This window comes from Oryza glaberrima, chromosome 3, assembly GCF_000147395.1.
Source record: "Oryza glaberrima chromosome 3, OglaRS2, whole genome shotgun sequence".
In the NCBI taxonomy this organism is placed as follows: Eukaryota; Viridiplantae; Streptophyta; class Magnoliopsida; order Poales; family Poaceae; genus Oryza; species Oryza glaberrima.
Genome location: NC_068328.1, coordinates 6,485,533 through 6,556,556, shown reverse-complemented (window position 1 = coordinate 6,556,556; position 71,024 = coordinate 6,485,533). Strand labels below are relative to the sequence as shown.

The window sequence follows — 71,024 nt, the reverse complement described above, 5'->3', positions numbered from 1 at the left end:
CCTTCTTGTATGGGAGAGTGAGAAGGAAAGATACTAGACGGTGAAAATGTTTATTTCAAGCCACAAGTATTTCTTAAAAAGAGTACATTTTAGTAAATACCATGTTTTATGGCTAAAGTTGCATAAAACACCTGATATTATTACTAATGGCACATAATCTTGGTTTTTATGGTTCTAAAGTTCCACAAACCCTACCCTTTACATGTTTGAGCACACATTTACTTCGATTTTTAAAATAGTCTATATTAAATTTGTAGTTATTGATTCCTTGACTAATGAGTAAGGTTATTGATTTAACTCTTCACTACTTTAAAAAAATATTTGATAAAACTAGTTACGATTTGAATAAGTGTGGGGTTTTAGAAACACTTAGATCATAAAATCTATGGTTGGTGCCACAAGTCATAATGCATGCATGTGGTTTCTTTAACTTTGACCATAGAAAATGTGATTTTTTAAAATTTACTCTATTAAAAAAACACTCCGTGTAATACAATGGGGTATAAAATACTTTGTATAAATTTGGGGTCTTATATATGAAGCATTTTTGTCTCTACACCCGGGTTTCTTGAAACAAATTATAAACTATATGAAACTCCACGCATTGTTGTGGGAGTTTTGTATAATATTAGTAGAAATAACATGTAAAACTAACATATAAAATAGCTACACTTTATATAATTTTCATCTATGATCAACTATGCAAAAAAAAAGAGCTATATATAAACCATTTGATGATGTGGTTTACAGCAATTTAAATCAAATATGGTTGATAGTTTAAAAAAAACTAAGGTGATGTGACTTAATGAGGGAAGGAAAAGAAAAAATAATATAATTTGATCATTCAAATACAAAACTAAGGTGATATGACTTTATAATTAAGAGAAGAAAAGGAGTAAGATAATTTGAACCATATATACAACATGCAAGGGTTAGAAATAATTGAGATGATGTGGCTTATGAAAGAAAAAGAGAAGTGGTATTAATTACACTTTATAGGGATGAACTTTCATAGGTTTATAGGATGTGGATTTTACTATACTAATGCCATCAAAAAGTATGGTTTTGTAAGAAAGAAAAAAATTGCTTACTTTTTCTTATCTTAACTTTAGCAGCGAGCTAAATGACAATAACCGGAAAAGATCAGATCGTTAAACTAAGGTGGCCGTGGATACGTCGAATATATGCCGGCGGGTGATCCACGCGTCGCCGGCCGGCGACTTGAGCGGCGGCACGATTGAAAATTCCGGCCTTTTGGAGGGAGACGGGGATAAGGCACAATGGCGCAAGTTCGTAGCTAGCGGCAGGCAGAGAGCTCTCTGTTAAGTTGGGGTTTATGTAAATTAATCTTGCCGTGCCGGGTGACGCACGCATGCACGGCACGGCAGGACGATGCGTTAGCTTTTTTGCACAGGTAGTGACCGGCTTTGTGTTGGGGGTTCCTGGATAATGTTGGCATGTCAGGTCAGGGTAGGTCATGCGTTTTTGTTTAAGCCGTGTCGGCCGAGCTGGGTGAACAGGATTAGGAGACAGGGACATGGGGGCAAAAAAAAAAAAAAAGATGAAAACAATCGATCGATGGAGGATGTGAGATGCGTGAGCAGGCACCAACTAATGATAGATAGATAGATCAGACGTAAGGAGGAGAGGAAGAGAAGGGTTAAGTTGCATGCATCATGCATATGTGCTTGTCTACTGGGCTATGCGTACCTAAACACTGGTCGCTAATGGGCTGTGACGGCGATCGACCGAACATGTCCTCCCCTCCCCGGTTGTTTCACTGCTCGGTTGGGGAGTCAAATCGCGCGTGGTTGGATGCATCAGCAGCGGCAGGCAGCAGCAGCAGCCTTGATGTGTGTGGTGGGTGGAGGCGTGGAGACGGAGCCTGTCGCTGATGAAGGGGATTAGTTAGACAGAAGTAGGAGTAGAACCTATGAACCAACACGGCAACACGGCCTGGGCCAGAAGTGAGAAGCCGATGGAGAAACGCTTCCGGGCCCGCGTGCTACCGTATCGGGCGTGCCGGCCCAGGCGGGAGAGAAGGCGGCACGCGGTCACAAACTCACGGCGCGGGGACGCGTTCAACACCGCGACGAGCCCGTGTTTCGGTGTTTGGGGCTTTGGGCCATGGGGCGCGGGTGCGTGAGAGCAAGTCTAATAGTACGGCCTCCAATTCATCTATAGTTAATCTAATAGCCAATTTATATAATAGTTGCTTACTATATCATTCATATATAGTCCCATCTATCATACACATAGTGTGTTTTGGAGTCTGTACTGCAGCTGGCTACAGATCTATTATCGTTTATCCCATTAAAATATGTTTATAGCTGATTAATAGCCTGCTATTGTACCTGCTCTGAGCGGCACGGGGTGATTGGTACGTAAACAGCGGCGCGGAGCAGTGGCCGTCCTTGTCCACGTTGTGGATTGGTGTCCTTCAACGATGTTAGAAGACGGGTGGTCATGGTTGTCGTCCTCGATTCAACTCATCATGTCGCTGTCGCGGAGCTTGAGGAGTTTGTGGAGTCAGCATGCGCCACTTCTTCGTCTCCTCGCTGCCACCGCCACTTCTCTTCACCTGCCATCTCTAGCCCCCTATTGTAAACCCCCACCCCCTTAACTAGTGCAACGGTGCCAGGCCTCTCCAACACCCCATCACCGCCATCGTCCCTCCCTTCTCAGCGTCGGGCCAACGGGACCGAGCTCCATCGCTACGGCGGAGCGACTCCACCATCCAAGCCGCCGAGGTGGCAGGGGTCTTGTCCTGATGAGCACCTGGAGGATTGCCATCCGTCTCCCCTCCCTCCTATACACCGAGCCAACGAGGCCAAACTTTCTTGTTGCTCTGCCATCCATGCCGAGGCTCACCGTGGCCGAGCGCTTGAAGGACCGCCCGCCATCACCCCTTCCTCCTCTGCACTGGACCAATAGGACCAAGCTCTATAGCTACGGTGGCATGGCTCCGCTGTCCAAGCTGCCGAGGTGGTGGGGGGCTCGTCACAGGCTCACAGCCGAGCGCCTGAAGGATTGCCCGCCATTGTCTCGCTGCTACCCTACTGCCGAGAGAAAATTCTACATTTGAGAGGAGAGGCAAGGAAAGGAAGAGAGAAAGAGAAGAATCACTGATAGGTGGGTCTCACATGCTAACTTAATCTATTGAACTATGCCAATGTGACATGTTAGCGAAAACCGTCGACAAAGTTAAATTTCACAGTTTTAATAGTTATTAAGGGGTTAAGATATCTGGTAGGGATACATATCAGATCTTACCTTAAATTAAGAGAGTCAAAGTGGATTTATTCCTCCGCAGAATCCTCGCCGTTTTACGCTAGTTGAGGCTTCACGCTCTCTTGGGCTCCTATTGTCTCTAGTCTTCTGGGCTAACATCAGATACAAGAAGAAAGTTTCCGATGGGCTCCGGAAACAGGGTTGCAGGAAGAGGAACAAGTATTGTCACTGCCTGCGTTTATTAGCAAACATGCCAAACAAAATACAGCGTTAGCGAAAATAAATATATAAATAACTAGAAACGGCTAAACAAATAAACGACGGTATGAATGCTAGTGTCTACTTCGTTCCATCATCTCAATATCTTCACAAGAACAGTTTGATAATGACATCCTCCATACATCGCAGACTATTTAATGATCAGGCAATCAGCACTCAGCGGAGAATCAGCACTACATTGCAGTTTCCAGGGAGAAACAAGCACTGTAATTATGGAGACAGAAGCCACAGTTGACAGCACCACATTGCAGTTTCCAGAGAGAACCAAGCATTCTAAAAGGATTGCTCATGAAAAAGATAATGAAATTATTGAGACAGAAGCCTTGACGAAGGCACGCTGGGAACATTCAGTGTTAGTGATTTATACAAGCACTCAGCATTAGAAAATCGATCCATTTTTTCATCTCTTCTCTAATCCGGTAAGTGCACCATTTTCTGGGAAGACACCCTAAATCTCTCTTCCTCAAAGCCTTGGGATTAAACTTATTTCTCCGAGATATGTACACTGACTGCTAGACCATTACATTCCATTTTGTTAATGTTCAGCAGGACTCTTTGCACTTCAGCCGCCGCTTAAGCACTTCTTGTACTTGCTTTGCGCAAGATTCAGCAAGAAATCGGTGAATATGTGCTCATAACCTGGCATTTTCCCGAACCCTGCGCAAGCAAGAGGGAGTGAGCGTACACTCAAGAAAATGCTGCTGCAGAACAATGATCATGCTGTGTTAAATAACAAGAACACAGAAATTCGAGACGACAAAGTACTACTGGATAAACTGGATCAGTATTAATTTGGCCTAGAAGTCCAGGTATGTGTAGCGATGTATCCTCCTTTCCCCTTAGGCTGGAATAAAATCAGGCCTAACAAATTCTGCACGAACATACGAAGAGAAGAAAAGAAACGCAAATGATAGTATGCCATTTATGAAGGCAGTGGGAAAATAACTGCACACCTGGGAAGTAGTTGATGTCAATTATATAGTACCGATCTTTGGTTCCAAGTTCTCTGATCATATCTATGTTGAACAATCTTAAACCCTGAAATTTTTAAGCCTGTCAGATGACGACCATATGAAACAGAGCTTGGTTAATATAAATACATGGCCATACCAGTCTTCCACGAAGCTCTTTTCCCAGTTTCTCTAGGAGTGGTCTTGGAGGAAGTTCTATCATGTAACAGAAAGTTCTGATCAATATATAGCAAAAGTTTATCTGGTGCCGTCGACTACTCATCAAAAGCAAAATAAATCAAGAAGTATCAATGTCATAGAACAAACGCTGTCCTCGACTTGATATATGGTAAGGAAACATAAAAACTCTTTACCATGTACACTGCGTTAAGGTTCTAAAGAAAGTTTGTGTTTGAATTTAGTGCCCCCTCTTACATTAATGAAGCATGGATCAATAATAACCAAAATGAAGATTAACTACAATACTGCAGATGTCTCACCTGAGATATGAGGATCAAGGTCTGCATGGTCTGCACTAGCTGCAGCACATGAAACTCTTGGAAATCGATAGACGCCAACATTGTTTAATAAGTCATAAGTGTTAACATCAGGAAGAGAAAACCTCCGTACAACTTGTATAGTTTCACCAATGATGTACACCTTAAAGAGGATCCCACCTGTAGAGGGAATAGTTTAGGTCCGAACTTCTACCGTTGGAGGAAAAAGTCTCAGGATATGCAAAAGTACTACAGTTACAGGGGGGGAACAGAACTTACCATGGTTCACAAATTCCTGGAGGACCAGAGGAGGATCAAGCATTGATAAGGATGCCTCATCATATGCAAGAGATAGTTCGTGGGATTTAGATGTTCCATCAACAACCAATGGCTTCGCAACTGTATAGACAGAAGCACTTCGCATCAAACAATTTCTAAGCTCAATAGTTCCAAGAATGAAAAGAGAACATCTCCCAAAATTAACTATCAACGAACCATGCTTAAATATTATCTGAAAAACAGACCACATGTTCAAAAACGAACTGAGCATGGCCAGGTGAAAAAATATTGCCGGAATAAAAATTTTGAATATTTTTCCGCTGTATTTAAACATTCGCATGATTTGGCAATGTTTTCTTATCTAGAGGAAATGGATAGTTTTAAGATGTAGATTATGACCAATTACCCAAGGGCAAGGTTAGTCCAGCCATGGCAACTGCGGTTGGTATAGAGGATGGATCTCTCATAATGACCAGTTGGCGTGGAGTGCAAACTTCTCCTGCAATGGTTCAATGCATAAACAATCATATATTGGTATGAATAGATATGCCCTCAATAGATTTAGTTGATGATACACTTTTGGAATTCTGCCTTTTACTATCTCGGTACATTGTATTCACAACCAGCTGCAAAGAAATAATGTTTCCCAATCAAGCAACATTTGTCCTTGAAATCTCTGCAAAGCAAAAAAATCTATGGGTTTCTATTGGGAATTTCAGCATTTCTAAGAGTTAACACAAATTTCTTTTGTTTGAAGAAAGAATTACATAGCAGCATTAATTGGAAATTCCTGAATCCTGAGGTTCACAAGGAATAGAAAATATATATTGTTTATCTTAGAAGGATAAATATTCTGCACATCGCTTTTGAAAGCAAAAGTTTCTTCCATTCTAGGACAGAAGTTTAAATGTGAATATATTTTTCTTTTTTGCGACTACACGGCAGACGTACACGCGCGCGCACCACACTAACTCAACTGATGCGCCCCTAACACACACTCTAAGAGACAGAAACCAACGACAATCGCTGATCTCACTAAGTTTCTAGTGAAAGCCCACTTGGGTGTGCATAATATTCGTGAGCATCAGGATTTGAACCCTGGCAGGTGGAGTACCTACGACTACACCACATGACCAGTGCTTCCCTGACATGTGAATATATTCGATAATTAAACAGACACTAACTAACATTATAAACATTAGAAATGGAAAGTAAAATAACGAATCCATTTTATAGCATATAAATATACATGTTAAGCTTCATGATTACCATAGAAACTGGATAAGTTCAAATCAGATACTTCTGCAAGCATAGATTGCCGATTATTCAGATGATTGATGGCATTTGGTGGGTCAAGGACAGTAACCTCTGGATGTTCCTCATGATAATCCTTCAGGAAAGTGAAAGGAGTTAGGTTAACAGAGAGTTTCAATAAATGGGCAACACAGATTAGAAGCCAACAGCAAAGTCCAAGAATTATGGATTTATGTTGAGCTTTACAATAGGGCACTGCAATCAAATAGTTTGGATATATAATCATTACATACAGTGACAAACATCTACTGCTCATTTCCTCAGTTGATAACATATTTCCCCATGATGAGGCAGTGAACAAGTAGAAAAAAGGCAACGATGGTATGGTCATTTACTGTGCATCATCAGATTTCTGCATACGTACTCAGATCTTACCTCCAGAACCTGTTGCCATTCCTTGCTAGTAATCTGCACAAAGAAATTTCTTCAATAAAATATGCATATACTTTACCAAATTGCAATGACATAATTATCAGAAAACATTAATTATAACTAAAGCTCATAAATAGATGATGTTATTCTTTAACAAAATGCATCATACAGGGCCAATGGGCAGCACTATTTTAGTCCAGCTTTAAAAAGGTCACGACTAACCTTGTGCAAGATAACATCAAATGGGCCTTGTTCTGCAAGCGGGCGAGTGTCATCAATTGCTACAAGATTAATTCCCTTCTTCCTGACACAGTACATAATGAAACATCATGAAATAGTGTTATACAAGAAGAATGGCAAGAAACAGAAATGGATCCTAACATCCATATGGAAGTACAATAGCCATCTTGACCAAGTCCAAGCCCTCACAGAATCAAGAATTTTTTTAGTACATCATCATCTCTCCATGTATAACATGTCGTTTGGGCTACATTTATACTCTATCGATAGTATAAATAAGAATGATAAAAAAAAGTTAAACTGCCTTGCAACAGAGTATTTCTCAATTATACTTTGAAAATAAGACTACTACAGGGATATAAAAAAGCGTTTAGAGAATATGCAGGTTGTTTGAATGAATATAGTTGGATTTTGCATAAATATATATTGTTTCCTTTATTTTCTTGGAATAACTAAACAATAAATCTATCGAAACAAAAGCACAAACTAGGCATGCAATACACAAATAGTTTTAAGCAAAAACATTTTGATTTTGCATAAGTATTTCATATATTAATTTCATTTCCCTTCTATATTTCAGCTTGTGTTGCTTATGTCTGCAGCCTACCAAGCAACTAGCAAATGATTGACTCAGCTAGTCAGCTTGGATCTTGATTCAGGGAGCTAACAAGACAATCACAAAGATCGTTTGTCAGCGGTCCATGTTGCCATCAAACCTAGCAAGTCAGTCACTAAATTGTAAACGATCCCAGAAAAGGCATTGCCATCACTAAAGCTGTCGTAATCCATGTGATGTGCTTATCCATGGGATTATGGGAATATTCCAAACTAGAATCCCAGACACCAAGTAGCAAAGATTTGCATGCTAAGACCCATTTTTGACAAGTTGGCATGATAATATACAATTATAGACTATAGAGACCCCCGCATGCAGTGGAACTGTCAACATGAGACGCACGTAAGGGGGCATCTACAGATGCTACCAGAATTCCTAATAAACACTAGCCATATTCTTCAGTTTACAATATATCGCAAATGCAGCAAGCTTCGCCCAGAATCCACTATCACTAGCCGCCCCTGCTAACTTTATACTCCAGTAGAGGTCCGATTCGATCACTACTTGATTAGTGCTACAAGGAATAGAATTGCATTCCATTCCCACCCCCCATTTTGTTATGGAACTACCAAGTTTTTTACCTGTTCTCGCAAAAATCCTCTGGGCTTCAGAAATAGAACCAATTACGGCATTTAATCAAAGACTCAAAATGCAAAACTGTATCTCATAAACCATGCATTCCCCCCTCAAATCATTTACCATTTCCCTCCAACAGCAAAAAATTCTGGTTTTAGTGAAAAAAATTTCGTTGCCACTCGATCAACAAGAAATCCAACAAAAATACTCTATTGTCTCCCAAAATCCTCCACCACGGCCACGAATCAGCAGGTTCATCTCTTTGAGCGTTGATCCAGGTTTTTACCTCGCCAGCAACAGCAGCTTGGGCTGAAGGAAGCTCTTCACCTTCTTCTTGGTGAGGGCGTACCCCACCACGAGCCTCGTCACCGGAACGGCCCCGCCGTTGAGCGGCGACGACGACAGCGCCGCCGCCGGAACCATCACCACTTCCTCCTCGTCCTCATCGAAGGAAACCTCCCCGTGCAGCCGCATACCCCGCCCGCAAGGCCGCAACAACTCCCCCCCAAAAAAACTCTCCTCCCCTCGTCTCGAATTTGCCCCAAGAAACTAAACAAACAAACGGCGAAAATCAGGGTGGGAATCCGCAGGCAAAGGCGGGATCGAGCAGAGGTAGCCGGCTTCTTACGAAGCGAACCACTCCCCCCTAGCTGTTGCTCGAGAAGGATTTGGGGGAAGGAAAAAAAGAATTCTTGTTAATGGCGAGACGAGTGGAAGGAAGGGGAGGAGGAAGAGAGCGAGCGGGTATTTGTAGGCGACGAGGTCGACTGCCATTTTCCTCCGTGCCTACCCGCCTCACATCCGCGGCTGTCCACAGCCGTGCTGCTACTCAAATTGCAATCTTTTTTCGCATTGGCGAGCGTCGATGGAGGAGTACGTAGTAGTACGAGATTTGGGAAACGTGTTCTGCGGACGCCAACCGATGGAACGACAAAAAAAAAAAAAAAAAAAAAAAACTATGCGCGCACACGCACGGCCGTCTCGATTCAGTGCGTCGCCGTTGAAGCCATCGTTGTCGGTAGCTGCTTGCAGGAAGAGACGGGTTTGGGTTAGGCCACACATGACCATAGATTCAGGTGAGTGGTGGTGGGGCGGCGACAACGGGGGAGGATTGCTAGTATCGAGCAAACGCGACAGTGACCCTGTTGGTGGTCAGGTGAAGTAGTAGGAGTAATTTTTTGTGTTGATGCTGGTGGTGAGATGAGACGGCAACGTGACAAGTAGCATGGGTTTTTTTGCTTTTGTGTGGATCGGTTTTGGGTGGTGGTTAGATAAATTAACTGAGCTGCAGAGGATTTGATCTCGCTCAGATTAGTCGTCCGTGGACAGACGGGGTGAGGGTGCAGAGAGCTGCAGTAAATCCCGTACGTCCTGGCGAATTGTGGACCATGTAAAAGCCCACACTTGTTATCCAGTGTCAGTGCAGTATGCGGCCCATCTAAATGGGATCATATTTGCACTATGGTCCCTACTACAGTATTACCAGTACTTCGCACCGATTTAGAATGTGTTTGGTTGCTTATATCTTTCTAGTCTAGCCCATTTCTCTTATCTAGGTTGGGTTTTGACCGGACAAAAGATACACGCAGTGACGGAGCCAACAACGCCGTAAAGCCTAGGCGATTAGTAACGTTTGTTAGTGACCGACTGCTACGGCAATTGAAACGGCAGCGGTGGAGCCCAGGAGACCGCCCGACCTGCCCGGGAGCTATCTCCGCCGCTGGATACACGTGCATGCATTTGGTTGTTCGTATTGGTTTAGCCTAGCTACTATAAGATTTTGTTTGATTAATTTCACAAAAGATACTATATGAAGATTTTGTTTGGTTGGATGCACAAAGACTGTTTAGTCTAGACAAGAGGATACATGTGTAGGTGTTTAGTTGTTCGCATTGGTTTAGCATAAGGGTACTGCGGCGGCAAAAGATTTACTCTAATGCAACCTAAAAACTTAAATATGTGCAACAAATTCAATTACCAATTGAAACATTTACTCTAATGCACCAAACATCAAATTAAGGGTTTATCAGAATATAATCATGTGAGATGTTATTATAAAGAATAAAAATATAATCAAATCATAGATCAGATAAATAGTTTTATGAAAAAAAAAATTTTAAAGCTCGTGTTATACTTACTCCTACGTGCATGCACAAAGAGGGAAAGAAGCATATATTGTGTACCGAGTATGTGACCGTTCGATATTTTTGAAAGCAACCGGCGCCTAACGTGTAGCATTGTTGCCATTAGATCCCCATATATTACACTACATCCGTCTCAAAATAAGTGAAATTGTGGGTTTCCGGGTTCAACGTTTAACCGTCCGTCTTATTTAAAAAATTTATGAAAAATTAAAATAAAATAGTCACACATAAAGTATTATTCATGTTTTATCATATAACACTAATAAAAGTACTAATCATATTTTTTTTTCAAATAAGATGGATGTGTCAAATGTTGGACATGGAATCCACAACTGTATTTATTTTGGGACGGAGGGAGTATAGCTTTGCACTTAGATCCCCACTGTTTCGGATCAAGCCCTGAAAAATGCACTTAGATCCCCAGTGTTTCGGATCAAGCCCTGAAAAATGTTTTCTCAAAATTAGAATGGTAGATGTAGATGGCCGGCTGTTGAGCTGTCCTCTCGCTGACAGGTTTCCGCTTCTCCGGCCGGCCTCGCGGATGGATTCGTTGGACGATGGATCCCCTTGCCCCCTCGAGCGAAGAAGATTTAGGCGGCGGTGGGCAGAGAAGGTAAAACTAACGGGGCGCGGCGGTGGTTACCTCTCCTACGCTATGGTGACTGGTGAGCGGGTGCTGATGGCCGGAGGCCGACTGCCGCCGCTGGAGGAGACGCTGCGATCGCCGTTGTACACAGTACATCTGCTCCAAGAGTTCACGGATGCCGCCGGCGTTGCATCGTTCTCTCTTTTGTTCTGTGGGCTGTGGCACCGTCAGATCGACGAAATTAATCCTTCCTTGCTTGGTTGCCATGGACAGCGGGACAGGTAGATGGACTCAAAGTAGACAACCACGCGAACGAAGCATGCACACGACGTTTGTCATTGTCATCGGTTTGCTGCAGGCAGAGTTCATTGTGCCTGTTATTTTCTTCAACGAAAAGTGGATAAAGTTTTACTTCATCCGTTTCAGGTTATAAAACTTTCTAGCATTACCCACATTCATATAGATTTAATGAATCTAACATGGACAATGCTAGAAAATCTTATAAACTGAAATAGAGGTATTAGTTGAAAGTGGCACGCTTTTCAAACTGTTAAACGATACGTTTCGTGCGAAAACTTTCTATATGAAAATTATTATAAAGGGCCTATTTGGTTCTCTACCCTACCAATTAATTGGTAGTACCAAAATCTAGGCAAATTTTGGCACTACCAATTTTTTGGTAGGACAAAGTTAGCTAGTTTATGTTTGGTTTAATACCAATATAAAGTCAAAATTTAGTATGAAAGTAAAAAAAAATTCTAGAATGTAGCCAAATTGAGCGTGGGCACTATCAATTGTTTGGCTTCAATCCAAACTAGCATGTTTACTATTAAAGTTACCAAAATTTTAGTAGGGTCACGTTTTGTCTTCAATCCAAAACGGCCCAAAATACTCCCTCTGTCCCGAAATATTTGACGCCGTTGACTTTTTAAAACATGTTTAATCTTTCGTCTTATTTAAAAACTTTTATGAAATATGTAAAACTATATATATACATACAAATATATTTAACAATAAACCAAATGATAGAAAAATAATTAATAATTATTAAATTTTTTTGAATAAGACGAATGGTCAAACATGTTTTAAAAAGTTAACGGCGTTAAATATTTAGAGACGGAGGGAATATAAGATTAATCTATTTTTTAAATTTGTAATAATTAAAACTCAATTAATCACACGTTATAACCACCTCGTTTTATATAAAATATTTAGTAATCTTTATCTAGAAGATTCAAACGCTTAAAAACATATCATTGATTCACGCGGCCGCCGAGGATGCCGCTTACCGACCAAACACGATCCGTATGCCGCGTGGCAGGACACGTGTGAGATAACAGTGTACGCTCAATCTGCATACCATGTGTTCGAGGAGAAGGAAATAGAGAAGATTGGAAAGATACGTAAAACGAGGTGAGTCATTAGCGCATGATTAATTGAGTATTAACTATTTTAAATTTTAAAAATAGATTAATATGATTTTTTAAAGTAATTTTCTATAGAAAATTTTTGCGAAAGACGTACCGTTTAGTAGTTTGAAAAGTGTGCGTGTGAAAAAGAGAGATCTCCCCTATCTCCCCTGAAAGAACGCAGCCAATATGGCTAATCTGTGCGGGGATCACGGAGGCGTTTCACACTATGACCGCGATCTACGAGACTACCAAGGAGAGCACGTACGCAGATCGTGCGCTAAACTAACCACATGATCCCGATTCCCGAGTCGAAAAAACGGGGAAAAGACAACAATACAATTTTACATCAAAGCTCCGTAAACTCCCGAAACTGAATTGATTGTTTCCTGAATCAAAAGCTCGACAGAATCGAGTCTGTACAAATTACAAGTTGCTGAAAATAAGTAAAACTATGACCGAACTCAAGAATTGCATAATTTGCATCATATCACATCTACCCTTTTGTGTTGGTTAATTGGAAGATCACAGTAAACCCCCTCTATGTTCATGACAATAAACATTTGAGCACCGGAAAAACTAAAGCAGCATCAGAAGAGAATAAACCCTGTCAGGATTGGTACACGACACGCACTGTTCGATTCTACGGAGTTAGTCGAATTCAGCCACGGAGTGGAGACAAATTTGCGCCTTGCACTAGTACCCTCGGAGTTTCTTGGCCACGGTGGTCAACACATTGTCGCCGATGTGGGAGCGCAAGAACCGGATGAACTGGTCCTTCTTCATCTGTCCTCTCTGAAACAAAAGGAAAATTTATGTCATTGGATTTTCAGGACTTCAGCTTCGCTTAAAGCTATAACGCCGTTATGCTGAGCTGAATTCGCTTTGCACAGAATATTGACAGGTAGATGATTCTGTTCTACTACAGAATAAAGTCGGCAGCATATTACTACAGAATAAAGTCGGCATGATCATATTAAAACCATAGCAGTGCGGTACAAATCAACATTTTTACGTGCTAATTATTGCGTATAGTGAAGAGTTAGACCTGAATACAACACAAACCAGGCAGAGCAAAATTGTTCAACTATATGTAAGACTAAGGCCCCGTTTGTTTTAGCTTAAGATTATTGTAATCTAGATTATTAAATTAGATTACTCTAAACTGAATTATAATAAGCTGACATAAAATAAGCTACGAGTTGTTTGTTTCTCTGGATTATTAGAGGCATCTAAGGGTAGTGGGTCTTTAGCCGCTTAATAATCTAGAAAAAGCTCCTCTAGAGGAGATTATTAGATTATAGTAATCTAAGCTCCTCTAGAGCAGATTATTATATTATAGTAATCTAGCTTATAGATTATAATAATCTAACATAATAATTTACTTGTTTGTTTTAGCTTAATCCTAATAATCCAGATTATAATAATCATAAGCTGAATTAAACAGGGCCTAAATTCACCTAGCAGATCAGCAGTTGTGTTTCAGCCCATTGTTTCGCTTTTACTTATCCAAACAATTTATTAACCAAAAAAAGGTATAGTAAAACCTTTTTTATACGTGTTCATGCGGTAAAATAAACAACTAAAAAAACCACAAAATCAACTCTTATATTAAATTTTGACTTACAGGCATGATCATAAGCGCGAAGGGGTTGTTTTGTGTAAGCTAGCGCAAGATTCTAATCAATCATCTATCTAGAAATGAAATGCTCAGCAAGAAGTACCAGTTTACCTTGAAGCAGTTGTACGTCCTCTGCAAAGTCTGCAGCTTCGGGGATGGAACGAACCGCTGGATCTCCGTCAGAAGCATAGGGAACATGTCGCGAGTAGCTGCTGGTGATGGCTTCTTCAGCTTCGATCCCAACCCCGATGATCCTGAAAACCACAGTTTCACTGTTATGGCAGTGCCAAATGGGAACAGTTCCATCCAGCAAATTTCAGACACGAGAGACCAACCTTCCATCTGCGGCAGGTTGGGCCACCTGAAGCTGACCACGTACTCTGGGAGGATCCTGGTGTTCATGTCTGTGCTCCATACAACGTACCACCGCGGATTCTCAAGGTTGTCGACGGCGCTGTCGTATTCGTCGCTGCTGGGGTGGAATTGGGGTGAGCTGGCAGGGACGGCCTCTGGACGGCCCATCAGGACGCGGCACAGCACGATGTGTGCCTCGCCATTCTCGTCTGGCTTGGTCAGCATCGCACTGCTCGAAGACAAGTTAATTAACTCGTTAACTTAGTTGAACATTGACTCACAAATTTCATCCCAATTTATAACAATTTAGGTAGCTACTGTACCATACTGTCTAATTTGCTCTAAATTCAAACCTAGATGCAAAACAACGATTGGTAGTTTCATTGTTTAGCACCAAGATGGCAGGCAGAAAATAATTTTACTCAAGATTCGTATGGTAATATCGAAAGATGAAATATATGAGGCACTTGGTGAATTTTCAGAAATTACTAAAAATGTTCTCCCCAATAGTTCAAAGCATTTGCAGATGGAAAGAGTTGAAAGCATTTGGGAAACTCACCTAGCGTGAGGGTACTGCGGCGGCGAAAGGTGAACGCCGTCGCCGTGTGCGCGCCCGCCGAGAAACTGCCCGTTCGTCCTCCCGAAGCCGTGCTCCACCGCCGCGGCCACATCCGCCGCCGGCGCGCCGTACCACGCGAACTTGGCGTTGCTGCCATCGCCGACGCCGCGAGCAGCGGCAAGGAGCTGTCCCTGCAGATGGAAGGCTCTTGCCCGGGGCCCCTGCGCGACCTTGTGCACCGCCGTGATCGCCACGCCGCGGGCCGCCGCCACGGGAGCCATCCGGCTGACGAAGAGCTTCTCCACCACCTTGTAGAACTTGTCCGCCTCGTCCAGCCTCACCGCCTTCCCCCATAACGTCCCGCGCGCCTTCTTCCTGTCGGGCTCATCCGCCTCGGGGCGGCTCTCCCCGGACCGCTCCTCCACGCCGGACGACGCCTCGTCCCCGTCCTCCTCCGCCGCCGGCTGCCGCCGCCGCCGATCCTCCCCCTTCACCTCCGACCCCGCCTCGTCCCTCTCCCTCTTCCTCTTCCTCCCGCCCTCGGGAGCCGGGAAGAAGCACGCGCCGCGGTCGTCGATCCACCCCAGCGCGGCCTCCTCGGCGGTGGCCTCATCGATCCGAACCATCCGCATGAAGTCGAACAGGAACACCCTCCCACCGCAGGCGGCCTCGCACACGGCCTTCCCCTCCATGAACGCCCGCCGCAGCAGCCCCACCACCTCGCCCGCGACGTCCGCCCACGCGCCGCCCTCGAAGCAGAGGAGCCTCGCCGGCGCGCCGCTCCTCCGGAACGCCTGCCACCCACGCAGGAGCGGGATCGCCCCACCGTTCCCTCCCCCGCGTGCCGCCGCGACAGAGGGCCGGTGGATCGCCGGCTTGACGTCGCCGGAGAAGTCCATCACCCCTCCCGACCCGGATCTCTCTCGCCGCCTCTGCTCTCCCGCGCGCGCGCGCAGATGTGCAGGTGGAGAAATGGCGATCGGGATCAAGTGGGAGCGGAGGACGGAGGAGGTGGGGATGAATATATAGGTTGAGGCCGCGGCGGGGGGTCGGTCTCTTGAAGAGCACGTCGGCGAGGAGGTCGGTTTTTTTTTTTCTCACCTGTGTTTTGGGGCGGCGCCCGCGCGAGTCTTCTTTGCGTTTGTTGGTAATGGTAATGGCGGTTTTGCCCCTGATGAAGGACAGAAGGAGATGCCTTGGTAGAGAAGTCTAGAAATGTCTAGTTTGCCCCCGAACCTGTTTTACTTGCGCCAGTTGTTTTTTTATTTCTTTTTTGGTCTCGACTACTACTTATTTGAACAGAAAGAATAGTGCTCCTTCCCTTAAAAAAAGAAAAAAATATTTCTCCTCTATAATAAATTAATTAATATAAGAAAGTTGGTCTAAAAAACAGTTACATTACACATTGGGCCTGTTCGATAGGCTAACTGCTGCGGCTGCGACTGCACACAGTGAGTGCGCCGCAGCAGTAGCCCGGGCAGCCGAACAGGCCATTGGCTCAATTTCATGCATACACATTTGATTGTATGAGTTTGGTTAATTATATAAACCAAAAAAATGTTTCCTAACAATAGCAAAATTCAGCATAGCACTTCTACTAGTACTAGTCCTTGCTCGTACTGTCGTACATAAAGACTTGGCTCTTTACTTCACCTTGGGTCAGAGTTGTCGCATGTGAAGCACGCTGACTATACCGATTAGTACCGACTTTGCCCTTTACTTCACCTGGACAGGCCCAGGCGCCCAGCCGGTCTCCTTGTTGTATACCAGGTTAGTTCGAAACGTCCGTTAATGCGAAAAAAATAAAGGGAGAAAAAAAAGAAAACGAAAATGATACTCCGGCGCGTTGCTTTCTCTCCGGCCACAAAACCGCGCCTACTCTTCTCTCTTGTGCGTATTTTTCTTGGCGCTTAAGATTGCTTTCGCTCGTTCCCACCCACGATGTTCTTGTGAAGCAAGTTGTTTATTTCTCGGTCTAGTAATAATTAGACTTCCAGGTGGGCCCCACCGGCCCACCGCCGGACGAAGGCGTGGTAAACCAAACGCTGACCTTTGCCATCGCCGTTGACCATCTAGATCATCCTACGGTTACGGGAGTTTTTGAGTTTTCGTCTGGATAGAATAATGGCAAGTTAAACGTTTTCAATTTTAACTATCAATAAAAAATCAATTATGTAAAATTGATGTTACTATATTTATTATTAAATAATCTATCATAATGTGTAACTTTTTTTTATTTAAAACATCTCACTTTTATATATATTATTAATTAAATTAGTATCTCGGAGATCGTGTTAAAGTATAAAAATATTTATATTTTAGTACGGACGGAAGTTTGTGTGTTTGTGTGGGCCGTGCTCGACCTGTGTTCGACTTGGCATTCGGCAACTTTTGTTTGTACTCCTCCACGGATTGATGTGCTTCGTGACGGTCAAGTCAGTTCCGGAAATACAGAGACCACCCACTTGTAACACCTCACGTGATCGGCTTTGCTGGAGTAGCAGTTCGCTTTCTCTTTTTCTGCTCTGCTCGCCTCCTCGTGACAGGTTGTACGTGGATCGCTTGCACGCATCATCATTTCGCTAGTGAAAAAAGGCATCGCAAATTTTGGGGGAAACCGTTTGAAATTAGCGTCGTGTGGTCTTCATCAAGAAGAAACCGCAGAAACATATGAAGACTTGGGGGTGAAGTACGTACGTACCCGTTTGGGCAGTTCGGCTGAATTAGTCGTAATAACTACACATTAGAAAATGGTGGCTCTAATCCAAACATTGTGGGGATCGGATCGGATGTCGTCAGATTTGTGTAGAACTAATCCAAACCAAAAGAAGTCCCGGGATCGGAAACCGACTCTCGAAATGCCTACAAAATCAGTCGGTCGACGTGTGTGTACTGTGTAGTGTCCGATCAACGTACGTTTTGTTACTGGAGATCAGATTATCAGTGTCACGTCCAATTCGCGAGAATACCAATGGATGGCTTTGGCGTGAGACACGCACATGTGTGCCGCGTGAGTATGTTGATATTCCTGTGTGCAGGTATAGAGAGATATGCACGCCAGCCACGCATGCGTGAAGCACCTGACTTGCCAGAAAATGCACTGAACCCAATAATACGAGCAGAGATGTTTTCAACATGTGCGGAAGATATTTTGATCTTGAATTGGCAATGCCCCGAGAAAAGAAGTGGTCGGACACTCTAAACATAATCAAAAACAGCAAAACAAGAAAAAAACAGTTTAAAAAAATTATGAAAAAAATGAACATAAACATATCGATGTCGATTGCAGACTGATAAAAAAATATTCTCTACATTACTATATGCACTCAAGTTAAAGAATTTGGTTGAAGAGTTAATGTGCCTCTAAACTATGGATCAAATAGAACCTAAGTCATTTTAACATTTTTCACATTAACAGTAATATCTAGATTCGTTAACATCAATATGAATGTGGGAAATGATATAAATGATGAAACGGGGAGAGTATATATTATGTAGATAAAGGGGGTTTAATAATATTGTACTTACCATATTATAAAAATAAGGTGGAATACGAAATAAATGGACGATACAACACCAAAACAATTTCCGTTTTCATTTATATAAGTTTTATTGCTCTCCCGTTTCGCAATATAAGTCTTTTTAGCATTTCTCACATTCATATTGATGTTAATTAATCTAGATATAAATATGAGAAATATTAGAATGGCTTACATTGTGGAATGGATGGAGCAGTTCGTTCACGATGACTATAAATTTCATATTGATCAGTCGATCGATAGAAATCAGAAACGAGCATCGGTTGATCGGGATTTTTCGTGAACTTGTTCATCCCTTCATGCAATTCATCAGCCGTTTTGGGATTGAGCTCCCCGTGACGCAACGCATGACAATTGTTTTGCCACTGGCTAAATTAACGAGGCTGGTTGACCAGCTGCTGCTAGCCAAGCATCGCTACGTTGACCTAGTTTGGCACGACGTACACATTGGTCCGAACCAAGAGAACACGTGTAAGATGAAAAAAAAAATCATGCAGTGGAATTTTGCGTGCATTATATTAGGCGTATAACGATCGTCAGGAGGCGACCTTCAATGGCTAAAATCCTTGAATTGAAGTCAGCAACTGGTTGAGGAGACATTAAGACCCCGTTTGGCATAGCTCCAGCTTCCAACTCCAACTTACCTAGAGCTGGAGCTGTGCCAAACGGTACAGATTCTCTATTTTCTGAAGCGGAGTTAGCAGAGCTGCTCCACAAATTTGTACTATGGGGGTGGAGCTGGGTTTTGCTGCTCCACAGCTCCACTCCACCCCAAAAGATCCACTACCCTTTAATTTTTTAAGGATATTTACACCAAAATGCCATTGAACTACCCCTATCTACCCCATCTCCCGTTCTCTCTCCTCCCAATCTTTCTCCCTTCACACTGGCGTTCGGCATTGGCGTCGGCGTCGGCAGCGGCGGGCAGCGGGCATCGGTGGCAGCGGGCGGCGGCGGCGACAGCAGGTGCGCGGGCGGCGGCGGGTCGGCGGCGCGTGGGCAGGACAGCGCACGGGCGCACAGGTGGCGAGAGACGGGACGGCGAGCGGATGGCGACTGACGGGGACGACGCGCGGGCGGCGAAAGGGCGGAGCTCGCTCGTCCGCCACCGCGGCGACACAAGGGCGGCGACTGGCGAGGATGGCGCACGGGCGAGGACAGGGCGGCAGCGCGTGGGAGATGCAAGGGCGGGGATAGGGCCGCCGACGGCGGGTGGCGGAGCGTGGCCGGCAAAGGGCGGCGCATGGCCGGGGAAGGGCGGCGCGTGCAGGGAGGGATTGGGGATTTTTATTTTTTTAAGGCAATTTCAGATCTGGAGCTAAAAAGTCAGCCAAACACTTTTTCAATGGGTATCTACTCCCACAGGAGCCAGCTCTCACTGGAGTTGGAGTGGGAGTTTAGAGTTAGGAGTTGGAGTTTGGAGCCCTACTAAACGGGGCCTAAAGGTGGGATGATTTAACCCGGTGTCCTCAAATAATATTCATGAGTCGTTATTAGTACTTGATTTTTTTAAGTTAAACTTTTTAGGTTTAATCAAGTTTATAAAAAAAATTAATAACATCTACACCACCAAAATAATTTCATTACATGTAGCATTACATGAATTTTGATAATACGTTTGATTTATGTTTGAAATGTTGTTATATTTTTTCGCGAACTTAAACATGTTTAACTTAAAAAATTAAAAGATCTGTAATGTAAAATGGAGGGAGTAGGAATTTAGTGTAAATGAGAGATTTACCGTAGTTGTGATGTACTCGTACTATATAAAATGACACGCATATGTATACATATTGTAGGCTAGCTTATAGATAGGTATTTTTATGTATATATAATTCAGTGACCAAATAACTGAATGATTTTAATATATTCACGGATACAAACAAACTATTATAAAATCAAATAATATTTAAACAAATAAATTTTATGAAAATTATATTAATCATTTAGCAGCTGTAGAAGCATGTTGAAGAAAATGACAAGGAAGAGACGTCCTTCAATTTTTTGAAGAAGAAATTATGAGCATGTTACAATTTAAATAATGTACATTAAAATTAAAATCACACACCCCTTACCAATACACTGTCAAAGTACTAAGTACATCTTAAAACAAATAACATGCCCCACAAAACTACTTAATCCATTCACACGTAGGATATTAACGGATTAACTAAACTAATCTTGAACTCGGGTCTACTGCTTCCGTGGCTTTCGATGCTGCCAAGTAGCTAGGCTGCAGATACTTAGCGCCTAAGCTAGCAAACCAACTCGCAGTAGTCCAGCAGCCGGCCGCGCTGGTCGATATTTTGCGTCGGATCATACAAAAAAGTAGAACCAAAAAAAAAAAAGATAACGCGATCCAAGCGAACTTTTTGATGGCGACGTTGCGAGCTCGCTAGCGATCATCGAGCTAAATATATAGCACGGGGGCAGCGGCTTTACGATTCATTGCGAACCTCTACCTTTTGTTCGCCAGAATCATATGCAAATGTACCTTAATTATCTATATTATATTAAATATCATACAAACATTACATATTATTTACAATTTTATTATATTTTTAGAACTTAATATTCAAACAATGTCAAGTCATTATCTCCGTATCATTTTCATATTAATTAAACATATACATCTATCATTTATATAATATATAACATGCGTTTATTGATCTATATATTTCACAGCAAAGCGCGAGATATCAATTACGACTTTCTTCGTCTTATAATATAAAAGATTTAGATTGAATATGTGTGACATATTATAATGCTATGAATTTAAACAATTATTTTATCTAGCTTTATAATATTAGGATGTATTGCGCATATATACGATCTGCGAGCTCGATCGAAAGGTTGCGATTTAATTAGATTAATTAGTCTCGTTTAATTAATTGTTCCTACGTGAGTACGTGCGCCGCCACAGGGGAGCATATGCATGCACTGGTTCGGTTTGGGTTCGTGAGATCACTTGCTTAAAATTTAGTTTCGCCTTTGCTTTGGGGCAAAGGAACGAACAGATGCGAAAGAGACGAGCCTTGCGGCCACTTTGCATAGAGGACCCTCACGTTCAGGCAAATCCTTGTGGGGCCCTTATACTGCCATATCTCAAAACGTTTTTATTTTGGTCTTTTTTAGATCATCCGACTGCCATGTCGACCTTGATATGGCGTGTGTTGTCATGGTATTCGCTTTAGGGAACCTTCATGGCATGCATAGTCTTTCAGTATCAAGCCTGCTATTTTTCAGCGTAGTGGTGTTCCTCTTTTTATTAAAATACATATTTTATCTCGACTTTTATTAGCATATTTTTCAAGCTGCTTATGAAAACTTTCTATATATACATTACTTTAAATATTAAAACTTAATTTGTTGTACGTTAATGACTTTTTTATGTATCCTAGCTAGGGGAAAAAACACCACCGTAGAGTCACTCTTGGAAATGGAGTATGGCTGTGTTTGCAACCCCTTGTTCCCAGCCCCTATCTCTCGTTTTCTGTGTATACGCTTTTCAAACTGTTAAACGGTATATTTTTTTGCAAAAATTTTATATACGAAAGTTGCTTAAAAAATCAAATTAATCTATTTTTGAAAAAAGAATAGCTAATACTTAATTAATTATACGCTAATAGACCGTTCCGTTTTCCGTGCGGAGAGAATAAGTTCTCATCAAGCTCAAGCGAACACAGCCTATATTGTGTTTCTGCTACGAAACTTCCGATTATGCGTGCAAAAGCAAGAAAACAGCAACTTGGTAGCATATGATTTTCTGTGGTTTATATTTTCCCATAATAGGATTTCATATGTAAAATACATGTGGATTAATCTATCCCAGAACTAGAAGAGCCTTTGGACAAAAAAGAAAACACTCCTTTCAATTTTTTTTTCACATCTCTATGTGCAAAGAAAATCAAACCCTCACATCACGAGACAATTTTAGTCATGAAAGTAAAAAAGAAAACAATGATTCTCATTAAACAGGAAAGTCGTAGTATTGACCATTAGCAGGTGGTAAGTAAGGGACATTAAAGAATAAAACTTCTTATTTCATGGATCGAGAGTAGATAAGAAGGTAGGATTTGATATACTTTTTAAGACAGAGTTTAAACTTTATTACTTTGGGACGAAGACAGCACTCTCTTCGTTTCATATCATAAGTTGTTTAACATTTTTATTAGTCAAAATTCTTTAGTTTTGATCAAATTTATTAAAAATGTCAGCAATTTCTCCAACACCAAATTAGTTTCATTAAATTTAATATTAAATATATATTTTGATAATATGTTTTTAATTAAAAATATTAGTATATTTTTCTACAAGCTTGATCAAATTTAAAGAAGTTTGAGTAAGAAAAAAATCAAATGACTTATAATACGAAACGGAGGGAATATATGATTTGGGGTCTGTTTTTTTCTTCTTACAAGTGGCAGAGTGCTGTCCATAAACCATAATATTGGCAAGCAGCCGGGTTTGTCCTGTAAAGTGCATGGAAAAGGCAGATTCAAAGGAGCAAGATTAAAGACGGGAGAAAAATAGCTTCTTTCTTCTTTTGGTTTTCTGTGATGGAAGGGCAGTTCGCAAGGTCAGAATTCCACCTAGTTGACCCTTTTGACGCATCCCCTTTCCGGTTCTTTACGATATTACTCCTAAGTGCCTTAGTCCTGATTGTCTATTATATGCACTAAGCAAATTAAAGCACTTAACCAAACGGCCGGCATACGTAGTTAAGGTTTTCAGTAGCATGCATGCATACACTTGCATGGGCGTCAAAGCATAGTTTAGTATTGCACTCACTCACTGATCCCTTCTGCTGAGAGGGTGAGGGTGAGGGTGAGGGAGAGAGGTCACTATATATAATTATATATATATCAACATTTTTTTATGGAAAGAGAGCTTTATTGATTGGGAGTAAGTAACAGGATTAATATTACATTCTTGATGCATTATGTGCTTAACACATGATGGAGCATGATCATGCGCGCTAAACTGCGCAATGAATCATCCGCTTATTAGCAAACTGAGGATTGAACATTGATATATGTAGTTTCTCTGTTTATAGATCCGTTGTCTAAAATTTTCTTACTCTGGTCATTAATTAGCGTAGAAAAGTTATGTATTTAGACTAGAAAGAGTAGTACACATCTAAACTTGTCCAGAGGACATTCTAAATTTGCATAAAATTAAATATGTGTTGGTTTACTTAATTTGTTTAATACATCTCTCGGCTTATACCTATACTGTGTTTTTAAGATTGTCTATATCGACGGGGGATACCCCTAGTTCGGATAAATAAGGTATTGGGGTACGTTGGTACGAGGATCTACACGATACGACATCAAGCAAACAAGGAGACAAAGATTATACTGGTTCAGACCCCTCGTAAGATAATAGGTCTAATCCAGTTTATATGAGATTGATATGGAAAACCACATAATACAATGAGAACAGATGAACCCGGCGTTACCGGCTAGATCCTTGTCGAGATGATTCGACGAGATCCCCGGCGAGTAGTTTCACGTCCTCCGGCTCGTAGACTTTGGCGGGTGTGTTGGCGCTATGATTCAATGATCTGAACCCCTCAGGGGGTGTTGCCTTTTACACCATGAGTCACCTTAGTCTCCAAGTAGAACCCGGAGACAATGAACCTTGCACGATATAGAATAAACCCAATCCTCTCCGAGTAGGACTCTGATAACCACTTGCCCGTGAGGATATTTTCCATAATGTCTTGTAGATTTCCTTATGCATATGGAAACACATCGTATATATGAAGGTATATCATATCCAAATATTCCGTAAGTCATAGGTTAGAAGGTATGCCTTACTTGTAACCATGATACTCTATAATATGCATTTTATTTTCACATTGGCACTTTGTTTTTATAAAAGGCATTATAATACTCGGCTTTTAACAAAGCCAAAAGGACAAAATAATATACATTGTTCTTTTTTTAAGTTACAGCAAGTTGATAGATAAGAAATACCTATACATTGTTCTTTTTTTAAGGAGTATCAATCATTTGATGAACTTATGATACCTATATTAGAGCAATAGGCTCTGATTGGTTGAGTTACGTACGGCCGATAACCATCGAAATATTAATTAACGAAGCAATAAAAATAAATTGCATGTAAACTTTCATATCTATATATTGTTAATTTGTTTCTATAAGCCCATGCTAGAATATATAGAGAGACTACAACGAAAAAATAAAGCCTTAAGCAAACTTTAGTTTAAGTCAAATTTTGTACAGGGCTAATAAGCCAACAAGCGGGTGATGAGAGGCTAAAATGCCTCTTTGTTTGAGTTTAGGTTTATTGGTTTGGTTTTTAAGCTAATGTTTTCGCTTATATGTTTTATAAGCCGATGGCACTACGGCAGCTTTTTTTTCTTATATATTTTATAAGCTGGTGGATTTAAAGTTGTGGTTTAATGGTGGAGTCAAGTCTCCATCCCACATAAGAAAAAAAACAAAAAAAAACGAAGAATGTTTGTTTTGGCTTAGACTTTTCGGCTCGTAAATTGGTTTATAAATTTTAAAAAGGGCCTAAAGCATTAAGTTTAATGGTGAAGTTATACCCTCAATTGAAATAAGCTAAAAAGCTAGTTTCTCCAACCTAACTTTTGGCTTAACATGTGATAGTGGCTTTTGGTTTTAGAAAAGCTAGCCAAACAAAAAGGCTACTCGTTTGTTTAGGTTTAAACTTTTTAGCTTATAAACTGGCTAATAAGCCTGAACAGTTACAGCTTTATTGATCAACTTATTTAGTTTAATGATTTATTTGCATGAAAGTTCCTAACCACGGGCCTATATAGCAGAAGGATCTAATTCTCTAACTTTCCACTTGGGGCTATAATTCTTCGACCAGCATGCATGAATTGGCACTAGACCGGAATTTTTCTTTGAACAAGAATTTGACACTTGGCTAGTGCATCTTCATCACCTTACTTCTTTTTTTTTTCTCTTGTCTTTTACATTTCTTTAGGTTCTAAAATGCTAGAGAGAGAAAAAAAAAAAGAAACGGAATCTATATCTCCACGGAGCATTAGCCCCAAAGAAAGGAATCAAGGAACCATTTCTGAGGGGCCCACAGGGTATAAAGAGAAGAATAAAAACTGTGAATTATAAGTATAACCCAAATACTACTTCTGAACTGCACGGTTGCCCATGTATATGCTAATTCCTGAGTATATCCTTTCCTTTGCTTGGTTCATGAATCATGATGCAAAAAACAATATTGAGGACAAAGGATTTACTTAACGAAGAAGCACCTACAATTTCAAATTTACAATAATGGGATTTCGAATTTTGAAATTTTAGGTGCTTCTTCATTAATTAAATTTTGATATCACCTAGGGAGATTTTTTTGAGAGGCACTGTTTTGGCTCTGGTTAAATAGAATTACTTACTACAAAAAGTTGTTACTGAAAAAATAAGGAACAACAGCTTTCGTAGCTCAGTTGGTTAGAGCACCCGTTTAGTAAGCGGGAGGTCTTGAGTTCGACTCTCAACGAAAGCAATTCATTTCAAATCATATTTTTATTTTCTGGAGAATAAATTTATTTGCTGGAGAATAAAATCATTCGTAACTTTTTTTTTGTTGTTGTCGAATAAAATCATTCATGATTTTTTTCCCATGACTATCAAGATGAAATCATTCATATTTTTTTTTCTTGAAGATGAATCTTCTTTGCTGGAAGAAAACAATAATTTTTAAATTTTTGCTGAAGACGGACTCATTCATAATTCTTAAAATCATTTTTTCATTTTTGCTGAAAAATTTCCATTTCATGAATATGAATATTCTTTGATGGAAGCAAACATATTATTGTTGTTGTTGTTGTTGTTTAAGATTAAATCGTTCATATTTTTTCTGAAGATGAAATCATTCATTTTTTTTTTCATGAAGAGGGATCTTCTTTCCTGGGAACAAACATTTCTTTTTATTTCCGAGGATGAAATCGTTCATACTTTTTTTTTTCAGGACAAATCTTCTTAACACATGTTTATCGAAAGCATGAACGAAAATATTTCGTCGTCTTATGATATACTCTATCTCAATTTGTAAATATAAGCATTTCTAAATTGCTTAGCAAATATTACGGATAAAGAGAAATATTTGTTAAAGAAATAAGGATAACGGGAAATATTTCCTTTTACTAAGTTATCACATTGGTTAATTTTTAAATTGGTTGTATTCTCTTCTCAGCACCTAATTGTCTGGTTGAATCCCATTCATTGGAATAAGTGTTCCCCAAAAATATATATTGTATACAAAATTTGAATATTATAAATGTTTGTATTTGGTAGCAGGATTATCCAACTAAAAGATACTCCTAACACCTTTTCTATTAAAGGCTACGTTCATTTCAGCCATTTGGCTTATTAAGCCTTGTCTTTTCGGAAAATATATCAGTGTATGATTAATTAGGTGCTAACTATTATAAACTTAAAAAATATATTTATTTAAATTTAAGTAAAGTCTTTTTTAAAAATATACCTTTTAGTGGTTTGGAATAAACATACATTATATAATAATTCGCTACTACATCCGTCCTAAAATATACTAAATTTCTAGGTGGATAAGGGTATATTTACATACGTAGGGCCTGTTTGGTTTGGTTCCAATTTATTACCCTACCAAAATTTTGGTAACTTCAATAGTAGCAAGCGTATGTTTGGTTTGCTATCAAATTCTACCCACAATCGTTCAAATTGAATACTAATCAATTTGGTAGTGTCAAAATTTACCAATGTTTTGGCACTAACCAGATTTTTGTAGGATAAAAATTGGCTCCAAACAAACAAGCCCGTAGACAAAAGTTACTACTATATTTTGTGACGGAAGTAGCAGGCTAGCAGCTAGTATAACTGTTTAAAACTGTGTCTGAATGTCTTGTAACTACAGAGTGAGTGGCAATAACAAGAAGTTAGCAACAGTACTAGAACGACAAAAACAGGGTCCAGGTGATCGATACACCAGCAAAATCTCAACCAGCTGCCGTGGAACTTTTGCATTATGCAATGATGGAATGCCGGAAAGTCGGGGGGAATACCCGGGCGCTCATCGGAGCCAGATCTGCAGGCACCAATGCGCGCAATACCATCATTCATCGACAGACGCACAAATGAGCCGATCTCGATTTCTCGGGAACAATTTGCAGGAGATATTGGATCCTGCACTGGCAGAATGTAAGGACCTGAAATGCTGGTAAGTGTGTGATTCCCTGAAAATGCTGAAAGTGTGCGACTCCGAGCACAGTGATGATTGCGAGCGCGACACAAAGTATGTGCACCCACAATCACTGAAAATTCGATGGTGTGACAGCCTCGTGTCTCGTTGAGCTGAAAATGTACTGGTAGAATTGAGCAGACTACTAGTACCACTTGCCCAAGCACATTCTTGATTATCTGTGTCAAAAATTGTTGGCAACATCTTGATGAATGATGAGAGTCTCAAGAAACAAAAGATCATGCAGGGCTGAGAATCAATCATTACAAGTTTGCAACCAACTCGGTACTACTACTTCTAGAAGCATTATGAATCTCCTCTGCGGCTCTGCATATTTCGGGGCTGTCTGGTTCTCTCCTTACCAAGTCATTGGTAGTACCAAATTCTTGACATGTTTAGTACTATTAATTTTTTAGTAGGGTAGAGATTTATTATACATGTTTGGATAACTACCAATATGATGCTAAATATTGATCATATAGAGAAGAAGGTTATAGATTAGTAACAAATTGATCATTGGCATTACCAACAATTTGGCTTCAATACAAACCCACACTATTAGGGCTTGTTTGGTTTAGTACACTACCAATATGTTGATAGTGCCAAACTCTAGGCAAGTTTTGGCACTACCAATATTTTGGTAGGGTAGAATTGTAAATAAGTGTATTTAGATTTATGCCAATTGAGAGCCAAATTTTAAATTGTGGTGAAGAATATTCTAGAATTGTGCCAAATTGAGTATTGGCATTACCAAAGATTTGGCTTCAAACCAAATCATCACATTTACTATTTAAACCACCAAAAATTTGGTATGGCAATATTTTGGTATCAAACCAAAACGCCCCTTACTATTCAAGGTACCAATAAATTGGTAGGGCATATTTTGGCATCAATCCGAAATGGCCCTTCTTGCCCCAGAAGTTTGCTGATGGGAACAGGCGATCATGTTCTCAGCTTCGTCAGAACTACAAGGTGCAGAATGCGTGGACAAACACTAGGAACTACCCTATATGAATTCATACCAAATCATATACTCCAGAAGTATCATAGTAGTAGCTATGGGTGTGTTTAGTTCACGCTAAAATTAAAAGTTTGGTTGAAACTGGAACGATGTGACGGAAAAATTGGAAGTTTATGTGTGTAGAAAAGTTTTGATGTGATGGAAAAATTGGAAGTTTTGTGTGAGTGCATATACTCATGGACCTAGGGAAAACAGAACAGTATGGACACTAAAATACAACTCTGCAATAGCTCTGAAGCTACCATCCTACCAAGTGTGTTTAGTTCACGCTAAAATTGGAAGTTTGATTAAAATTGGAACGATGTGACGGAAAAGTTAGAAGTTTGTATGTGTAAGAAAAGTTTTAATGTAATAGAAAAGTTTGAAGTTTGAAGAAAAATTTTGGAACTAAACTCGGCCCAAGCCAATTTGAGTATGCACTGATACAAACATGCAATGATCCAATAAAACTTAGCTTTATGAATGTAGTAGTTGATGAAAATGAATATAGGCGGTGTTTAGATCTAGGGTGTAAAGTTTTGGCGTGTCACATCGAATATACGGATACACATTTGAAGTATTAAACGTAGTCTAATAACAAGACAAATTATATAGTCCGCCTATAAACCGCGAGACGAATTTATTAAGCTTAATTAATCCGTCATTAGCAAATATTTACTGTAGCACCACATTGTCAAATCATGGTGCAATTAGGCTTAAAAGATTCGTCTCGTAATTTACACGTAAACTGTATATTAGTTATTTTTCTTTTATATTTAATACTCCATACATGTGTCCAAACATTTGATGTGATAGAGTGTAAAATTTTGCCGGGATCTAAAGAGGCCCATAGAGTAGAAAATTTGGGACTCAAAAAAATGTCTCATTAATAAGGGTGTGTTTAGTTCACGTTAAAATTAGAAATTTAGTTGAAATTAGAATGATGTGATAGAAAAATTAAAAGTTTATGTGTAGAAAAATTTTGATGTGATGAAAAAGTTGGAAGTTTGAAAAAAAAAAGTTTGGAACTAAACCCGGCCTAAACCCAACTGGCCAACTGTGCTGAACTGACAGCCATTTAAAGTTCAAATGTCAACTGACTACTAATCATCGCCAACTAATAAATTTGACATTTTGATTTTTTTTTTTCAAACTTATATAACTTTAACCAAATTAGTTTGATTAAATCTAACATATTGAATATATCTGTATAATATGTTTATTTGTGTTATAAATGTTGCTATGTTTTTACAAACTTAATCAAACTAAATGTTTTTTGTGAACGTGCAAAAACTTTGCACATCACTAAAACTTAAAGAATTTTAAGTTAGAAAAAAAAAACAACGTCATATAGAGTAATATGTAACGGAAGGAGTACTAAACAAGTGCTCAGCCCTGAACTTACATCTTCCATAGTGATCAAGAAAGGGATGCATAGCATCAACTTCAGGCATTCAATGCACCAATGGATAATGTTTTTTCTTACTACACAAACATCGAGTGATGAGCAATGAATGATTAGAGAAATGAGCAAAAGATCTCATATGCATGATGCATCACAAACTGACATTTAGCAGGATACGCAGAGGAACAACGCTAGAACATAACCACATCAACTTATTCCATCCACAATATCACACGAAAATGGAAAGAATTAATTAGCATATGCTAGAAGTTTAGCATAATTGCATAAACCTTTTGATGCAGTTCAAGCTTAGCATGGAGAACCCAATATATAGACTTAAAACTACTCGAGCCACAACAGCAGTCAAGCGCTGCTCGCAAACTTACACGAGAAGAGTCAGGGGCATAAAAATCTCTCCGTAAAACCAAAACTCGAAGAAGGAACAAAAATAATACTAGCAAAATGGTTCAAAATTCAGAGGACTTTGCTCAAAGATATCCTCCACCCAACAATATATAAACTACTGAAAAGGAAAATTAACTGAAAACATCACCAATGACCCGGAGAGCGGTGGCAAGCAAAGAACCTTTTAGATCCGTACAATACTCCGCCGCCTCCGGCCGTACCTATACGCCTTGTATATACGGTACGAACGCACACACGCACGTAGCCTTCTTCTCGATCTCCCTTCGCAGCCTCTCATCGTTGGTAGTAGACAGTAGTACAACTACAAGTAACGCCTGGCTCCATCCTGTCTGCCTTTGGTGGCGGCGGCGGCGGCGGCCGCACCCTCTTACACCTACATTGGCCGAGACTAGGCAATGACAGGGCTAGTCATTCGTGGGTGCGGCCGCCGGGTTCGCCATTGGAGAGGCCGGAGGCAATGGAAGGAGGAGCAGGGAGGGAGACGACTAGAAGAAGAGGCCTTTCCGGAGGCAATGCTGATCAGTGTGGAACACTGTACATGGGTACGTTGTTTGTAGACTTAGTGTATAGACCCATATGCCATTTATATACAAGAAGGGGAGAAGCAAATCCATGGACCAGGTCTAGAGAGAGGATGGGCCTAGTGGGCATGGTTCCGCCAGTGATGGGCCCACACGGAGATAGAGCGTGTGGGTCCTTGGTAGGTTGAATGGGGAGATGGGCTATGGGCCTATGGAGGCCTCTTTCAGTTTTCTGTTGGTGGGGCCCAACACAGGACATTCCTCCCTGTCTTTCGTTTTCATCGCTTTAACCCCAAACCTCCCAAATGTACACCCCACAACGCTCCTCACCTCTTACCGTCCCTTTCCTTCCACCTCTACTGTATGTGGCGTCGAGGAGGAAACAACAGTGCTAGTATGCTACTACTGTTTTATATGGCTAATTCACTTGTCCTAAAATATAAGAGATTTTAGATGAATGTAACACAATGTACAAATTCGTAGTACAACCTAGTTGTGTTAAATTCATTTAAAATCCTCTATATTTTGAGATAGAGGAAAAACTTTTCCTTAGTAATATGCATGTTTTTTAGGTAGGAAGGATATCAAATGTGGTGTTTTTTTTAATGAAGATGAATATAAAATTAGGACATATAAAAACAAGAAAGTCATTATTGTAAAATTAGGTTAGTTTTAGTTATTACAAACTTAAAAATAATTGATTTAATATTTTCAAAGCAACTTTTATATAGAAAGTTTATGTACGAAATACGGATAAAATCTGTATGTTAATCAGAGAAGAAAATTGTGTTTATCATATCACGAGATGTCGGCAAGTTTACGATTGCCATGCTTAGGTCTGAAGAACCTACCCAAAAATTGTCCTACCATTTTTAGTGTGTAGAAATGATCCTTTTTCTATTACTATGAAATTCTTATGTAATGGATCGGTCCATTTGGGACCCTATGCATTTGGAATTGAAATTTGTACTGGTTGGCATTTGTGGACGGAGGGAGTACGAGTAACTCGTACCGTCGGCCCTATGCCCGGAGCAATATGACTGCCGCTCAGTGGTGACGCGACGAGCGCCGTGCAGCCGGTGCAGGCAGCAGGCTATCATCTGGTCCCAGCCGCGTCACCGATTCAATCCACCTGAAGAATTCCTCCAGCTAGCGGAGCGGTCCAGCCCAATCTCACGCGAAGCCATGCATACGCAAGCAGCTCTCGGGCAGAGCGCGCGGCGCCCTCGTCCGTCCTAGAGCTGCCCGACGAGGCCGATGGCTTCAGGCTCGCCAAAGCCGCGCTCGCTATCGCTGCCTTTGCACGGAGTAGTGTCTAATCTGACCCCGCGCCCGCCAATTGCAGTACACGACGTAGGGACTGACGGACTGTGGCCTGTACTACTCCAGAGTGTAGTAGAGTCTGTAGAGCATGTAATACCTGGACTGGAGTAGTGGAGTCGTGTCTCGATCGGCGCATGGAGGGACGGTCCGTCGACGTACGTGTGGACCATGGAGGAGGAGACGCCGCCTGCGACGCTGAGCTGAGCCGTGTCGTGTGGGCGTGTGGCAATGTGCCACGCCCACGCGCAGGAGCGTGGACCTCGCGAATTAACGGCGCTCGTGGCCTCGTGCTTTGCTCGCCCCGCGCTGCGCGCACCCATGGCTCGGCTGGCTCCTGGCGACATCGTGGGATGCTGGAAACGTGCCCAGAGGCCTCGTCGTTTGTACCTGCCTACACACACGTTTGCTAGTACAATGCAAGGATCCAAGAGTATACGGCGGCAATGTAACGTAAATTCCTCAAAGGATTTCTACTGTACCAACCACGTTTTGTGGGCTTAAACATGTACTGTACATGTAACAGAGAGATGCACGCTGTCACACTTCCTCAACTGGCTCGATGTCACACCCTTCAATTCTCCTTTTTTTTTTTCAGAGGTACTCCTGACATTAGTGAAGCATCATCTAGTCTAGCAGTAACAAGGTTAACGAAAGGAAAAGGTCAACTTTAACCGACTCCCTTAATAGTATGCTGAATTTAATTCGTACCTCTCAACCAGAAAACCGGATAGAACTACTCCCCAAACTATTAAAATCAGTGCAATTTGACTCTCTCAGTGGTTTTGAATGGCGGTTTTACTGGCATGACACTGTTGACCTGATATTCATCCCAGGTGGTGTTTATGTGGTATTAGAGCATCTCCAACAGCATTGATAAGTGACTCTCCAAGTTAAATTTTAGCCAACACAGGAAAAAAACTCCCTCCAACAGCCTAGCTACTTGGATTGCCAAGCCATATGGCTGGCCAAACGAGCTTCTCAACTGGCCAAATTTGGCCAGCCTCCTCTCAGTTGCCAAACGGTGGGCCCCACTGTGGGTCCCACCTAACTCTTTCTTTGCTTCCCTCTTCTCTTAGCCGGCGGCCAGCTCTCATGCCCTCTGCCGACGGCGCCAATGGCTAGCTCCCACGGAGGTTGAGATGGCCGGCAAGTGGCGCAAGGTGGTCGGCGGCGGCACCAACGGTGGAGGAAGGCATGCAATGGGGCGGCGGAGGGGGACGTGGCGACCATGAGTGAGAGAGGGCACAGAGACGACGAACTTGGAGGGACGTGGCATCGAGGGAGGGGGATGGGGCGCGATGCACGACCGTCGAAGAGGACGAGGCCGCCAACGCCGTTCGTCGTCGGGGACGCCTCACGCATGCACGGATCCACCATTGTCGACTGCCGCCGAGGAGGGCCTCCCGCGCCATGCACTCGCCGCTGCCTCAAATGCGCGAGGGCACGCCGTCACCGTCGCCGCTCGGGTGCTGCCACCGCCGCCGTCTCTACTCGGGTGCTGCCGCCGCCGCCACCGTCATCACTCGGCTTCTTCCCCGCCGGCGATTTCCGCCGCTACCTCCACCTCCGTCAGATCCGCTCGCCCGCCCGCTGACGGCACGAGGGAATCGACGAGGAACGGTGGCGTCGTCGAGGTTGTCATGGCAAGCCGCCGCCGTCGCCATCCCGGCGAGCGCCGCCTCCCGCCTCCCCGCACTGCCTCCCGTCTCCCGCGCCGCCGCGCCGCCTTCCGCCTCCCCGCGTCCACCGCACGCCATGCATCGGCCGCCGTCGTCATCAGCGTGGTTGACGGGAAGGAAGGAAAGGGGAAAAGAAGGAAAGGAAAGGAAGAAGGTGGGGGGTGGGGGGGGGGGAGAGAGAGAGAAAGAAGAGGGGTAGAGGCTTACATGTGGGTCTGTTTTTATTTTGGAGAGGATTAACAGGGAGTCTGTTGGAGTGAGTATCTAGTTTGACTAGCTAAATCAGATGGAGAGTTGTCCATATAGGTGTTTGGAGAGTCCGATTTAGAGAAGCTGCTAGAGATGCTCTTAGAATTACAAAAATATAAGTGGGACCTATTTGTCATCACACGCAAAAATATATTGTAGGACCCACTGACATGTGGGGCCCACATGTCATCCCCTCTCCATGACCCTTCTTCCCGTCTCCCCTTATCCTCATCCGGCAGTGCCCTCCCCATTTTCTCTCCTGGCGGCAGTGCGGAGGTTGGGCACGGAGATCCGGAGGTAGTGCGGAGGCTAGGCAAGCAGACCTGGCGAGGCGGCGGTGGCGGCAACAGTGGTGGTGTGGAGGAAGCTCACCGCCCCCTTCTCTCTCCTGGCGGCCATGGACGGCGAGAAGGAGCACGGCGCAACATGGCGCTGCCATCTCCCTCGCTCGTCGGCCTCCTCTTTCTCCCAGCGGCCATGGACGATGAGGAGGAGAACAGTGCGTGCGCGGCACTACCGTCTCCCTCGATGTCATCTCCCTCGCTCGCCGATCCCCTCTCCCTCCCGGTGGCCATGAACAGCAAGGAGGAGCACAACGCGGCATGGCGCTACCGTCTCCCTCAATGCTATCTCCCTTGCTCGCAGGCGTGGGACATCGTCAACGCTACCGGGGATAGAGACGGAGCCAGAGGTGGGGAAGGGCAACAGAAGGGGCACGAAGGAGAGGTGAGGGAATGACTTCGTCGGGAGGACCACAACCACCAGTGAGGAGGCGGTGGCGGAGAGTGAGAGGAATTGCGCTGCTTGTTTCGCGAGCTCCTTCCCCACACGTGCATTCCCGCGCGAGATCCTCCCCCACGTGCTGGGATAAGGGAGAGACAGGGAGGAGGAAGGGCTGGAGAGAGAGGATGACAAGTGGGCCCCACAATATATTTTTGTGTGAATGACAGATGGTTCCACATATATTTTTTAAATTCTATTGCTACATAAGCCATGCGGGACGAAGACTAGGTCAACACCGCTACGTTAACGTCATGTCAGTAAAACCTCTGAGGGAGTTAAATGTTCTGGTTTCAATAGTTCGGGGAGTCATCCTATCCGGATTTCTGGTTGAGGGGTACAATACTTAGGCTGTGTTCGGCACACCCTTTTCCCAACCCCTCTCCCTCATTTTTCGCGTGCACGCTTTTCAAACTGCTAAACGGTATGTTTTTTTAAAAAGTTTCTATACGAAAGTTGCTTTAAAAAATCAAATAAATCCATTTTTGAAAAAAAAGCTAATATTTAATTAATCACGCGCTAATGATCTGCTCCGTTTTCTGTGTGGAGGGAATGAGTTGCCATCCGTTTGATGCTAACACAGCCTTAAGGGAGTCCAAATAGACTTTTTTCTTAACGAAAAATGGCTTAGCTCCTCGTCGTCTCTCTCTCTCCTGCCTAGCTCTGGCCCAATAACGATACTGGGCTTCCTTTCTCTAATCAACGATATCACCGCAAAAAAAGGAAAATCTAATCAGTGATAAACACACACTTCAAACCACGCATCTTTGATTCTTTTCCCCTTCTTTTCCTGCTATCTTGGGCTCTTGCCTCCTTGGTGGACTCGCCGCCGACTACTCTCGGAGAAGGAAAGAGCGAAGAATGGCCGCCTCATCGTCTCTCAGAGTAATCACGGCGCCCCCAAAATCCCTCCTTTTTTCCTTTGTTACATCTCGTTCTCTAATTCGTGTTGGTGGTTGGTTGACGATGCAGCTAATCCTCGGCTCCTCGTCGGCGTCGCGCCGCCAGATTCTCGCCGAGATGGGATACGGCTTCACGCTTCTTGTTGGTGATTTGCCCCCATGTTTTCTGGAGCTTTTTTACTCTATTATTAGTCTGTTTTCCTTGTGGTTTATTTAGTTCGTACTTTTACTGTTTCCCTTCTACCCTCCCGTGGGGTTTTTAGAGTGCGGATATTGACGAAAAGGAGATCAGAAAGGAGAAGCCGGAGGAGCTTGTGGTCGCGCTGGCTCATGCAAAAGTAACTCCTTTCCTCCTCCTGTTATTCAAGAACTTGGATTCTAGTTCCTTCGCTAGGAAGGAGAAGTACTGAAGTACTTTCTTAGGAAGGATAGAGAAGAGGGGGAGGGGAGTTGGACCTAGCCTGACAATTTTTGGTTTGGTTGTAGACTACTTGTCTATTACAGCTATTAAAGAGATAGAAAGAGAATGTAACATGTTACATGTTCACTCTACAGGGCTAGAAATTCTGCTTTAGTTAGAGGAAAAAATGATTTTGGTGGGTTTGGATTATGATAGTGTAGATTGGTTGCATATACACTAGAATTGTTACATTTGGACTATTAGTGTAATTATACTTTTATCAATAGGTATAAAAATTGTATAGCAGATATGTTTTCAGAGGGATAGTCTATTAGTTTCACTTGTGTGGGTCAGCAGGACGTTTGGCTAGGTTTTACTATTTACTGCGAGAGAAACATCTTAGGGGGACATTTTGGAGGTTTGGGCATGAAAAGGTCTGTCCTTTTATCAACTTCCATTAATTTATTGTATCTGCTTCAAAAGTTTTATGTTTTCCTGGTTCTAGATACAATTTTCTTTCAGTGCTGTAGTGCAGAACTGCAGACTACAGTTCAACTGTGCAGCACATTCTGAATTAGGCATTGACTATGTACTATGTTACTATGGTTTATTAATTTTGCAGGCAGATGCTATAATGGAGAAGCTGAGGGATAATGGGATGATGAAGGAAATTCTTGATTCTCAAGAGACTACACTGTTGATAACTGCAGACCAGGTGTGTGGCTTACATCTACTTATGAGATAACTGCTTAATAGTCAGTAATGTGTTGTGGTGAGATGATTTTAACTAGTTTGTGTAGATATTGCAGCCAATTTAAACAAACACTAGTCTAGGCTGAATTGTTGTTAAAAGCGTTCTTGTGGCTGCATATTTCAAAATTGGGTTCAGCTGCTTGTGTTTTTTTTCTCTGTTTGATTTTAAACTTATATGCCGCTCAAAAGATAATAGTATTGACCATCAAACATGCCTATTGATTATAAGGGCAGTCTCATAGTTATTAGGGTATACTAGGATGGGTTCTGAAGGAGTATGTGTAATATTACTGATTGATCCATCTCCAGAGGCATAACCTGTTTGTTTGCCTGACTCATATTCATATGCTTGGCATCTTGCCATTGTTATTTTGATCTGTAGTCTACTCATGTTTGATCAGTTATGCACTGACGTATAGATAATCATAAGCATTCCTATGTTTGTGATTTCCCTATGACTTGTAACGGAAAATTGGAAACTGAACCTTCCATAGCCATTGCTAACTACCTTCATCTGTTTGTCATGACTCATGAGGCAAACTAGTTTTTGTAGGGCACATTATTATGACATTAGTGATTTATGGCTTCATGGGTAATGATGTTTAGCATATGCTTGGTCTAACCGAAATACTTAGGGATGGTTCTGTAGTAAAATGCATCATTAATGGCACTCAACTCACATGTATTTAGATGAACATTTTGGTTCTTATTTGTTTTTTATCCTTCTCATTTTTACTTTCTGATGGAGGTTGTGGTTCATGATGGAGTGATTAGAGAAAAACCTAGCACCCCAGAAGAGGCACGAAAGTTCATCAAAGGTTTGTGCTATTGTGTATAAGCTCAAGTTTTGTTCAGATAGTCCTTTCCCTGTATTGCTTGCTGGCTGCTGCTCAACTATATTCCGTTTACAGGATACTCCGAAAGCCATGCAGCGACAATTGGATCTGTTCTTGTTACTAATGTGAAAAGTGGAGCCAGAAAGGAAGGATGGGACAAAGCTGAAGTAATACCTAAATTTCTTGATGTTTTATTTCGGAACAGGACATCAAAGTCGTGCATGAAACCTCAGAGACTAGATTTCATTTTTAACTCCAACTCTATTTCAAGGAGAGACCTGAAACTTGAACTACTGTGAATAGTTCAAATTTGTTATTCTTCTAATATGATTGGGTGCGTGTGTAATTATAGCTTCCACTTCAAACTTGGCCGAGCTTTTAATCTGATTTAAGTGAACTATGCAAATTGCCTCAAGCTCTAAATTCTAATGTTGTTTAGTGCTTATCACTTCTGAAATCTGGTGGGCTAACTTGTATCAAACATTCAGATTCTGAGTCACTTGTGATCTTTGTAAAGTGATGGGCCAGATTGAGACTGATGTGAATATTTAAACTAATTGTAGAACGCTATTTTTTTGCATCCTGATTTGGCTCAGAGGTATTAGCTTTCTAGGTCTTCATGTAGAATTAGGTGCACAATCAGATCACACTATCATTGTTTGTAGACAAAAAAAATTCAAACTAATCCTAATGATTAAACATAATCAGTTAGGACCCTATATTGCCATTGATATGAGTTCTGGAGGCGGTTTTTGGCCTGATAATAACTTTCCACTATAATTGTCTATGAACAGGTTTATTTCCATAAGATACCCGATGAAGTTGTTGAGAGTTTGGTAAGTTTGTAGCCATTGGTCGCAAAAGTTATTTCTTGCTATTTTGGCACTATATTTTTGATTCCGGAGTTTGATTACTTTGATACTTTGACTCAGTTGAACAATGTTTTTCACCTGTTTATATTTCAGATTGAGGAGGGCGATGTCTTCTATGTTGCCGGTGGCCTGCTGGTAGAGCACCCGCTGACTTCACCTCTTGTGGAAGCTATTGTGAGTGTAGTTCTTGCATATCCTGCTTCTTGGTTCAGCAGTGAAAATAGAAACCTTTTTACACATGGTACTCGCCTGACATTTGATAAACTCTTATGAAGGTTGGCACCATCGACAGTGTAATGGGACTCCCGAAATCCCTCACGGAGAAGCTGATCAAGGAGTCCCTTGAGGAGCCATAGCTATTTTTTTTACCGGGACAACTGACTGCCCATGCTGAAGTTCATATGCTAGAATTTTTCACTCATCTGCTGCACAACCAACTCGTCATCCACTCTGCTTGGATTGGAGGATGGAGACGCATCTTACCGATGTTGTCAGCTTGACTATGCTAAGCTACTTGCCGTGATTGGCATTATTGTAGTAAAACCTGAGACTTTACTATGTGGATTAATCTGTTTGGATTAAATTTTCTCTCTTGGTGCGTGATCATCTCTCTCATGATGGATGCAAACCCGGTTCATCTATTCGAATCTCTGCGGTTTTAGGATGTGTTTGGCACTTGAGGTTGAGAACTACTCCCTTCGTCCTATAAGGGATCTTGAGTTTTTACTTGCACTGTTTAACCACTCGTCTTTTCAAAAAATTTTAGAATTATTATTTATTTATTTTTGACTTACTTTATTATCAAAAGTACTTTAAGCATAACTTTCTTTTTTATATTTATATATTTTTTAATAAGACGAGTGGTCAAATAATGCAAACGAAAACTTAAAACCTTATGGGATGGAGGGAGTAATCCTCTAGGCACTTAAAACATAACGGCTCATTAGCATTTAAAGTAATTTTTTTATAGAGAATCTTAGAAAAAATATACTGTTCATCAGTTTGGAAAGGAAAATGCCGAGTGAAAAACGATGTAGAAGCTGGGAGAGAAGGGAATATAGAGCCTTCAATGTGCGTTGGGACTTGGGAAGTTCTGAGCGAGCGATGGGGGCTTTGTTCCGGTTTGAACGGTCGATGACAGGTGGGGTCCACCGTAAGAGGGATGGACATGGGCCCACAAAGCAGAGACTGAACGCTTCCGAGTACCTACCATCCAGCCCTGGACGAAACACTCGAAAATCTCGAATCTTTCTCCCGTTCTCCTCCCCACATCGCCGGCACCGCGAACCACCGCGGCCACCGGATCGCGGCGCGGCGCGGCCGCCGACGAGCGAGGGCTCTCGACCGACCAGAACAGGTGCGCTAATATTTTCTCCGCGTGGTTTCCGTGCCTCGTATGCCCGAACGGAAGGAGGAGGTTGCCGCGGTTAATAATGTTGGGTTATTTTTTCCCCCCGCGATTTAGCACTCGTGAATCACGCGCTACTCTGTTTTGGAGTGAATTGTGAATAGTATGCACAATCATTTTGCTTAGCTGTTGACGCGCTCAGCTTGCTGTGTGAGAAAACACTGATGCCTCATTTATCTGCACCTTATTTTTTTATGGCCGGTGTGTTTGCTGTTTAGATTCATAGGATAGCCAGCCACTGGTTCCTTTGAACTTCTGGGAAAATGTTTTACTCATACGCTTTTCTATTGGCATACCTATGTGATATTATTCAGATTGAGCTGTTTAGTTTTGAATTTAATCACATACCTAGAGTTGTCCTCTCGGCAGGTTAGTACAACAGCAATAGTTGGGCACTTGAGATATATTTGTGGGTGGGATATAGAACTTATGATAATGGAAAGTAATATCGTAGCTTCATGCGCTGCAGTTTAATTTTAGATATTTGTAAGCAACACAAAAATGGTAGACATCTTTAACTCAAAGGATGCTAGCTTTTAATAACTATTCTCCTTTTACTACTATCGGAGGCCGCTAAGTATTAATGTTAGTGAATTTAGGCACGCATGTATGTGCGCACACTGATATTTTTGTGTGTCATTAATGACTGGTGGATGGGGTTACTTGTGTATTGGCCTTTGACTTGATGGCGCCAAATGCTTTAGTAGTTAATATACATGGTAATATATCATGCTTGTATGTTCTATAATTGCAGTTTGTGTCCTGAACCCACATAGTATCTTCTGTAATCCTATTGTTTGACTACTGCAATTGTGTTTCTATGAAGGATGCAGTTATATTTTTAGAGAAAGGGGGTCAATTCTTTTTTTTTTAGTGAAAACATATAACAGAGTTTATACAGCAAGGGAAATAGCTGCTCACAACGCAATAAAAACTTTGTAACCATATAAGCACTAAGCACAACAGGCTATCCAGATTTAACCATGGTTACATCAAAAGACACTGCCCTCAGCAACAACGATAACCCCAGCTTGAATTTTCAATTCACAATTATTCTATGCCACATCGACACAAGAGTCTAGCCTACAGTACTTCAGACAGCCATCACCGGGGTCTTTTCCTTCTTGCTCAACATAGACTTTCTTTTGCTGCGTTTAACTCAAATTTTTACATAACCAAATCTATCTTCAACTACCATCTTATTTTGACAGGCAACAAAGCCCAAAGGACGGATCCTAGACCAACAAGCACCTACTGATTTTGCATGTCCTACTACAAAACATTTTTGTGTGAAGTCTTTGATATTTGGAGCATATACCAAGTAAAGTTTCAACAATCCAACCAGTCATATATCTTTGAGATCCTCAATGTGCTCAAACAGAACACTGGAACATATTATTTCTGCAAATCACAAAAATAAAGCATGTTCTTTATAGCTTAACCTGTTCGAAACTGGGTATTCTTTGAAAATAGGGAAAACACCACATGGGAAAATGACCATAACAAGATAATTCTTTTTCCTTGCTATGCCCATGAAAGAAATGTAAATGATCATTGATTTGGTCTACCATGCCTCACAAGGCCTTTTTCATTGGAAAAAGTAATATGAATTATTGATTTGGATCCACATCCTTAGTAATTAGTTTAAATCTGAACTAAATCCCAAAATGTCCCAAAGAAATAGCCCTCAGAAATTTCAAATGCACCTTAAAAGAGATAATTTATGTTTGTCCTTTATCTACATAATTTCCAGTTAAAAGCTTGAATTATTTTGATCTTTGTTGTTGGTGTGTTGTGAGGTCATGGATGTATAATGGCGAGTACACAAGACAAAGGTAAAACTAATGGAGGTACTTGGGAGTTGGGACCATATAAATTTGTATAAGTTACATATCGTTGACAAATGTGCTGCATGTAGGCTGTTGCTGTGGACCACTTTTCTGTAGCACCAGCTTTGTTTCTTGACTTTGTACTTATCTAATTTTCTCTATTGAACTAATGTTACATACACCTGTTGAAACCCACATTGAAATTCCAATTGGTTCCACTTAATCCCAGTCAACTTTGTATATAGCTGGTTGTTTGGTTCTTTCTTATATTACCATGCTTAAGAGTTATACATGAACAAATTATCTGTGATCAATTTTCCTTAGGTCAGAGTTTTCACTAAGAACAAGTTTGCATTACTAAAAATATCCTTTTCACCCATGAAATCTCTTTTTGATAACGTGCCTTTCGTTGATTTTGGGATTTAAGAATTTTATTGCAGGGATTATACTTTATGCAATCCTTCTGGTGAGCAATCTGCTCAACCCAGACTTGACAATTTAGTGAACTTTGGGCGGTTATGTTTCCCTTCCTGTTCAGGCTAAAATTTCCAACCAGTAGTGGTACTTTCTTGTCTGTAAATTTGTATCAAACTGTTACTGATTTTATTTGCCCCACCTCAGAGCATACTGGATGGTTCCCCAGTCATACTTAATAATGTATCTGTGACATCTTCTGCTTCTTTTAGATGTCCATTGTCTAACATTGATGTAAGGACACCGACATCCTTGGCAAGAGAAAAGGAAGTGGCCTATGAGTTCTAGCCTTGTTATAGTACCTCGTTTGACTCCATGGGTGCTGTTCCTATATCTAAAAATTGAGATGCACGTGGATATAATCTGTAAGTTAGCTGCATAAGCTACGAATTTGTAAGTTTAACAAGTTAAACATTAGTGCTATTGTTTGTTCACTCTCCTTGCATTTGGTGCCTCATAGCTCATACATGGCTAGAGGACTAGAAGTATGTGGTTGAACTTGAAATGGTCAAGGGATGACTAGTTGAGTGCTATGAATCTGATACCGTGTCAACCAGTTGAATTCTCTTTGAGATAGAAGGCTCTAGAAAGAAAGTGAAACTCTGTTAAATGTGCATGAACTTTGCATTTTATGCAGTGAAGGATCTTTCCCCTTGTTTTAGTGTTATACTAGTGATATGCAACATTCTCTTACGTTGAAGCACTTCAAGACAAGAGTCTGTTGCATATAGGCTTTTTAGACTATTATTTTTCCACACTTCAAGGAAATAAGGCGTTTGCATATAATTTAGGCTATTATACCACAGAACACATCAGCACATGCACTAGAAACCAACACACTACATTAGATTCATTTTTTCATGAAAAATACTAATGTCAGACGTTGCAATCACTGTTTTTGCATGATCAAATTTTGGAATCTGCTAGGGCTCAGCCTATAAGCTTGAGCTTTGCCCTCAATAAGCTTAAGTTATGGTCAAATGTAATATCTGTTAGGACTTAGGGGTTTTACTAGCTTATAAAGATAAGCTAGAGCTAGAGAGTATGCTATCAATAATGCTGTCGAGTTCTTTTATCTTACAAATTTTTTATTTATACAACATTATTTATGTCTTAATTTTCAGAGTCTGTTTATTACCTATTGGTCATTTAGGCCAGACCGTCAGAATCTATACAAAGTGGATTATAAAAGAATCTTAAGCTTGGCAAAAGTTCTAACAAGCCTTCAATATACTCGCTTCGTATAGTTTGCAGGCTCTTGTACCAAGGGCGGCAAGGAAACCTTTTTTTTTCTTTTTACTAAATTACCCATAATTATCATAGTACTATTCTAGATATTAAGGGTGAAGTGCTTTGATATATGTGTGCTCCCTACATTCTTTTACAAAAGCTTTTACAATTTTATATGGAAGGAGGGAGTAGTTGATGTAGTGTTCTTACTTTGAGCTATTGGACTCCAGTATCTATCATGGGCTGTGTGGTTATGGCTGAACCAACCACCACGATTATTGCTGGAATTTTTAGCTGGGCTAGGCTGTAAGCACTCCAGTGGGGCATCGATCACTGCACCAGACTTGATAAAAATTGATATGAAACTTGAGCTGTACCAGTTTCTGCTAGTTGGAAATACTGCAGAGCTAGTCTAGGAGTTTCTATTTGTTCTTTGTGCTTGCCTGTTACCTATTCATTTTGAACTACCTTTTTTATCTTTTGCTTGGTACTACCCAGCAGAATGCTGTGAGTTATTCAAATTTCATCACCCTGTTTTCCAGGGCACCAATGATGTGTACTTTGTTGCAACTTTCTAGCTCACAGTAGAATCAATCATTTTGCAAACTGATCATAATGATCATTAACATGCTTTGTCCTCCTCAGGGAAACAATGGTGGCACCAAATCTACTGATGTATTATCTTGATGGTTTCTCTTAGTAGCTAGTATCCTGTTACTGGCTGGGCCATCTTACTGCATTCTTATCTAACTCTGAGAGTTTGCTATTGTTGTGCTGCGTTGTTTTGCATTGTGGAAATCTAGTTCTTTACAGGCATCCTTGGTAATGCTAGTAAGATTTTCAATTACTAGCTAAATTCCATTGCTTTGCTACGGATAAAAGGAAAAAATCATAATATTGCATTAAATAAATAAAAGCATGTTTGTGATGATTATGTTACCCACCTTTTTGCTACAACGAATACTCACCTCAATTTAATTTTATATGTGGCTAAATATATCTAGTTGTGTATAATATTAAGAAGTTTAAGGGATAATGTGTAAAAACTACAGTAGGAGTAGGTGGGGTGGCAGATTCACTGCCACCACCACTGTAATCTTTTTAAAGGAGTATAGATGACACCAAAATAGATGGTTTCATACTAACTGAAATATACACAAGCTGAACAAACTTTTTTCATCAGCTACTAAGATGACAAATTGAGACTTACAAAGGGTTATCTTGAACTCTTTCATATTCATATTCAAAGTACCTATTCCTTGTCAAGTTGGGTACAACTTAGTTGAAGCATAATTTGCCTATAGTGTGATTCATGTGTGCCATGAGTGCAGTTTTTTTTTCCCATTTACCATATGTAAATATGAGAATATATCCAAGTCACATCATCAATTAAGTGTTTGTCATGTTTTTACTGTGGCCAATGTATAAGCCGTACTAGACCAGGTGTTCTATCTCTCTGGGAGATTTACTGTGATCAATTATATGAATGTGGCAATTTGCCAGCCTTTTCTGCAGTAGCAGATGTGCAGCTTTTTCAGTGTGCCTGGTAGCAATAATCAGAGTCACTAACTCCTATGGTGCTAGTAGGGGGTCAAAAGTACTGAAAGATTGTATTAATATTGCTGCTAGTGCTTCTGTGCTTGCCATTTGCATGCTGCCGAGTGACGACGGCTGTTGAAAGCTGATATTCGGTGAAATTTTAAATGCTTTGCCAATTAGTGTAAAACTGTTGTTCTCTGTGGTCCATGTCTTCTACATGTCCTTAGCTGTTTGCCTAGGTAGCTACAGTTATCTGCCGAGTGACTGAGTCCTTGTAGCACATCACAAAAGAGTTCCCTGTTGTTGCCTTTTATGCTTGCCATCACATTTGAAACTAGTTTTGGACACACAGTTTCGTTGGGCATACAGTTCTGCTGAGGTGTTTGTGGGGTCTTCTATGTAAATGTTTGCTGAAACCTTGTAATTGATCCTTTCTTTCCAACTTCTTAGGGTTTCAATCTTTGGATGCATGCGTGCTTTAGTCCATCATTGATGTCCCCAAGGTGCAAGGGATGATATCTGAAGAAAATATGAGGGGATGTTTCTAGAAGGTACTGTTGCTTTACTTACGCTCCAACCTAAACTTGTGAATAACAGGGCTTGAACTGAGTTATTTTATACTCCCTCCGTTTCATAATGTAAGACTTTCTAGCATTGCTTATATTCATCTAGATGTTAATGAATCTAGACATATGTGTGTCTAGATTCATTAACATCTATATGAATGTGGGCAATGCTAGAAAGACTTACATTATGAAACGGAGGAAGTACTATATATATACATAAACTGCAAAAATGAGCTATAGCATAATGAAACCACATCTTGGATGTGTTTCCAGGATGTGGTTTGGTGTGATGTGCTAATTCTTAAGGATTGTTCCTAGTGGTGGTGTCTGGATTTCCTACCCAAGTTGCTGACAACCAAGATGAGGATATGGTGATATGCTGATTGTCATCACCGATAGAGACAGGTTGTGCTTCTGTTTCTGCAGACTTTAAATTTTGGCATTTTCCTTTTAAATGCCCGTCCATCATTATCCCGAATAAATTCCTGCATTAGGCGCCAGCATAAGGTTCTGAAGACACCTGATTGCTTTCAATGCAATGCCACAGTGACTTAAATGTTCTGAAAATGTTAGAAAGCCAAGATCTGTACGGCGGTGGTATTTACTATTGTCATCTTGAGCATGTGTCACATTGGATATGCAATAACTTCTGTAATGGCACCAATACAATCAAAAGAATATGACCAACATGCTACCTGTAAAGAAAAATGTAGTTTTTGCACAGGCCTTTGGTGGTACAAAAGTGTAGTTTTTGCACAGGCCTTTGGTGGTACAAACATTTTGAGAAATTCCAGAGAAAGGGAAGAGTGGTACTGTAACTTGGGTTGATGGTTTGTTACTTCAGTTATTCAGCGGTCACTGTATAATTTCTTCACATATCATTGTTCAAAATTATGTAGCCTTGACTGATATCGAAGGGATAGGATGTGAGCCCCCTTGTGCCCATTGGCACAAAATGCCAGCTATATGATCAAATGATAGGGGCAATGGTGGTCACACTTAGCCAGATTTTAGGAGCACCAAGCCCAGCTGGTAGTGGGGGCAATGGTGAGAGGAGCATTACACACATATACTCTCACCAGGCAGAATTGCCATATAAGTCCCAGCAGATGCATTCACCATTGGAACATATTCTGTTCATGCCTTGTCCTTTTTTAAAGAGTTATTGATTCTGCAAGATATTTGCAAATTGAACTGATTCTGGTGTACCCACAACAACCTGTTTCTGATGTTAGTATCTTGTAGAGGTTGTCAATGTATTTTTCAAGCCATGAAGTAGTATTTATTCATGTATTGAACTGTTGGCGATTGCATGTGATCTAATTGGCCACTACTGTATCATGAACACAGATGCAAAAAATGATAAGGTCATCCCTTGGAGGTCTACGGAAGATAAACCTCATCTGGAGGTAGGGTTAAAGTGTGTTTGTCATAACGTGCATCTGATCCTCTCTCATACTGCAGCGACGAGATTTAAAGGATTATGCTCCCTCCATAATGTTCGCAATTTGTCACTTTATCCGTTCAAAAGCAATGCTTTCTATATGCTCAAGAACCAAGCTTCACAAAAGACATTTCCAATCCGGAGGGGCTCCTGTGGGGCGTGGTAAGTTGCTGTAGTTCTGTTTGAGGCTAGACGTGCCCATGTCATAATCGATATGTCACATGAAGACTGCAGCTGTTTGATCTGAATCAGGTCCCAAGTTCAGTTTGTGGCCCCAAAGCAGTTCTTATTTTTCACCTTTAGCTGACTTTACACATTGGTAAAAAAAATTCTTGTCGTTACTTGTGAAAAAAAATAATGATTGAACATCTGATGCTGGACCTAAGATTAATTGAACATTTAGAATGGAAAACCATGTTTTCGTCTGCAGAAATGGACCAATGTAGGCTTTGAGGGTGGGCCATGGTGGTCTGGTCTGCGGAGATGGTCCTCAGATTTGGTTTTGGTTTTAGGCTGCTGCGTAATTGTGATGGCCCAATTGCTCACCAGATATGAATTGCAACCTAACAAAGATGTAGAATTGTGCACAGGAAGTGACTGAAATGTGCTTCTTTTTTTGTAACAGTTGCACAGGGCGTCGACAGTAAAAGCCGGCCAGGAGGATAATCAGGGTGCCCACAACAGCAGCAGTAGTACTCCGTACGTCTCTTTACCTCCTCTGATATTATCTGCGCGGCTTCTTTCTCTGTTTGCTTCGCTAGGTGACAAACTAGTAGGAGTAGATGCTATTGCATTTCTCCAATCTTTTCTTCTTTTTTTCCCCTCTCGCTTGTTAATCTTCTTGTCTGACATTGCTAGTGGTTATGCGTGCAAAGCTATGGCCTACGGGCTATGTTGGCCTTCACCAGAGTAACGCCCATGTCCAACTCCCTTTGCTGCTTTACAAATTACCACAAATACTGCAGATCACATGCTTCTTATTGGTGGAAGTACACGCCCGCGAGGCATTTTCCCGTCAGATCATCGTGCTGCGTCCTGTCTCGCGTCCCAGCCAGGGGCTATTCTAGCTAGCCAGCCAGCGTGTCGCCTATTGAACGACGATAAGGAATGCCCCCGTGTCGGCATGGAACCAACAAGCTACCCCGGTCACATCTTTCCCTTTACTCACCGTGCCGGAAGCAAAAGCTGGAGATGATAACAGCAGCAGCAGCAGCAGCAGTATTATTAGCAGCTACTCTTATCTATCCTACTAAAATATAGCAACATCTCCATCTACTTTATTATTTTAACTAATTATAACTATTTCTCATTCAAAGCAAAATTGATTTTATATCTTAACCAATCACATCTCTTATTTAATTCACACCTATCCTTTTGTTTTTTGAAAAAATGTAGAAGTACTTGTATTTTGGGATGGAATTTTTTAAGTACTTATATTTTGGGACGGGAAGGGAAGAGAAGAATAGGTGGCTAATTTGTTTAGAGGAATGGCACAGAAGGCTTAGTAGGTGGCTAATTTGTAGCAACACGCACGCTGTGCCCTGCAGCTGCTGCCGCTGCTTCCTCCTCGTCTCTCTCCGTCACATCTCCTAGCTGGTGGATGGCAACAGGCATGTGATGTGTCATGTGTTCCATGCCCAACTTGGCACTCTCTGTCAGCGTTATCACTATTACTCTTCGCCCAAACGCTTAAGCCCAAGCTGACACGCTGTAAGCTTTAGCTGCATAGTATAGTTAGTAGATGGGCCAAACGTCTCAACCTCCCAAACGGCTATGATCACCATTCACCAGGCGCGTCGACGCGAGAACAAGCGCGCCCGTGTAAATGTAGGTGGCACGCACGGTGGCGTGGACACGAGGGCAGGGCATGGCAGAGCTCCATGCCTGCAGCCGCGCGCGAGAGACATGGCGATGGTGTTACGTACGGGGTAACTAGCGACATGATCCCTGGCCGGACGCCCTGCCTGACTATAATTGGCACCACCAGCCACCTCACGTAGTATACACAAATAATCCGATCGATGATCATATCGCTCGCCAGCCAGCAGCAGCAGCAGCATTGCGCGTACGTCGACCAGGTTGAATTGCACCGTCTCTCCGTCGCGTCCGTCCACCATATACATATACACTTGACTCCGACTCGATCGATCAACAAACAGTCAATCAACATGGTGGGCACACATCTCCGTAGATCATGTCACATGGGGCGCGCGTACGTACGCGCGCGCGCGCATGCACAGGCACCACAGTTTGGGTTGGGTGAGCCTGCAGCAGCTAGCGAACCCCTGTTGGACAACGCGTACGTACGGGGGAGCTTCTAGTGGTTGCCAGCTAGTATTTCCGTGACGAATCCTAGCAGTAGTGTGTACCACCATAGCGAGATGCCGCGTCCCGCCCGGGCGCGCTCCGCCGCTGCACGCACTGTCCGCGCGCGCGTACCGGTCAGCAAAGGGGGGGGAAGTGTGCGTACGTACGCCCGCCACGCGCGCACGGCTTTTCCATCGCGCGCGGCCGGGCGCCGTGCATGCGAGTTCCAGAGGCTATCAATGGACGCGAGATGGCGGTGGTTTGCGCGCGCGCGCGCGGTGTGTAATTAGCCGCGGCATGCAGCTGCAGGGTGGGGTGGGCGCATATGCATGTGCGTAGCTAGCGGTGCTCCCCTACAGCCAACTGCTCCCTGCCTGCTAACCATTTACCATCCCCACACACACACACCGCATGCAAACAACCACTTGCATTGCATCGCATTCATCCATCCATCTCTCTCTCTTTATCACCAGTATTCATCTCCTCTTATCTCTCTGGGGCTGGCAGTAGTAGTAGGAGTAGTGGTATAGGAGGGAGAGGAGGCCATGGTCGATCGATGATAATCATGACGTGGTACAGGGGGGGAAGAGGGCAGGCAGTTAAATGGGGAAAGTACTCAGGTCCCCCGGGCGAGTCATTGCACATGCACTTTGTGTCCACTTGATTGAATTCTTCTTGTCTCTTCCCCACCCTCTCCCCCCTCGTGTCCTTGAGATGCGTGCATGCCATCGACATATGCGTACGTGCACAGTGCCTTGTAGACTACTCTGATTCGCCTACATTTTATGTATGCATGATCCCGGCCAGTACGTACACGTACATGTAGGCCACCTTGTCTAGCTACCATTATTGTTTACCTCAGGTAAACTAAGCTTTATCCATGTGCAAGCATTGCTATATGTACCCAATGCTTGTACATGTATGTCGAGAAGCTTAATTATACCGGGAGGAGTAGCACGCCTAGTCTTTGTATTGACCTCAAGAGTCAAGATTCTCGCACTTTCGTCTCTTCCAAATCTCCCACATGACGAGGTTGATTGCAGAACGTACGTTCTTTTGTTAAGATGCCTCTACTGTGGTTGCTACAGTATTCTTTGATAGATATATATATTTTTTTAGAAAATGAAATAAAACCTAGCATCCGCATCCAAACAGGATGTACACGGCCAATTCTTTGATAGATGTGATGTCCATTTCGTGGGAGTGTGTCGTGATTCCTCCAACCGCGTTCCACACCCTGCTGTGAGTATTTGAAGTAGGGGAAGAAGCAATTGCTTGCTCCTAGAGTGAATCGGAGGAGCAGGAAATTGTCCCTACAATTCACGACCTATATTGTGGATCGCAAGGCGAAGAATTGCACTTGAGTGGTGGGACACATTTGGGCCTGATTGGCTTATTCAAATTGGTAGTTTTCAATATAAAGAATTGTGCATTGGTACCAAAGGTGGAGATGTATTCACCATTTCGCCTTGAGGCATCAGCTTCCACACAATCTTGACCAAATGTATATGTAGTTGTGACTTGTGAGCCACACAATTTGTACATACTCTCTCTCAAAGGCTGTAGAAGTACATTCACCTTGAGGCATCAGCTCACACAATCTTGTTCAAATGCTATGTAGCTGTGAGCTACACAATTTGTACTCTCTCACAGGCTGTAGTACATCTTTAGTGTTGAGTAGACACTGCCTCATCAGTCATCTAGATGTGAAGGATCCAATTCCATGATCTATAGGACATTTTGGATTATCACTTTCTTTCGAGCTAAGATGGCACAAAGGCTTGGAAGGTGTCTCATCGTGGGCATTGTCAATCCAACCATGCGAGTTGTCAGAATTTGCATAATTTTATTAGGTCTAGCAACGCATCTATCAAGTTATAAGAGAAGGGTAAATGGAGCCACTTTGTCCACGTCGAAGGCCTAGAAACCATCGCGGTATCGGAGAAAGAGAAATAAGATCTATGATGTTGATCGTAGTGGGTCTAGATTATAACCATGCAGATGGATAAGTATGATGTATATGAAATTATTGCATTTATATATAGAGATCACAAAACTACATATATTCTGATCAAAATATTGCAAAAATACATATTTAAGGTGGTGTATTACAATACTACAGATTTAACATCAAATTTATCAAAAAAATAGATTTAAGGGTAAGAATCGCAAAACTAAGTATTTTAGGATTTAAATCCCTACAAATAATGTTATGTTTGAATTATAGCATCCAAGTTTTATGATTAAATTGACACTAGACCTATATTTTCATGATATTTTTTAGTACTAATGCTTTGTTTGGCAATGCTCCATATTCCAGATCCATGCTAAATTTGAAGTTTCTATGTTAAATTACATTAATTTAAAATTTAAAATTTCTTCTCAAATGTGAACAAAACAATTCATCAGAACACTATTAACGTAATCGCAGATCCAGGTCGATCCATGGGTTTGTGGAGCTAGAAATATCCAGCTCTACAAATATCTTGGATTCGGTGTTGTGTCAAACAAGTCTTAAATTTGTAGCTGTGCGATATCCTAGCTTAAATATGTAGTTCCGGGATAAATTTGGTGTTTAAGCTGTAGTGTTGTAATACATCATCTTAAATATGTAATTTTGTATTAGTTTGATCAAAATATCTGTTGTTTTGTGAAATTTACTCTTATATATATATATATATATATATATATATATATATATATATATATATATATAATGTGTACAAAATCATTGTATTTATATAAACAGGAGCTATAATTGTATATCAAATACAAAGATACTTTTAGATAAACTTTAATTTAGCTCAGTACAAGATTGTGCTGGAATTTTGGCTAGTTAAAAATAAAATTTAATGACCAAAGTTGTACCTGGAGATCATGTTGGTATCCAAAACTTACTGTGACTAGAGAGGGAACAATTTGATAGAATCACAACTCTGGTTTAAAGAAAAAAAAAGGGTAATTGGTACTCCAGCTAGCATTCCAATTCATCCCTGAGATTGTATTACTTGAGACATGTGAAACATTTTTGTTGTGCATAATTTGACTACTGTATAATTTAATATTAATTGTATTGGTTTTCTTTGACATGGAGATTTTGTCTTAGTTATGAGAAAATTTAATTAATTGCGCAGATATTTTTGGAACGACAGCTAGCTATTTCAGCACAGAGAGATACTAGCTAGCATTACACAATAAGCTGCTGCAGCTTAAGTGGGAGGCACTGAAATCCTACACGTTAGACCTGATACTCTTTAGCTGGAGGATTCCTCCTGAACGCCGCAAAGAAGGCCACCTGGATAAAAAAGGGCAATGGAGGTGACTCAGTCAAGTTGAGCAAGGAACAAATTCAGTATGCAGCTGCATATATCGGGCAATCTTACGGCCAGGCAAGCAAATGCAAAGTCCACCCCAAAACTGTTGAGGATGCTTTGGGCGTTTGCAGCAGAACTGTAGAAGGAACAGATACTACTACTACAACTACTGAAAAGCTTTGCTCCAGAATGCAAGAGAATGAAAAAGGTACAACGAAGTTACATGGGGAGCAACAAGGTGAAAGGTTGGTGGATTGTACTTGTAAGGACGGGAAAATCAATCAGCTACCTCAACTGTACCATTGCCATCTTCAGATTAAAATGGCAGAGAATTTCTTCTTAAGAAAAATAGTACTAGTAACCAAATTCCTGCAGGCTTGCAGGTAAGGACGACAGGGCAAAGAGTAAATAAGAGTACATGCATGCATTTTTCTGCACAGATCAGGGGCACAGGGTCGCAGGATGCGCATGGTGTTTAATTCGAACAAATAAATCAGCTCTAGCTAGATCGCAAAATCCTGTACTGGCCATCAGAATTCAGAACTAAGGATCAATGCTAGCTGCCACTCTGAAAAGAGGGAGAGGAAAAGTTATTCTCCTCATTTCTTTCACAGGGACCACCATCAGCTGCTGTGCTCGAGTAGCAGTGAACAATGGAGCGAGAGACAAAGCTATAGGCAGAAGCGAGGAGTGAGCTAGCACTGATACTACTGGGCGTGATCAGCTCGCCATTGTCATCGAGCATTTGAGCTGAGCTGAAGCTGAAGCTGAACTTAATTCTCTCCTCTCTCCGTGCTGTTTTGGTATTGAATGTAGGATCAACCGATCGATGCATCAATTAAGCTCGCACAGGCGCAGGGCCCTGACGAACGAACGAACTAACGAGTAACGATGCTTATCCTAGCCTCGCTCCTGTCATTCTCTGCGTGAACTCAATGCAGTACACTTCACCAGTACAGCCATCATTTCTGGGTGCCCCTGGCTGCTGTGCATATCATGTAAATGCTTGCCTAGATTAGCCCCCCTCACTGACGTCCATCCAACGTCGACAGCTTAGCCCATGCACGTATGTAGTAGCCCGTCCTACACCTAGCAGTAGTCACCCCCACAAGCAATCAAAAGTAAAAGTGAAAACAACAGTTCACACAAATTATACTCGATCGTAATAGTAGCACTACTCGCCATGTCCCGACCTCAGATTGATCTTTCCGTCCGTCCATTCGTCCATCCATTCTAATCCGGCAATCGCATCAAGTTCGCCGGATGGTGGTGGTGCAGTTAAATCAGGCATACTAGTGGTGGTGAATGTGGCGATAGAGGTAAGGTTTAACTCCACTGGAGCGGGATAGTAGCTAGCCGCTGGACCCGTTGGTTCCGACAGTGGCGAAAAATATGCCATTCCGCGGGGGGCGAAGAGATAGGGGAATTTTCAGACAGCCGCATATATCCCCCGCTTGGGCTGGCGAGAGGCGATCGATCGATCGATCGGGCGAGATATATTCCGTTCCGCCCCCCGGCCATGGCCGGGAAATTCCCCCACCGGCAGACACGCTCTCGTCTCCCTCCCCCACGCACCCACTCGTGCGCGCGCGCGCGTGTATATATATATAGGCAGAGGAGGCCACACCCTCCAGGGCAACCCAAATCACCAACACCACTACACTACACACACCACTGCGACCTGACCTGAACCTGATCACACACACACACTCTCTCTCTTTCTCTGTGCTCAGTGCTCACCTCTCTGGAAGGAGACCAAAAGGCCAAAGAGAAACACGAGCACCAACCAACACAGCTGAGCCAGAGCCCAGAGCGCTAGAGCCAGCGGGAGATAGCCAGTCAAATGTACTTGTAGCGCTCTCTCGCACAGCCCGGCGACCAATCTCCAGAGGACAGCGAGCGAGCTGCTTCCTTCAAGCTTTGTTTCTTCTCCTCCAAACAGCGCGCGCTTTTTGTGTACTCCCCGAGAGTTGACAGCCGTCGTCGTCGTCACCATGTGCAACTCCGGCACCAGCTCCTCGCCGTCGGCGCCTGCGCCGCCGCCGCCGCCGCTCACCTCGTTCAAGCACTCCTCCCACCTCCTCCGCCTCGTCGACGATGACGCCGACGACGGCCATGCGCTGCTGCTCTCCAAGGTAAAACACGCGGTACATATGCTGTAGTAATACTTACCCGCGGCTTGGTAATTTTGATGGCGTGAACAGAACATGTAGGCCATTATATCAAAGAGCTAATGCAAGAAGCACGCATAGCGACATAGCTGGCTGGCTGGCTGGTTGTTTAATGCTTATTTACTAGTAGCTAGGCATCACTGGCAGTAACAGTAACGAGAAAGAAAAGGAAAGCTCCAGCTGTTGGGAAATGGCAGAGCTGATCAATACGTCCATGCACACGAACAGCTGATCGAGACGACGACGACGTTGCTTTGCTTGCTTTGCTTGTTGGTTTCTAACATGCGTGAGTGCGTGTGTCTCCCAGGTGGCCGGCGAGGCGCAGGCGATCGGGCGGGTGTCGGTGCCGATGGCGGTGACTGGGCTCGTCATGTACTCGCGGGCGCTCATCTCGATGCTGTTCCTTGGCCGGCTCGGCGAGCTGGCCCTCGCCGGAGGGTCGCTGGCGCTCGGCTTCGCCAACATCACCGGCTACTCGGTGCTCTCCGGGCTGGCGCTCGGGATGGAGCCCATCTGCGGCCAGGCGTTCGGCGCGCGCCGCGGGAAGCTGCTGGCGCTGGCGCTCCACCGCACCGTGCTGCTGCTGCTCGCCGTCGCGCTGCCCATCTCCCTCCTGTGGGTGACGTCCACGGGGTACATACTGAAGCAGCTCGGCCAGGACGAGGGCGTGGCGGACGCGGCGCAGACGTTCGCGGCGTACGCGTCGGCCGACCTGGCGGTGCTCGCCGTGCTGCACCCGCTCCGCGTCTACCTCCGGTCGCAGAACCTGACGCTGCCCATCACCGCCTGCTCGCTCTTCTCCGTGCTGCTGCACGGGCCCATCAACTACCTCCTCGTCGTGCGCCTCCGCATGGGCGTCGCCGGCGTCGCGCTCGCCGTCGCGCTCACCGACCTTAACCTGCTCCTCGCGCTCCTCTGCTTCCTCGCCATCTCCGGGGCTCACAGGGACTCGTGGGTGGGGCCCACCTCCGACTGCCTCCGCGGGTGGCCGGCGCTGCTCCGCCTCGCCGTGCCGACCGCCACCGCGGTGTGCCTCGAGTGGTGGTGGTACGAGCTCATGATCGTGCTGTCGGGCCTCCTCGCCAATCCGCGCGCCACCGTGGCGTCCATGGGCATCCTCATCCAGGCCACGTCGCTCGTCTACGTGTTCCCGTCCTCCCTCGGCCAGGGCGCGTCCACGCGCGTCAGCCACCAGCTCGGCGCGGGCAGGCCCGCGGGGGCGCGCCGCGCGGCCGGCGCCGCCCTCTCCATCGGCCTCGTCGTCGGCGCGGCGGCCGCCACCTTCATGGTGTCGGTCCGCAGCCACTGGGGCCGCATGTTCACGTCGGACGGCGAGATCCTCCGCCTCACGGCCGTGGCGCTCCCCATCGCGGGGCTCTGCGAGCTCGGCAACTGCCCGCAGACGGCCGGGTGCGGCGTCCTCCGCGGCAGCGCCCGCCCGGCCAGCGGCGCGCGCATCAACCTCGCCTCCTTCTACCTGGTCGGCATGCCGGTCGGCGTGGCGCTGGCATTCGGCGCCCGCCTAGGCTTCGCCGGGCTGTGGCTGGGCCTCCTTGCCGCGCAGGCTGCCTGCGCGGTGTGGATGGCGCGCGCCGTGGCCGCCACCGACTGGGACGTCGAGGTGGCGCGTGCCAAGGAGCTGACCAAGGCGTCCACTACAGGCAGCGGCACCAACCACCAGCACGAGTGCAACAACAGCAACACCAACACCGCCAACGCAAAGGCTAACACCAAAACGACAACGTCTCCCGCCGCCAGTAACATCAATGCCGGTGGCGGCGGCAGCAGCGACAACCGCGGTTACGTGCCCATCAGCGAGAGCGGCCACAACGACGGCAGCGACGACCTGGAGAAGCTGGAGGAAGGGCTCATGGTGGCCACGAGTGGCGGCTGCTGCGGCTGCGGCGACGCGTTAGGCGTCGACACGAAGGCTGGGGACAAGCAGCAGTGCAGCAACGGTGGTGCCGGTACGGCGGAGGGAAATGCGGGGCAGAGGAGGGGCTCGGCGTCGTCGGAGAGGGCCCCGCTGATCAGTGTGGGGGACGACGAGGAGGCTGGGGAGGAGCACGACGGCGACGGCGGTGGAGGTGGCCACGTCTAGCTAGCTGCTAATCAACCAGCGTGGTCGATCCATCCATCGATTAATTCTGGAGAGGTTTTGATCGTACGTACGTAGGCTATGTTTGACACTGATCGGCCGGTCTCCATTTCATCTTTCTCTCCATCTTGATTTGGGGGTGAGGTTTAGTTTTGTCTGTATAACCAAGCTGAGCAGCTAATTAATGAGAGTATTCAGGAAAAAAAAAAGAGGGAGAAAAAAACATATATATTCTTCCCTTATTTTTCTTAATTAATTATACTTCTATGTACAAATACTAATTAGTTTGGGTGTAAATTATAATTAAATCAATTGATGGTGATTAATTAAGAATTGACAAGTGCATGCATGTTGCTGTTTGGCATGATGTGGCAGTACTGTTTGTTGTGTTGAGAGTGGGGGTGTGTGTGGCTTTGGGACCTGTATATATCGCTGTTCCCCTAGTGGTTACATACGTGACAACCAATGGTGGTGCCCCATTTCGGCCATTTCCCAACTGTTCCAACATCGCTAGGAGAAAAAACTCGCATTGGCCCTCCTTTAATTTTTCTCCGAGATGGCTAGCACAGCTACCTAGCTAGCTACCTTTCTTCCTTTTGATAAAGTCGCAACCATTTGATATCTACAAGCACTTGGGCGAAAAAAAGGCACCCTTGGTGTTTTGCGATTTTTAAATATTACTAATGCATACGCACCTTTTTATTTATTTCTGGCTCCTCGTGCAAAGGAAAGATGGTGCGTGTGACTCAGTTTCTCATGTCTTCTATATTGAGATAAACCTTTTGATCAAAAGGCTCTTGCCACAAATATTAATTTGCCATTGCTCACCACACAAGAAGTGCTCTCTCGAGGGTAAAAGGATCACACTAGCTAGCATGAATTTATACTTTCTGTGCAGATGTAGAAATGTGGAATATAACCCTTATGTGGGAAGAAAGGATCTATATCATAACCAAAATTTGATGATGCTTGCCTTAGTGTCCGTAGCTTATAAGATGAGAGAGAGAGAGAGAGAGAGAAAACCTAGAGTGCTAGAAATTCTTGAACTTAAACAAATCGTATGGCAAGCTCTTAATTTGGTGAGCCCCGGATTGCGACTAGCATGCAACTGTTGGGGACATCTAAATGTGTTCCAGCCCTGCTCTATCATAAAACAATTATTGTTAAGGTATTTATTCCTCGGCCCGCTCTTTCTATGAGTGGTTCAAAAACATACTTTTGTTCACAAATAGATGTCATTTGAGGAATATTTTTCCCTAGATATATAGGCCCTCTTATAAGTTGTCGAGACTCGAGACTTGTAATAGAACTAGTGGGCGTGTGGGGCTATTAATTGAAGTTAACAATATTAGTTTGAAAGTGGTAAATTTGTCAAAATAATATGATTTGATTGACGACCGCTTCATATGCCCGAAACTAATATGACGTTCAAGAAGAACGGTGCGAATATTAGATCGCATTTTTCTTAAGACTATAAGCGTACGTGGTCCAACATATCTTTTATCCTTTAGTGTTTTCTTTTCTATATTTAACTAGTTGATACCCACACTTTGCTATGAGATATGTGGATAAATGCATGTTATACATTATAGAAATAATAGATATATATATTTAAAGAATGTAAAAAATAATGTGAAGATAATGATTTGACATTATTTGCATATTGAGTTATAAAAATATAGCAAAATCGTGAATGATATGTCATGTTTGCATCATATTTAAAACTCTAGATAATAATTGCTAGTGGTGATAATGTGATACACTTGTATGTTGAGTTTTAGAAGTTAGTGGACATATATATGTCTAGGTTCATATATAAAAGTTGATTTTTTTTTTCAATAACAAAGGGAATGGCCACATAGGAGCGTTAAGGAAATTATTCACTAATTTTGTACGCATATACTAGTATAAGACCCTTACCAGACTAAAAATCACACATAGCAGTAAAGTTTGCCGTCCAAGGATACCTGCAAAAGCACCATTTGCACATTCATCTCCCTCATTTGCACCTGCTGACCAGAATTCCCTTTTTCAAAAAAAGAAAAGAAAACAAAAGTCCCCTGATGAGACTCCTGCCCACAGTTTTTATCCGAGAAGACTTGGGGTGTTTAGATCCTGGGGTGGTTTAGCGTGTCACGTCGGATATTATATAGGTGTCGCATGGGGTGTTCGGGTATTAATAAAAAAACTAATTACATAATCCATTAATAAATTGCGAGATGAATTTATTAAGCCTAATTAATCTGTCATTAGTAAATATTTAATGTAGCACCACATTGTGAAATCATGGAGCAATTAGACTTAAAAGATTTGTCTCGCAAATTAGTTGTAATCTGTGTAATTAGTTATCTTTTTAGCTTATATTTAATACTTCATGTAGGTGTTCGAACGTTCGATGTGACATGGTGTAAACTTTTTAAGGAGGGATCTAAATAGGCCTTAAAACAAAAAAAAAACAATTGGAATACTACCGTGGTTGAGAGTACCATGGATTTCAGTAGCGGCAGCAGTCAATCCACGGACAGGCCAGGAGGCAGGCAGGAGTGCAGGGCAGAGAAGCAGAGTCTGCAGAGAGAAAATAGATTACTCCTACTTGACAAGGCGTCGCCAAAAGACGAATCAGAGGCTGCCCAATCGCCACGCCGATCAGATCAGTTGCGACGAGACGCTTCGGGCACGGCATGGAGAGACAGACGATCACAAGCGCGACCACCATGCATGTCAATTTTGTCATGCATATGCTTGCGCCGATCCATTAGACCATTTACAGTCCGTTCTCCTCATTCGAGGAGCATCAGAGTATCACGTAGACTAAGGTCATGGGTCTAAAATCTTAATTCTTCACAGTGCAAATGGCTTTAGTTTTTATATTTTTGTTTCAGTTCTAATATTTTTCATAATTTGTGTGGATGTCTAAAATTTACACTGAACACCCTAAAATCTAGAAAAAAAATAAACCCCTCCTCACCCCTCTCTCCCTACTATGGCAGTTTGGCATCCTCCTTCGGCTACCCCGCCGCCGGTGCCCCTCTCCCCCTCCCCTCCTCTCTCCGCCGACGTCGACGCTGGTCAGAGCGTGGTTGGCAAGGGGCAAGCAGCCGGCGAGCTCCAAGCTACGTGGTCGGCGAGCTCCGACCGACAGAGCGGGCTCCGGGCGGCGTGCTCGGCGAGAGGCAAGCGGCTGGTGACCCTGTCTCCTCCCATAGCCGGCGCCCCTCTCCCCCTCCCCTCCTCTCTCCGCTGACGTCGACGCCGGTCCGGGCATGGTCGGCGAGGGACAGGTGGCTGGCGAGCTCCGACTGACACGACAAGCTTTGGGTGGTGTGGTCGGCGAGGGGCAAGCGGCCGGCGACCCTGTCTCTTCCCACGGCCGGCGCTCATCATCTTCTCCCCTGGTCGGCACCCTCTGAGTCGGCGGCGCGGATCGAGCGCCTTGTCAATGGCTAAGAAATCGGCACCGGATCTAGCGGCTCACCGACGGCGTGGTTGAGTGGCCTCAGCGGCGAGCGGGCGGCGGCAGGCAGGCCCTGGTAGCCTCTTCTTCTCCCCCGGTGCTTGTTCTCGCTTCCGACGCCATCTTGTGTTGCCGCTCTTGTTCTCCTTTCCGCTGCTCTTGCACGAGAGAAAGGAGAGAGCGGGAGGGGAAAAGGAGCGTGGCCGCTTGTCGAAGCCACGAGCGGCGAGGCCCTGACCTCCACAACGCGGAGCTGCGCCCCTCTCCCGCGCCGCGCGCCCTTGGTCAGGCTGAAGAACGGGTGACCAGTTTTGGCTCCGCGTTCTTCACGGGACAACGCTGGTAGATGATGTGGCGGCAAATATTCCGTTTCTCACGCTCGGGCCGAACGACACGTCCGCGCATTGTGAATGGCCTTATGTCACAGAGTTGCACCAGCTGATTGTGAAAATTCGGTTATTTTTACAATTAAATTTAGCTTGTGTCACCATTGAAAAACATTTTCGATTATATGTACAAACAATCGATAAGAAATCATGCTCATAAAAAATCATGGGTAAATATTTAGGACCATCTGTGAAAATTGTTTTAAAAGGATCATCTATTATAATAGAGTTATTTTATAGGGATCTCTTTAGAAATCATCTATAGAAGTCACTATTCTCACACAAACCCCTAAGGGAACATATATTTTCACAAATGGTTCCTTATAATGGATGGCTATGAAAATTGTTTGACTACATTAAAATATGATGGGCCGAATAAGCGGGTAAGTCCTCCCTCCCTTCCCGCAATTCCCTCCTAGCCTTCATGCTTATCGTCCTCCTTTCTACCATCCGGGAGTGGCAGATCGACGATGACTGTAGGGCTCGGGAGCGCATATCGATGGTGGCAGGGCCAAGAAGAGTGGATTCGACATCGACATATCTAAGTAGCAGTGGATCGATGGCAACGAGTCTTGGGGCTGCCAAATTTAGCGGCGTCGGCCTCGGGACCACTAGATATAGCGGTGGTGATCCTCAATATGGCTTCATTTCAGTTACAGCGACGATGACCGCAACAAGGTCTAAGACTCGACAATAACATCATGATGATGACCGTAGTAAGGACATCGTCTCGGCTGTTGCTACCACTTTTGCAAAGGGATTATGAAGAGGGACTTGGGAAATTTGATCATGACCTATGTAGAACTGCGATTCGATGTAGTTTTCATATTTTTTTTTACAAATATATTTGCAAGTAAAGACTACTGTCTATGAGGCAGGTAATTTATCAGAGGCGAGCGAGTCACCCAACCACCCACCTGTACAAACCAAAATTAGTCACCTGTATACAATGGTAGACTGGTAGTGCTTTCGTAATAGTGTGCTAATCAAACAGGAATACGATGAAACTTGTGTACTAGAATTGTCAGATAAAGCACCCTGATCTTCTTAGATTTCTTTGGTTATCTTTCGCTTTGCATGGTAGTATTATCAAACCCAACCCACTAGATAGGTGGCGAACTGGCCAAGTATTTATGTCACCACTCACCGAGCATGGCCGAAAGGCAATATGGGTGCACAAGACAAGTCCTAACACATATATTCATCTGCATATTGTAGAGAAAAAAAAAATTAAATGTGCACTTTGCACATCACTATATATCTTTTCCTTCTTTTATTTTTTCATAAGTAGATAGCCTAAGTTGACTAAAGTGTTATTTAATAGTATCTTGCCGATAGGACATATGACTTGGTGTCTTGCAGATTGGACTAGTGTCTAATGCATTTATAGGATCATGTCATGGTGTCAACGCTTTAGTGATACTATGTTCATTATTTATGTTTTCCGACCATAGTGAAAAATTAAAGGTCCACATTATTCTAAAAAAATTGCTGGGGAATACGAGTCATCAAATTAACTGTTTGCTTTATATATCATACAGGAAGGAGGAAGACAAATGGGTGTTTGTAACAATATACTCACTCGGGTCACAGTCTCACAGATAAGTGAATACTACGTAATTAATTTGACGCTTTCACACAAACACGACATTGACACGACCGATCTAGGCCTCCTTTGAAACACATGAAGTAATGTCAATGTCCTGTCATTAACGCATCAATAGGTCAGATATTATGGCTTATTAAACCCTACAGGAAGTGAATCCTCATGAATTTGTAAAAAAAGTGTTATTCAGTAGCACTATAGAAAAAACATATGAATTTTGAGATACAATAAGAGAAAACATGAAATCTTGTCTCTGGCTAACTTTCCTCTAAAATTTATATGAAATGAGCTATTCTATAGGAATTCCAAAGGATTTTTTTGAAGGTCATTTATTTCAATCCTTCATGATTCCTCCATTTTTTCCTTTGTTCCAAAGAAGCCTTTATTTCTTATATTCTCCTTCTTACATAACCTAGCAAAATTTTAGTATCATAAAAAATATTTCTGAGACTAATTTACTTAAACCATTTTAACATTTTCTTTACAATGAAAATGTTACACATAGCTAGATGTTGGCAACAAGGATACGACCACAAAGTTCTGTTTTAAAGAAATAGAGAAAATACGCAAAACGAGGTGATATGATTAATTAAGTATTAACTATTTTAAACTTCAGAAATAGATTAATATGATTTTCTAAAACAAATTTCATATTTTTTTTAAAAAAAACACACCGTTTAGTAGTTCGGGAAGCGTGCGTGCGGAAAACGAAACAAACAAACTCACTTTCATCTCCAAACGACCACCGGTGAAGAAGTGCTTTTTACTCCCGGTTCGTAATCCCCCAGTAGTCCTGGTTTGAGGAAGGGGAGAGGAGGTGGAGGAGAGGGGAGGGGATGAGGAAGGGGAGGAGGTAGAGGGGATGGTTCGGGGATGAGGAAGGATCGATCTGATCTGAACTGTAGGAAGGGGAGGAGGAAGTCCGATCTGTGGAGGAGAGGATAAGGGATAGGGATTATATACTACGCTTGGAATTTTAGTTTCGGTTGGTGTTCCCAACCGGGATTAAAGATCATTTGATTTTTAGTCCCGGTTAGGAACACCAACCGGAATTAAAGTGGTGATCTTTGATCATTTGATTTTTAGTCCCGGTTGGGAACACCAACCGGAATTAAAGTGGTGATCTTTGATCATTTGATTTTTAGTCCCGGTTGGGAACACCAACCGCAACTAAAGTGGTGATCTTTAGTCCCGGTTGGTAACAACCGGGACGAAAGATCATAGAATGGCTCTGGGGTTTTCAACCGGGACTAAAGATCATTTTTAGTCCCGGTTCTTTTTGGAACCGGGATTATTGTGGTTTTGGGTTGACCCAACAAAGATCATTTCTCCACCAGTGGACGTGGGACAAATCAATCCCTAGCTCCTTCACTAAAAAGTGGCCAGCTGAATTAATTCAGCTAACAAAAATCACAAAGATTGGCAATTAATTCTAGATGTACTATGCCATTCAATACGGAGCAAAAGACTCTTAGCTAGTAGTACCAATTTTATAGTTTAGCCTGCTCCCGTGAAGCAAGCTATCAAACATAAAGATAACCTTGTATTCCCACTATACTATAAAAAACCAACCTAGTACCGATGTGACACATACAAGTACTACGAATCCAGACATACCTCTGTCTAGATTCATTGTACTAGAATATGTCACATCTAGTACTAGATTCCTTTTTTTTTTGGGACGGAGGAAGTATAGGATAAGACAATTTTTTATATTTTTAAAAACTTTATCATTTTGATAATACCAAATTGACCAGACTAATACACTAACTCTAAATATTTTTTTTATTAGCACTCTCCTTCACCAATTTTCTCAAAAATATTTTTATATTTTCGATAATAAAAATATTATTTTTGGTTTTTTATCAACCAGGTTGTGCAACCGTACAATCATTTATATATATGTACAATAATCTACATACTCATGGTACATATCAACGGCTAAGTACATGTTTGATTACATATATACATCACAAAACCTAGCTAATTAATTAGGTTTCACTATATGCAACATCCAAAACATTATTCATATTTACCCAAGAAAATAGTACAGCTATATGAATCACAAAAGGTAGTATTTCTTTCTTTTTACAGGAGGGAGCACTACATTAATCAAATGATGAAGGGATTGATATCCTGCCATTATTGACGACTCAGCTGTCTACTTCTCAGATGGCAAACAGCAGAGGCATTGAGCAGTAGCTGGACGACGAAAATTAACAAAAAGTTAGTACTTGCCCACTATCAGCAGCAGCAACCCCCACAAAATTTTGGCCATTCACCCTTTGCAGTTTTGCACTACGCCATTCCCCTACCGATCATGCCCATCCGTGGCCCTACCCGGCCTGCCTCCTCCTATATCGATTCAGCAGTTCACCCTTTCCTCTCAGCACAATGCTAGCTTTGTCATGATATACACATTTTCACCCCCTTTTGTTCTACATACTGCAATTTAGCGAGAGTGCTTCTCCGGCCGTGGCACTGCAGTTGCACAGTTGGCTGCATTTACTTTGCAATAGGTACCCTCAAGAAAACTTTTTGTTGCATCATTTTTAGGTAGGTAGGTATGCTAGATGCGCCAGCCCCCAATAGGCAATAACACAGAAGTACATCCTCTGTACAAGAAGAAAATTCTAGTAGTAATTCTCTTAGTCAATCGATAGGAGAAGAGTATAGAATATACCATGTCATACTATCTTTTTTTTTTCATCTAAACTATACTACCTTTGTCTCAAAAGGAATCTACGAATCTAAATAACACTATATCCAGTTTTATAACCAGGAGTTGATTTATTTTAAGACGAAGGGTATAAGCTATAGCGCTGAAGATTGATTTTTGAACACAAGAGTTCAATATAATCTTATAAGATGTTTATAGTATACACTGAATTTTCCAGCATAATTTTCTGCAGTGGTAGACATTATTAAATATATAATTGAATTTGATACACAACCTTGCTTCTATTTTTATAAATACTACCGTAGTTCGTACATAATTAAAAATTATACCTCTTTGTAATCTGGGCCCATCACAAACTCATGATAGAACGGTGCAACTTTGTTTATTATAATCTTTAATTTAATTTTATAAAGTCTTTAAAACTAGACTTTGAGACTTAATTTCTCATCTTTATCTTTATCTTTATCTTTACTTACTTAAAAAAAAAATAAAATATGCTTCCAACAAAAGAAATTAGTTTGTCCGTAAAATATTTCCATATGTCATGAGTACGTGTCCGATCCGATCCGATCCCGCGCTTCCTCCCCCTCCCGTGGCCTTCTCCCTTGCACCTTTCCTCCCATTTCCCCCCTCCTAGTGCCCCTTTCCTCCCCTACCTCCTCTCTAGCAGCCCTCTCCTTCCAACGCCACTCTTATCCCTGACTCTCCTCCCTTCTCCCCGGTGCATCCTCGTGAAGCACGTCGGCTTCACCGTTAGGGAAGACGATGAATAGTGTTAGTTGATTTTTCTCCATCTTTCGTTCCTCCTGCGCGTTAAGAAAAATGGAACCCACTCATTGGGGAACGCGTTTTGACACAATCACCCGACCGTTTTCACCATCAGAACATGTTGTTGTTTGTCTCTCAGTCAGAGCCATGTCATTGCCATCCGTGCTCGGTGCTCTTGTTGTTCTAGTTTTCTTTGTTGCCAAACGTAGCATGTTCAAGGAAAATGGACCCCCCTCATCAGGGAACGGGTTTTGACACACTCACCGGTCCGTGTTCACCACCAGAGCTCGTCGTTACCATTTCTCCGCCGAGACCACGTCGTTGTCGTCCGCGTTCTTGTTGTTTTGGTTTTCATCATTGCCAACCGTAGCGCGTTCAAGTAAAACGGAACCCCCTCATCCGGGAACGTGTTTGGACGCACTCACCCGGTCGTGTTCACCACTAGAGCTAGCTTTTGCCGTTTCTCTCTCTATTGGGTCCACATCGTTGTTGGCCACATTTTCGTTTTTCTGGTTTTCTTCGTTGCTAACCGTCGTCATCTATAGACGAGTCACATCATATGGCACATCTAGCCACCAGCCTTGTCGTCGTTTGGTGAATTGGAAAATTTTAATATATGTTGAAGAAATGGGTACCCGTCCAGAACTAATGGATCTAATTTTATTTATGGGCTAAAATAAGTTTTCTTTTTTAAAAAAAATATCTAGCTAATTTTCAATTGTTTTTTCATTTACACTATTAGCTTTACTATTTGATCCACTAAAAAATTGATGATGTGACCATGGCTACCACGGATGTAACCATTGCTCACATCATGGATGAACAAGAAGATATTGAGATCAAGTACTCCAAATGCTGGAATCCGATTCGGCCACCTACTACACTGCTGACTTCAAACGGCCACCGAATCTGCATACGACCTCCGTTTTCCTTCATATTGAATTATTTATAGCTAAATGAAAAAATGAGGACTTTAGCACTATATTGAATTATCCTTCCGGCCAAAGTTATTTATAGTTTCATGTTCTTATTTCTATGATTATATTTCCTTCATCATTTATGTCCCGTTGTAACATATGGTTTAAGATTTTAATGTGTATCGTCGGTGAATGTTATTTAGAACCCGTTGCAACGCACGTACATTACGCTAGTTGAATAGTTGAAATATAATTCGGATAGCTACGAAACCAATATTGCAGGGCTTATATCGATCGGCCAGCCGGTCGGTCGATACGTGGTGTAGTTACGTGCATGATCCAACGCTCGATCGATCTCTCGTGATCGAGACTACGCTGCTTGCTGATCGATCAATGTCGAACCAGTCGATGAGAAATCAAGAAAATGCCCAAGCTAGCACACGACGTATCGGACCTGTAAATTGATTTGGACCGAACCGAAATTGATTGGCAAATCGGCTCGTATCCATGCGCGGAGAGCCAGTTTTACTGACGTGTTATCTTCGGCAAATTAAAGCAGAAACCTAGCTAATAAAGTAAGTGTAGTACTTGACTAACCGGCTGTTACTTGTTGCCCCTGCACGTTTAGCTTAATGTCGACATTCTCTTGTACACTTGCTCTCGTGTGATCAGATTGATTCGTGATATGCTGATAAGTAGAATTAAACGTGTGTACATGCTTCGCTGCAGGGTAAGGATTACAGAACCGGCAAAAGACGTGTTCTAGCGTAAATGTGCAATCGATGATCAGGAGTTCTCGAAGCAGAGAGAGGTGTTTTTTTTTCCTTCGAGAGGAAGTCCCCTCAATGCAAATTGCTTATCAATTTGTCGCAAGATGTGAGCTAGGAGGATGCACAACAGAGATATTTGGTTGACAGGTAGTTTTACCATTCTAGAAAATATACTAAGAGGTACCAGGTATCATATTTTAATTTGTAGTGTAAAACTTGTGTCTTTAGCTACTAGGTATCTTGAGGCATCAGCAATGTAAAATTTTGATATCTACATGTACTTTTTTTCAGTACCGTAAAATTTCTATTTGTTGACAAGTTAGGCTAGCTCCGGTAACAATTTGACGCCCTATGATTTAAATCTGGCATTCACACGTACAAATCGGTCTACTTCAATAAAGAAAAGTTGTGAGATTTATTAAATTTATCCATGCTTCGTTTGTTAAGATCGAGTACATACTAGCTAGGGTTTACAAAACCGATAAAAACTGGTTGGTTTTCATGAAAGCTGGACTATTTGGACAAGCTCAAGAATACAAATTGCCAGGCTTTTTGGTCAAGTTCTAAAGAAACTAGATTTTAAATTTTTGATAACATTTGACAAGATTTTATTGGGAGTAAATGGTTTTCAAGTGGTTTCCACGAAAACTGAGAAAACTGTTGACATCTGGATTTTGGCACGGAATGGTTTAGTCAATGTTATATTGCCATGTTGCCCACATGTTAGACAACTTGGGCCAAGCATGTGGGAAAAATATTAGAAAAATAAATTTAACTATATTTTCTAAAAATAATCATATTAATTATAACGGTTTGGTGGTACACTTTGAAAAACCCTGGTCCAATGGACTTTTCTGGGAGGATAGCAGCTAGAATTTAAGGTTTGTGTTATTTCTCCTTTGTTTCTTCCATGGACGTTCACTTCTATGTAAGAGTTGGTTTCTGTATTGCTCTATAATATTCGTCGATGCGATGACTCCCACTTTTACGGTGTGTAACCTATTACTCCAGTATTTTTTTATTTGACGTGAGATACTTTTGGGGTTTCGTGAAAATAAAATCTTAGTAATTCCCTGATATTAAGGAAGCGCGTGCAAGCAATCGAGTGTGAGCTGATCTTTCATGTAATAGAAAAAAAATGGTTACTCTTATGTTTGATACTATGCCCCCATATTTTTTTTCCTCAAGATAAAGCATTATTAACAAGTTGTTGTGAACTGACTTGTCATCACAGCACAAGCTAGCTTGATCTTTTTAGCAGGATAACGAGATAAAGAAAAACTCAATAGAAAAATCTCTCTCTTTCACTACTCGAGGGGAAAAAGATAGAGGCGCATCATGGAGTAAAAGCTTTTGTTATCGAACGGATGGCTTGAGATGAACTGAAGGTCAAATGATATACTAAAGGTATGTACGTCACATGCATGGATCGTATATAAAAACTATACATACTGTAGTGGTTAGACTACCGTTCATTGTCACATGAGCCATCACAGGCTACAAAGCTAATATACTAGTGTTAGACTGCGTAGATAGATATAGCTGGGTTATTATCATAATCACGGCCAAACCTTGTGATTAAGATGTTAAAACGGTCCTTTACGTTTCCACCACTTTACGTGTTAGGCCAAAACGAAATTAAAGCTTGGGAAAACACATACGGAACAAGAAGGTAAATTTTGAACCGTAGACCTAAGTAAGTATCAGATGCAAAGAGTACATCTAGAAGCCATGAAATAAAAATCTAATGAAAATGATTTTCATTTGAAAAAGCTCTAAATGCTTATCTGGCCGGCCAGGGGATGCATGCGTACCCTTTAATTTATTCCTTTTTGCATGCCCTTTCATTTTCAAGCATGTACCGAGGAATTCCGCCACAAAAATAAAATAAAATAGGGAATATGTCTTGACCTCCCACCATACAAATTTGCAAAAGCTTTCTGTCTGAGAAAAGGAAGCAAATGAAGAGCATATAGTATCTTTTTGTCAGGCCATCACTTTTCCTCTCAAGTTGACACAATGTGCACCATCCAAATGCAAAGGAGGAAGAAAAAAAATATATATTCTCCTGATATATATTTCCCTCCTGCCAACTTGTTTATGCCGTTGGAATTATGCCTGCGCCAGAGATTCTCCCATCACAAAAACAAGGAGCATCCGCTGCCTGAAACATCTCTCTCCATCTCTCTTTAAATTTTTTTAAAAAATAATTTTCAATCCAGATGCTATACCTGAGAATGAATTGCAGGTGTGCCAGAATTTACAAAATGGATTGACCAAAAGCCTAATTAATTGTACTACGTCGACATGTCTCCTCCTCGCCGTCACCTCGATCGGCCCGTCAATCTGTTCTCTCAATCCAGAAAGAATAATATATATAGGAGCAGCACCCGAATTCTGATCATGCAAGAATTCACCATCAGCAAGTTGGTGCTAATCAAGAATAAAATGTTCGGTATACGGCAAGTTGAAATCGATCACTGATCACGGCGATGACGACGAGACAAAGGGAAAAAAGGAAAAGGGAGAAGAAGAATTAAGCATGCTACTACTGCCACAGCAGACTGGCTAGTAATTACTACTCCCTCCGTTTCAAAATGTTTGACACCATTGACTTTTTAGTGTGTGTTTGACTATTCGTCTTATTTAAAAAGTTTAAGTAATTATTTATTCTTTTCATATAATTTGATTCATTGTTAAATATACTTTCATGTACACGTATAGTTTTACATATTTCATAAAATTTTTTGAATAAGACGAACGGTCAAACATGTGCTAAAAGTCAATTGTGTCAAATATTTTGAAACGGATGAGTAATTTATAAATGTCTGAATTCACTGAATCTCTCGCAGGCTCTTAGTTCACGTAACAGTATCTGCTAGATAGCTCTCCACTTTTGCATTGATCCGATTCCGTGCACAAGGTAATTAAGAGCTTATCGTAATGTAGAATTTACACTTGCTGAAACATGCACAAACTAAAGCTGTCGTGCATCTGAAGCCATCAAGAGAATGTTACGGTAGTAATAAAGTTGAGATAGTGAGTTTGGCGTCAGATGCACATTCTCATTCAAAAGTAAATAGTCGTTCGGTTGACTCGTTGTAAATGTGTATATATGTA

General features: G+C 42.3%; 4 protein-coding genes, 1 long non-coding RNA gene and 1 other non-coding gene across 14 annotated transcripts; 4 read left to right on the top strand and 2 right to left on the bottom strand.

Moving 5' to 3' along the window:
* Window positions 1–3,792: 3,792 nt before the first annotated feature.
* Window positions 3,793–9,231, bottom strand: LOC127767562 (inositol-tetrakisphosphate 1-kinase 2). Of its 3 annotated transcripts, XR_008016484.1 has the most exons (11): window positions 8,641–9,231; window positions 7,145–7,226; window positions 6,926–6,958; window positions 6,506–6,626; window positions 5,643–5,735; window positions 5,237–5,356; window positions 4,961–5,137; window positions 4,621–4,676; window positions 4,464–4,548; window positions 4,279–4,381; window positions 3,793–4,167 (listed from the first exon to the last, which is right to left on the bottom strand). XR_008016484.1 is itself a non-coding variant. In XM_052292936.1 (10 exons), the coding sequence occupies exons 1-10, from the start codon at window positions 8,826–8,828 to the stop codon at window positions 4,350–4,352; spliced, it is 987 nt and encodes a 328-aa protein (XP_052148896.1). In that variant the 5' UTR covers window positions 8,829–9,231; the 3' UTR covers window positions 3,793–4,349. The 3 variants fall into 3 exon arrangements, 2 of the variants coding, with proteins under 2 accessions (XP_052148896.1, XP_052148895.1); XM_052292936.1 differs by having other exon boundaries at window positions 3,793–4,381; XM_052292935.1 differs by lacking the exon at window positions 4,279–4,381 and having other exon boundaries at window positions 8,641–9,226.
* Window positions 9,232–12,835: 3,604 nt separating this feature from the next.
* Window positions 12,836–16,172, bottom strand: LOC127765597 (probable inactive poly [ADP-ribose] polymerase SRO2). Its single transcript, XM_052290535.1, has 4 exons — window positions 15,028–16,172; window positions 14,450–14,697; window positions 14,226–14,368; window positions 12,836–13,288 (listed from the first exon to the last, which is right to left on the bottom strand). The coding sequence occupies exons 1-4, from the start codon at window positions 15,924–15,926 to the stop codon at window positions 13,190–13,192; spliced, it is 1,389 nt and encodes a 462-aa protein (XP_052146495.1). The 5' UTR covers window positions 15,927–16,172; the 3' UTR covers window positions 12,836–13,189.
* A 9,838-nt stretch (window positions 16,173–26,010) lies between these two features.
* TRNAT-AGU (transfer RNA threonine (anticodon AGU)) lies at window positions 26,011–26,084 on the top strand. The gene has a single exon. It is a non-coding gene; the product is annotated as a tRNA-Thr (tRNA).
* A 9,847-nt stretch (window positions 26,085–35,931) lies between these two features.
* On the top strand, window positions 35,932–39,549 carry LOC127768876 (uncharacterized). The gene is made up of 9 exons (XM_052294542.1): window positions 35,932–36,065; window positions 36,153–36,224; window positions 36,346–36,420; window positions 37,105–37,197; window positions 37,984–38,053; window positions 38,147–38,238; window positions 38,866–38,907; window positions 39,037–39,117; window positions 39,219–39,549. The coding sequence occupies exons 1-9, from the start codon at window positions 36,042–36,044 to the stop codon at window positions 39,297–39,299; spliced, it is 630 nt and encodes a 209-aa protein (XP_052150502.1). The 5' UTR covers window positions 35,932–36,041; the 3' UTR covers window positions 39,300–39,549.
* A 595-nt stretch (window positions 39,550–40,144) lies between these two features.
* Window positions 40,145–48,742, top strand: LOC127767539 (uncharacterized). 7 transcript variants are annotated; one of them, XR_008016479.1, is made up of 4 exons: window positions 40,145–40,300; window positions 45,874–47,595; window positions 48,059–48,132; window positions 48,399–48,742. It is a non-coding gene; the product is annotated as an uncharacterized LOC127767539 (long non-coding RNA). The 7 variants fall into 7 exon arrangements; XR_008016481.1 differs by lacking the exon at window positions 48,399–48,742 and adding an exon at window positions 41,563–41,672 and having other exon boundaries at window positions 45,874–45,974; window positions 46,263–48,392; XR_008016478.1 differs by having other exon boundaries at window positions 45,874–48,132.
* A 5,858-nt stretch (window positions 48,743–54,600) lies between these two features.
* LOC127765467 (protein DETOXIFICATION 48-like) lies at window positions 54,601–57,655 on the top strand. Its single transcript, XM_052290379.1, has 2 exons — window positions 54,601–55,189; window positions 55,533–57,655. The coding sequence occupies exons 1-2, from the start codon at window positions 55,049–55,051 to the stop codon at window positions 57,324–57,326; spliced, it is 1,935 nt and encodes a 644-aa protein (XP_052146339.1). The 5' UTR covers window positions 54,601–55,048; the 3' UTR covers window positions 57,327–57,655.
* Window positions 57,656–71,024: the final 13,369 nt, after the last annotated feature.

What these genes read in the sequence shown, in the direction of transcription:
- LOC127767562 (XM_052292935.1), bottom strand. Translation starts at nt 8,828, where the DNA reads ATGCGGCTGCACGGGGAGGTTTCCTTCGATGAGGACGAGGAGGAAGTG. An exon ending in AAGCTGCTGTTGCTGGCGAG is followed by an intron (nt 7,227 to 8,640) that starts GTAAAAACCTGG and finishes GTACTGTGTCAG; the next exon opens with GAAGAAGGGAATTAATCTTG. An exon ending in GAACTTATCCAGTTTCTATG is followed by an intron (nt 5,736 to 6,505) that starts GTAATCATGAAG and finishes GAACCATTGCAG; the next exon opens with GAGAAGTTTGCACTCCACGC.
- LOC127765597 (XM_052290535.1), bottom strand. Translation starts at nt 15,926, where the DNA reads ATGGACTTCTCCGGCGACGTCAAGCCGGCGATCCACCGGCCCTCTGTC. An exon ending in CCGCAGTACCCTCACGCTAG is followed by an intron (nt 14,698 to 15,027) that starts GTGAGTTTCCCA and finishes GTCTTCGAGCAG; the next exon opens with TGCGATGCTGACCAAGCCAG. An exon ending in GGACGTACAACTGCTTCAAG is followed by an intron (nt 13,289 to 14,225) that starts GTAAACTGGTAC and finishes CTTTTGTTTCAG; the next exon opens with AGAGGACAGATGAAGAAGGA.
- LOC127768876 (XM_052294542.1), top strand. Translation starts at nt 36,042, where the DNA reads ATGGCCGCCTCATCGTCTCTCAGA. An exon ending in GATACGGCTTCACGCTTCTT is followed by an intron (nt 36,225 to 36,345) that starts GTTGGTGATTTG and finishes TGGGGTTTTTAG; the next exon opens with AGTGCGGATATTGACGAAAA. An exon ending in CACCTCTTGTGGAAGCTATT is followed by an intron (nt 39,118 to 39,218) that starts GTGAGTGTAGTT and finishes ACTCTTATGAAG; the next exon opens with GTTGGCACCATCGACAGTGT.
- LOC127765467 (XM_052290379.1), top strand. Translation starts at nt 55,049, where the DNA reads ATGTGCAACTCCGGCACCAGCTCCTCGCCGTCGGCGCCTGCGCCGCCG. An exon ending in ATGCGCTGCTGCTCTCCAAG is followed by an intron (nt 55,190 to 55,532) that starts GTAAAACACGCG and finishes TGTGTCTCCCAG; the next exon opens with GTGGCCGGCGAGGCGCAGGC.